Here is a 72,089-nt window from a genome sequence, read left to right on the forward strand (position 1 = left end):
AGGGATTGTTGCTTGGTATGTGACTCCACCCTTTGTCCAATTAGTTTTTGTTTTAGTGGTTTATACTTTGAATAAATAGCTACTCTTGGTGCTGTTGTAGATGTGCTTGCATGTTCAATTCTTAGTGTTCTAAGTAGTTTGAATGCTTGCTATGGCCTCTATGTATCCCTATGAGTAGTTGCTATCAATTTTGTGAAGTTTTGTTGAGAAAATTTTGTGAACTAAAAATTCAGATTTTTGTTCATAGGAAAAATTGTACGCGAACATGAATATCTTCAGGAAATTTGGCTCTAAGGAGAACTCCAAAGGTGTTATTGGGGAGTCTTTTGACAGTGATCTCCACCCTCGGAGGTTGGCGGAGGTACGGCCGTGCGAATGGCCGCACACCCCGTTCCTGCAAGAGGCTGGAATTCATGAGGAGTTCATGCAATTTATTGCCAACGCTGGCCTCACCGACTTCATTGCAGATGAGTGTGACCAGCACCAAATCCTCACAAATAACTTTGTTCAAAGTTTTACTTTCCTGCCTAGAAATAATCCTCCTGAAGTGAGCTTTGATTTATATGCTGAAAACCATCAGATACCACTTACTGAGTTTTGTAACATATGCATGATCCCGTCTGATGGGAGCTTGGCTGAGCCTAGGCCTGCTGAGTTTGAGGCCTTCTGTCGCACTTTCACAGTGGGTTATGAGAGAAGAGTGTCAGCCATCACTGCTGGTGGCTTACATATTCCTGTTGTTCGTTATTTTGCACTCTTCATTACTAAATGCTTGCTTGTTAGGGAGAAGGTGGGTGCACTTAGTTCACCAGACCTTGCTGTTTTACGTCGTGCATTAGAGGGCAACAACACTTATAGCTTGGGAGCTATTGTGGCTCGTCGCCTCCATCTTAATAAATCTCAGGGTAAAAAACATGGTGGGATTTTTGCTACTCGTTTGGCGGCTCACTTCAAGGTTGAGATACGCCCTCATGATTACCCTCTGGCTAAGGTTTATCTAGACCGTGCAGCCATGGATCACCATCACTTTCTTGCACATGGTCGTCTTGATATTGCCATTCCTTATAACCTGGTCTATAGCGTTGAAACTCGTGATGTTATCCCCTTGCCTGCACCTGCTTTGTTTGATTCTGTTGCTAGGGGTCGATACCGGATTATGCCTGCAGACATCCTCGCCTACTGGAACGCTCACGCTTCTACAGAGGCTTCTTAGGGACCTCAGCAGTGGGATGAGTGGATGCCCGCTCCTCAGGATCCCTACTACCCTCCAGGCTACTGATCGACGACCAAGTTAGGCCAAAAGCCTAAGCCAGTACGTGTTTCTCACCGACATTATATTCATGTTCACATATCATTCCATTTGTCGGTGTTCACACTTTTTCATTGTATCATCCATGCTTAGATTAATTTTCTTGCTTTCTTCTTGTGTGTTTGAAAAACTTTAGAAAAACCAAAAAAATTAGTTGTAGTAATTTACTTTCTATGCATGCTTTGTAGTAGCACTAAAAAGAAATCCCAAAAAGATTTCCTTGTTCTTCTTTTGCTTGTTGGGAGCTTTCCCGTGTAAATAGTTTTTCTCGTTTTTGCTTTTTATTTGCTTGTTGAAGAAAACCAAAAACTCCAAAAAAAAAACAGTGTGTTTCTCTGAATTTCTTTTCCTTTTTATTCGAGTCTTACCGAGGAGAAGACCACGATGAAAATGTTGAGTGGCTCTCATATGAATAACTGTTGAACTAATAAAGAGCACATTTTACCTTGTCTTCTCTTGTTGAATAAAATGTTTGCAGATTCCAGCTTAGTCCACGGCACTCTTGCACTGTTACTATTTTCATATCATTCGGTCGTGCAAGTGAAAGGCAATAATGACGATATTCGATGAACTGGCCGTGGCAAAGAGAAACTGGTATGAACTCGACTTGTTCTGTCTATGTAAATATGTTTAACCTAGTATTCAGGCTTCAGACCATTATGATTAAACATGTTTGCAATGACAATTAGAGATTATAGTTTCTCATGCCATGCATAAGTAGCTAGGAGTTGATAATGATTTATCTTGGATATCAACATAGCGTTAAAATGATTATTATGTAGCATGATGATATGGTATCCTCCTCTGAATATTTGAGTGGCTTGACTTGGTACATGTTCATGCATGTAGTTGAATCAAAACCAACATAGCCTCTATAATATTTATGTTCATAGTGTTCATGTCCTACTCATGCTAGTGTCCAATGTTACTTATGCATAATGCCTGGTTATGATCGTTGTTGCTCTCTAGCTGGCCGCTTCTCAATCTTAATTGCTAGCTTTCGCCTATACTAAGTGGGAATTCTGCTTGTACATCAAAAACCTTGAACCCAAAAGTTATTCCAGATGAGTCCACCATACCTACCTATATGCGGTATTACCCTGCCGTCCTAAGTAAATTTGCATGTGCCACCTCTAAAAACTTCTGAAAATTTATCCCTTTTGTGTATCTGGATCGTTCATGGAACGACAGGAGGTGGTCGATATCTTCCGTGCTAAGCGGGTTATTCTCAGGTCGAGTGTTTATTCACTCGCCATCGCACGAGAAAATGGGCGGTAATAGGGATGCCCGGTCCCAAACTGCAAACATGAAAAAGAGTTCATCTCCGAAATAATCAAACAAAAACTCCCCATGGAGTCAAAACCTTTACTTTTATCGCTTGGGAACCGCCACTAGCGTGCTTAGTATGGAAGATGTTGATAACTGATGGTCGTGAAGTGAATAAGAAGGGTGCATGTCTCAAAATATCATTTACCTCTGTTTTAAAAACTGAGCTCTGGCACCTCTGCAAATCCCTGCTTCCCTCTGCGAAGGGACCTTCTATTTACTTTTATGTTGTGTCATCACCTTCTGAAACAAGCGCCAGAAATTGAGTAGAGCACAGTTGTCATGATTTATGCATTATGTATAGCTAATGTTGGGTGCATCATGACTGGATCTTTTCTACCATGAATTACAATGTTTAGTCGTTGCTTGAACTTTGGAGGTGCTCTGCATTTATGTTTTGCAGTCTCAGAAAGGGCTAGCGAGATACCACTATTGTCATATTATATCATGGTTGTTTTGACAACGTGTTGTTGTTTGAGATATTTTATTATTGCTCGCTAGTTGATTATGTCATTGATATGAATCATTATAATCTTTAAGAGTTATTGTCGACATGGTTAGTTATAATGCTGGCTGAAAACCTGGGTGCCGTTTAAGCTTATTTATGCAAACAATAGCAAAAGAGTTCGTAAAAGTTTTTCTTTCTCACTTTAAATTTATCAACTGAATTGCTTGAGGACAAGCAAAGGTTTAAGCTTGGGGGAGTCGATACGTCTCCAACGTATCTACTTTTTCTCACGCTTTCCTCTTGTTTTGGACTCTAATTTGCATGATTTGAATGAAACTAACCCCGGACTGACGCTGTTTTCAGCAGAACTACCATTGTGTTGTTTTTGTGCAGAAATAAAAGTTCTCGGAATGGAACGAAACTTTGCGAGGATTTTTTATATCAATAATAGGAATTTTTGGAGCCAAGACCCACCAGAGAGGGGCCCCTGGTTGGGCACAACCCACCAGGGCGCGCCCCCCTCTCCTGGCGCGCCCAGGTGGGTTGTACCCACCTGGTAGCCCCGCTGATGACCCCCATGATACTATAAAATCACATATTTCCAGAAAAAAAATGAGGGAGAAAGAATTATCGCGATCCACGAGACGGAGCCGCCGCCAAGCCCTGTTCTTCCCCGGGAGGGCAGATCTGGAGTCCGTTTGGGGCTCCGGAGAGGGGGGTCTTCGTTCTTCGTCATCACCAACCCATCTCCATCGCCAATTCCATGATGCTCCCCACTGGGAGTGAGTAATTCCTTCATAGGCTCGCTGGTCGGTGAGGAGTTGGATGAGATTCATCATGTAATCGAGTTAGTTTTGTTAGGGCTTGATCCCTAGTATCCACTATGTTCTTAGATTGATGTTGCTATGACTTTGCTATTCTTAATGCTTGTCACTTTGGGCCCGGGTGCCATGAACCAGATCTGAACCGTTTATGAATTCATCATTACATCCATGTTTTAGGTCCGATCTTGCAAGTTATAGTCACCTACTACGTGTTATGATCCGGCAACCCTGGAGTGACAACAACCGGGCCCACTCCCGGTGATGACCGTAGTTTGAGGAGTTCATGTATTCACTATGTGTTAATGCTTTGTTCCGGTTCTCTATTAAAAGGAGGCCTTAATATCCCTTAGTTTCCAATATGGACCCCGCTGCCACGGGAGGGTAGGACAAACGATGTCATGCAAGTTCTTTTAATAAAGCACGTATGACTATTTACGGAATACATGCCTACATTATATCGATGAACTGGAGCTAGTGCCGTATCGCCCTAGGTTATGACTGTCACATGATGAATATCATCCAAGAAGTCACCGATCCAATGCCTACGAATTTATCTTATATTGTTCTTGCTAAGTTACTACTGCTATCATCACTGTTACACTTGCTACAAAATTACTGCTATCACTGTTACTGTTACCGTTGCTGCTGTCACTATTATCAAAACTATCATATTACTGTGCTACTGATCACTTTGCTACAGATAATTAATCTCCAGGTGTGGTTGAATTGACAACTCAGCTGCTAATACCTTCAAATATTCTTTGGCTCCCCTTGTGTCGAATCTATAAATTTGGGTTGAATACTCTACCCTCGAAAACTATTGCGATCCCCTATACTTGTGGGTTATCACCGATCCCCATGTATGCCCACGCGCAGAGCCTTGCGCGCAGGGGCAGCGCCCAGCACCGCGAGGGCCAGGGCCGCGGGGGAGGACAAGCGATGGCTACGCGGCCACCCGGCTCATGGACCAATGCCGAAGGCATGGCGCGCAAGTTTGTGGTGTGGACGGCAATGCCGCCGCGCACATGGGTCCAACTCCCGCGGTTCTTTGCAGAGGAGATACCACCGAGGGGGCCCGCCGAGCTATGGCTGCAGCACGCCGGGTGCTGCAGCCAAGCTACTAAAGCGGAGGTCGAGGTTGTCCCCACAGGCGACGTCTTCATGACCCGTGGATGGGGCGAGGTCGCCCGCGCCTTCTTCTCGGAGGGGGCTCTCGCCATCCACTTTGAGTACGACGGAGCTTCAACGCTCTTCTTCAAGGTCTTCAACGAGGATGGTCGGCGCGTGGAGTGCTGCACCGGAAGAGGCCATCCATGCGGCGCGGCCACGACGTTAAACTTGCCCTTGGCCTTGCCAGCAGCTCCTCCGGCAGCAGCAGTGATTCTCCAGGATCCAGCGGTTCTCCGGAGTCCAGTGATGACGACAGCTACGAGCTGCCAAGCTCTCGCCGCGCCCAGAGCGCGGCAGCGGCGTTGACTCGGCGCCATCGGTGACGTCTCTAAAGCTAGGGTTCTTCATGGTCCCTTCTTTTGGTTTCCCTGTGCAAAATCATGACAAGCCCCGTGGGGGTATGTAAGAAACTGTAATGCTTTTGCCTTAATGTTATTGTTCCTGGTTCGGTGTTGTGATTGTGTATCCCGCCTCGGCATGGTGCCCCCTTTCGTCCTCACGGTAGCTTAGTACGCTGACAGGACCCAGTCCCCAGACAGGCTTCAGCCGTCGCTGGTATGCAAGGTCGTGATGTCGTGGTCAAGGCCAGGAGGTGAGCGGCCCGAGGTCCGATAAGAGCCCCTGAGGTGCGATGCTCAGGGGGTCCCCTTTAGCGCGCAAGCGGCTTCCTGAAGGCCGAAAGGGAAACGTCCTTGCCCGAGCGAGATCGCGAGAGCCAAAGAATATTGAATCGTGAGGTTTGCGCCAACGTGTATGGGGTGACTATCTCGGCAAACCCGTGGTGGTTCCTTGTTGCGAGGACGATTGTTGCGCGATGCCTAACTGCATCCTGGTGGTGGTGCTCGGCAGGGCTCACGCCGATCCCCTTTCCTCCACTCATCTAAATGCTCTGCGTCCTCAGGTCCCGGCCCTCGAGCGAGGCTCGGCCTCCGCTGGTATGCCAGCTCGCGATGCCGTGGTCAAGGCTAGGGGGTGAGGGCTCGAGAGCCAGTAGGAGCCCCTGAGGCGTGATGCTCAGGGACCCCCTTTAACGTGCAAGCGAATTGCATGGAAAAGGAGTGGCTGGCGGGGCCACCCGTAGTCCCGACTCTAGAGGTCCCTGCGAGTTAGTCGGGGAAAGAGAACATAACACATAACTGCGCTTGCTGTCCTGCCGTTGATCTTTCCGCAAGCAGATGAAGGCACTGAGGACCTGGTGAGGTGATGTGCGCGGGGCAGGCCGCGAGCCAGAGCTCGATCTCTCAGATTTATCAGCACTGCAGGGACGGACCCCAGCACAGGCGTCGTGCCAGCATGTGTAGCCCCCGTTGCGGGATGAGCAAGAGGCGGGTTAGCAACGCGCGGAGGCCGCGAAGGGCGGTTCCACGGATAACGAGACAACATAGTAAAGCCAATAATCATGATAACAGAGGCAAGCATACTGGTCCGGAGTACATAACATAAAATGGTGCGGTCGCGGGACTAGCCCTGACGGCTTGAGGACGATGCGGCCCGAGGGGCGCCCTCAATTGAACAAACCAAAAAGTGTCACCTGGCACCGTTGCTGAAGAAGTGTTGGAGTAGCTGAAGACGCGTGCTGCAAAGGTCGCTCCTCATGAGTCATCCAGGTCCTGAGCCTCGTGAGGCTCCGGAGGCTCGAGAGGCTCACGAGGGTCCAACGCCTCCTCCGATAGGATCGCCTAGTGTCTGGCATCATGAGCCTTCGGGACGCCCTACATGTAGCGCTGATGCGTGGCAGCCCTGTTCAGCAGGCCGAAAGGCATGCGAACGTAGCTGTGAGGGGCCCTCGCACCGGTCAACGTGGGACGGCCAGAAGAGCTCCTGAGATGCGGCCCTGTTGAGCCCTGGGATGTTGATGCAGGCGCGCAGCTCGGTGCCCTTGTCAGGGGCGGGAGTTGCGCTGGGTGGTGCGGGGTGACGCTCGCCTCGCATGGATCTCGCCTCTTGAAGCTCCTTGATTGCCTTGGTGATGAACTCCTGAGCACCTGGCGTCTCGCGCCCTGCGCTCTCCCCGCGGAAGCGCGCGTTGAAGCATGCCTCCACATGGTGCCCGAACGCCTCCCTCGTGACGCTGGTGTAGCGACCCGACCCAAATGGATCGAAGTCTCTGTGCTTAAGTGTCATCCCTGGATTGGTATGCTGACACACACAATACTCGAGGAATTATAACAGAGTTCAATCACACACTTTATTACATCGAGATCCTCAAAAGAGTATTTATTACATAAATATGGCTGAAGGCCAACTAAATAAAAATAACTGCGGAAGCTCCAAAGGTAAATGAGTCCATCCAACTCCACGGCAAACTGAGTGTAGAACAATAACCTATCGCACCTTAATCCTTGTCCGAAAAGTCTTCAACATGAGACGTTGCAGCTGTGTAGCTCAGCACATGGAATATGCTGGCAATTTCACACCATAGAAATAATAACAAAAAAAAACTATCTCTGTATGCAAATTTAGCTGGTGGAGGCTGTAAGTTTAATTTTTTGCATAAAGCAAATTTTATCCTACAACAAAGGAATGCATTTAATTTACTACTAAATTAAAATGCCATTATCGAGAAGGTTCCTCCAACTCAATCCCAAAATTCCCAAGTTATCAGTAACCCAATGATTTCATTAAAAAGAGTGATGAGATCAAACAATAATTCACTTCTAGATACTCAAATTTGTCCATAAGCGGGGATACGACTAATCATGATTAGTTTGTACACTCTGCAGAGGTTTGCGCACTTTTCCCCACAAGACTCGACCACCTCCATGATCGGAAGATCGAGACATGGCCTTTCTGAAGTATTTCCTCTAAACCCTGGGTAGATCGGTACACCTACTTTCCCCTACATCAGCTAGTCTACCACGGAAAGAGGTCACACAACTTACTCAACTATGCCAGAGCCCATAATGGCTTGTGGCTGCACACGGAAGTTTCTAGGCATGAAATACCATATGATCCCTTTGAGCCTGGGTGGCGGACCTAGGGTAATTACACGCGTACTCCGGGATCCCCTTGGGCAAGCACTGGTTTCTCCAGGTGCCCCAAACAATCCACCCAGATGTGTATTGAAGTTGCCACCTTATGTTGTCCCAAAATTATTATCTCTCGCAATTTGCATGGATCACACATACCAATCCCCGTCTACGAGCATGGCTAAGCAATATATGATATAACGAATATTCCCGTGGTGATCAAAGGTCATAGGTTCCTACCACATGAACTACAAAGCATAACCACATGTTCCCAATCCTACTCATGCAATCTTTGAGGGTGAAACTAATGCATAGTAAAAACTGGGTATTGAAAACTATGATCAAAGGGTGAACTTGCCTTGCTGACGTTTGTTGAACTCTAAAGATTCGTAGTAGCAAGCTTCACACTCATGATGATCTAGCGTAAGCAAGCAATAATATACACAAGCATACAAGCAAAGATCCAAAAAGAAAACAAATAAAAGACTTCGGAAAACTTCAAAAACAACCAAATAAAGTTTCTGTATAGAACGCAATTTTTACAGCAACAAAAATATTTTTTTGTTTTGGCAAAAAGTACATGTCACAAGCTTCGATTTGCAAAAAGAATCACCCAAAACGGAGTTACGAAACTCAAGTTATGGCCTAACGATATTTGAATTCAGATCTGTTTGAATTCGAAATTTAAAACTTTCAAAAATATTTTTCATTTGGTTCTCTGGATAGAGGATATTTTTATGAAACCGTAGGAAAAAGAATCAACTAAATCGGATATATAAATTAAAAGATATACTAGAAAGAAGAATTGGTATAGAATCTGAATTTGGAATAATTTCCAAAAAAACAGATTTCGGCCAGAGACAATTGGCGCTCTCTGGTTGGCTGTAGGTTGTTCGCTATGAGGCTTAACTGGCGGTCGTCCATTATTTAACACATACCTATTCACATAAAAAGAAACGAAAAGGGAAAACGTTCGTTGCTTACACGTACGTACAGAGAAGAACAAGGTGTTGAGGCGGCTCTGGTCCGGTGGGGCGGCGGCTCCGGCGATCGTCAGCGACGGCGGAGGTGTCGGGGAGATGCGGCGGGGTGTGGCTCGTCCGGTGGTGTAGTCAGAGGTAGTCGATGACGACGAACGGCGTCAGAACGAAGTGGTGAAACTCGGTGCTCCGGCGGAGACAACGAGGTTGGTACAGCTTCTGTAGATGGAGAGGGATCACAAGACCTTGTCAAAACGGTTGTAGGGATCGAGGGAAGTCTACATACAAAAGGAGAAGGCTCGGGATGGCTCACCGGCGTCGAAATCCGGCGATGAACTGCAGCTTCTGGGCCGAGATTGGAACGACGAGTGCTCGAGATTGGGGTGGTTTTTGTTGGGGAACGTAGTATTTCAAAAAAAATCCTACGATCACGCAAGATCTATCTAGGAGAAGCATAGCAATGAGCGGGGAGAGTGTGTCCACATACCCTCATAGACCGAAAGCGGAAGCGTTTAGTAACGCGGTTGATGTAGTCGAACATCTTCGCGATCCAACCGATCAAGTACCGAACGCACGACACCTTTGCGATCTGCACACGTACAGGTCGGTGACGTCCCTCAAACTCTTGATCCAGCTGAGGCCAAGGGAGAGTTTTGTCAGCACGACGGCATGGTGACGATGATGATGAAGTTACCGACGCAGGGCTTCGCCTAAGCACTACGACGATATGACCGAGGTGTGTTTCTGTGGAGGGGGGCACCTCACACGGCTAAGAGAAACTTTGGTGTGCCTTAGGGGTGCCCCCTCCCATGTATATAAAGGGGGGAGGAAGGAGGAGGCCAGCCAGGGGAGGAGGCGCACCATGGGCGCGCGCCACACCTTGGCCTGCCTCCTCTCTTCCACCAATAGGCCCATGAGGCCCAATAACCCCCCGGTACTCCGGAAAATACCCGATACACCTCGGAACTATTCCGGTGTCCGAATATAACCTTCCAATATATCAATCTTCATGTCTCGACCATTTTGAGACTCCTCTTCATGTCCGTGATCTCATCCGGACTCCTAACTACCTTCGATACATCAAAACACATAAACTCATAATACAGATCGTCATCGAACGTTAAGCGTGCGGACCCTACGGGTTCGAGAACTATGTAGACATGACCGAGACTCATCTCCGGTCAATAACCAATAGCGGAACCTGGATGCTCATATTGGCTCTCACATATTCTACGAAGATCTTTATCGGTCAAACCGCATAACAATATACATTGTTCCTTTTGTCATCGGTATGTTACTTGCCCGAGATTCGATCGTCGGTATCATCATACCTAGTTCAATCTCGTTACCGGCAAGTCTCTTTACTCGTTCCGTAATGCATCATCCCGCAACTAACTCATTAGTCACATTGCTTGCAAGGCTTATAGTGATGAGCATTACCGAGAGGGCCCAGAGATACCTCTCCGACAATCAGAGTGACAAATCCTAATCTCGATCTATGCCAACTCAACAAACACCATCAGAGACACCTTTAGAGCATCTTTATAATCACCCAATTACGTTGTGATGTTTGATAGCACACTAAGTGTTCCTCTGGTATTCGGGAGTTGCATAATCTCATAGTCATAGGAACATGTATAAGTCATGAAGAAAGCAATAGCAATAAACTAAACTATCATAGTGCTAAGCTAACGGATGGGTCTTGTCCATCACATCATTCTCTAATGATGTGATCCCGTTCATCAAATGACAACACATGTCTATGGCTAGGAAACTTAACCATCTTTGATTAACGAGCTAGTCTAGTAGAGGCATACTAGGGACAATCTATTGATCTCTAGCCGAGGCCCAACACGAGTCTACAAGAAGAAGGTTGCATAGTAGACATCAAGCTCTTTTCTGGCGCCGTTGCTGGGGAGGTGAGTGCTTGAAGGTATATCTTTAGATCTTTCAATCGAATCCTTTAGTTTCTTGTTTTATCACTAGTTTATTCTATAAAATAGAATAACAAAAAATGGAATTAAGGTTGCCTCATATGCTTCATCTTTTTAATGTCTTTTGTGAAAATGATGGAAAGGAAAATTGTGCTCAAGTGTTAGAAGAAGAAGTCTATAAAATGTTTGGTACTAAATTTTTGAATGATGAGCATGATTGTAATGTTGTTAGTATGAATTCTTTGAATATCCATTATGCTAACGATATGCAAAGCCATAAGCTTGGGGATACTATGTTTGATGAAGATGATATTTTTTGTCCCCCAAGTTTTGATGAGCATATTTATTATGATGATAGCATGCCTCCTATTTATGATGAGTATGTTGATGAAAGTGGGTTTGGAAGAGTGTCAACTCTAGGTAATGATCCCACTATTTTGGAGGGTGTTGAATCTTTTCATAATATTGATAAAGGTGGATTTCGAGGGGTCATGACTTTATTTAGTGATGAATACACTATTTCGGAAGAGGTTCCAATTGATTATGAGAAAGGCTGTATTGATCTCTAGCCTGGTACCCAAAGTTTCATGTAATTGATTCCAAAACTTCGAGGTAAATTGTGTTCCTCTATCTGATACGATGGTCCTCGGAACTCCATGCAGACATACGATTCTGGTCATGTATATCTTGGCCAACTTAGCGCTCGTATATGTGGTTTTCATGGGGATGAAGTGAGATACTTTGGTCAAGCGATCAACCACTACCCAAATAGAATCATAGTCTGATCGGGTCCTGGGTAATCCTGTAATGAAGTCCATGCCAAGCTTGTCCCACTTCCAATCTGGTATCAGCAAAGGCTGAAGTAGTCCTGCTGGTTTCTGGTGCTCTGCTTTAACCCTCTGACATACGTCGCATACTGCGACATACTCGGCAATATCCTTCTTCATACATGTCCACCAAAAGCTTTCCTTCAAGTCCGAATACATCTTGGTGTTGCCTGGGTGTATCAAGTAAGGCAAATCATGAGCCTCCTGAAGAATCAACTTCCCGATCTCTCGGTCATTTGGCACGTAAATACGCTGCTCAAACCATAAGGTTCCGTGTTCATCCTCACAAAATCCTTCTGCCTTTCCTTGGTTCATCCTTCCCTTTATCTCCGCAATACCTTTGTCTAACTTCTGGGCTTCTCGGATCTTTCCCAACAAAGTAGATTGAATTTCCATTGTGGCAACAAAATCTCATGGTAATATCTCCAATCAGAGATCTCTGAGATCATCAATTAACTCCTGAGGTAATCCTCCTGCTGTGAGGGTATTAACATAGCTCTTGCAGCTCAACGCATCCGCCACAACATTGGCCTTTCCTGGGTGATAATGCAATCTCATGTCATAATCCTTTATGAGCCCCAACCATCTCCTCTGCCTGAGATTCAACTCCTTCTACGTGAAGATGTATTTCAACTTGTGATCCGTGTAAACATCACACCTATTTCCGAGAAGAAAATGTTTCCAAGTCTTAAGTGCGTGCACTACGGCTGCTAACTCCAAATCATGTGTCAGATTTCGGGTTCCGGCAAAACCCTCGAGGTTCGAACACTGGGGTGCGCACAAAGATCTTTCCCCCCTCTAGCTCGCTCGCATCAAGATCTCATGGCCTAGCTCGACGGACCCAAAGAACAAAGGGACACAAGGTTTATACTGGTTTGGGCCACCGTTGTGGTGTAATACCCTACTCCAATGTGGTGTGGTGGATTGCCCCTTGGGTCGAGGATGAACAGTACAAGGGAAGAACAGCCTCCTGAGGAGAGGTGTTCATGTGCTCGGTGAGCTTGTGTGGTGGTGGTGAACCGAATCCTCTCTCCTACGATGGTGGCTAGTCCTATTTATAGAGGCCCTGGTCCTCTTCCCAAATATTGAGCGGGAAGGGATGCCACAACGGCCAGTTTGAAGGGGGACATCTAGTACAAGCTATCCTGACTAAAGATGGTCTTCGCCTGCCAAAGGCTCTGGTGGTGACGCCGTCTTGGGCTCCACGGCGACCTCCGTCTTGCTGTCCTTCTGGTCTTGGTCTCGTTGCACCGATATGGAAACCTTTGCCTGATGCCTCGGGACTCCTCGCCTGCACTTGCCCCTTTAGCACCAAAGAGGAAACGAGGAAACCGTGCGTGCTGGCGCCCGCCTGGCCTTGGTCGTCATGGCTTGCGTCACGGGAACCTCGCGAGGTTCCCCCCGACTTGATCTCTCTGCCCCTCGCGAGCCAGCCTGGTGAGGCTGCCCCCGAGGAGGTCTTGCGTCATCCCCCTCGCGAGGCTTGGCCCCTCGCAATGGTCTTGGGTGTTTGCTGGTGAAGATGGGCCGTACGGGCCCGCTGGTGGGGCCACGCCGATCCCAGAACGCCGACAGTAGCCCCCGGGCCCGAGGCGCGCTTGGACTTGGCTTCGAGGCGCAGCCAAAGGGCAAGTGCGGAGCGTCACGGGCCCCAACAGCCTGCGGCCTTGGTCGACGCGTGGCGATTGATTGGATGTGGGCGTCTCCGCTTCCCCACGCTACCTCGGCAACCGTCCGACTTGCAAGTCCCTGCTGCATGCAAGGAAAAACCATCATTACCTGTGATTGTGGGGATCGCCGGTTGGCCTTCTCCTGCTATAAATGAGGAGGGGGCGGAGCCCCGTCGCCCATCTCTTCCCGTTATGCTCGCTTCCTCTCCCTTGTTCCGTTGCCAGTAGTAACATCCATGGCGCCTGCGAAGAGGTTCTTGGCCACGGAGAAGGGGAAGGCTCGCCAAGAGGGGCCTGGTTCTCCGTCACCCAAGCGTGGGCGCGACCGTCCCCGCAAGCACACCGCGACCCCTGCCGTGGCCCCCCGCGGCCGCGGCTGCGCCCCTTCGCGTGGTAGGAGTCGCCCAAGTCATGGCAGCCCCGTTGATGAAGGGAGGCGCGCCATGGTCGCACGGCCTCCCCGGCCGTGCTTCCACTCGGCGGAGGTGCTGCCAGAGTTTGTCGTGTGGTCGGAGAACCCGGTCAGCGCCTGGCTTCAGCTTCCGTGCTTCTTCGTCGACGAGCTGCCGACCACAGGTCCAGGCGGGCTCTGGCTACAGGCGGACGACTGCAACAACAAAGCTTCCTGGGTCACGGTTGAGGTCTCCGTCGCGGGCAACGCAGCCCTGGCCTGCGGCTGGCAGACGTTTGCCCGCGCGCGCGGCCTTGGCAGGCGGTGCACCCTTCACTTCAAGTATGACGGCAACGCGACCCTCTACGTGAGGGTGTTCGGAGAAGATGGTCGGTGCGTCGGGTGCTGCCCCGAGGACAACGACGGCGACGAGGTTCTCGGCCTTGGCGACAGTCGAGACGAGGGCGAGGATGGCCTTGCCCTCGGCATTGGCCGCTGCTCGTCCAGCTACGGCGGTTCTTCCTCCAGCGACAGCTCCAGCGGCGGCGGCTATGACCAGCCACCACGCCGTCGCGCCCGCTTCGAAGGTAGCAGCGGGTCATCTCGTCGCCATGCTCCAGTGAAGCGCGAGGAGGGGTCTCGCTGAGCTCAGGAGAGCGCCATGGGCCCATCCTCGCGAACTGCCGCGGAAGCATGTGCCACTTTTGTTTCATTTTTTTTCTTCCCCCTGCATTAAGAGAGAGACAAGTATGGGGCCCCGCTGGGGCGTGTGACAACTATGATTTCCCAGTGGTTATGCTATGTTTATCTTTCCTACGTTATGTTGCAGCATCAACGTTTTATGTAGGTGCGTAGGAATAACTTAGCTCGACGCGCTCGAAGTGGTAGTTTCCGCTTCGCGAAGCGCGTACTTCTCAGTATGTGGCGAGGCCTCCTTGGCTTAGGAAGCGTCTAGGAACTTCAAAAATCCGTTAGGAAACTCTTGTTCTCCTGAGCCTCGGTTGTAGGCACGGCCGGCCATGACCCAGCGCTTCGTATCGCGGTACCCGAGGGGCACGAATTGAGAGAGGTGCGCCATCTTGCGAGCTCGAACGAGGGTGCCTCGTGAAAAACAGGAAAAACTCACGAGGGCCCCTGTCCAGCCCCCTCGCGAGGCATGCGAGGGAGAACGGGTAAAAACGAGGAACGGAGGGCAGAAGAAAGGGGGCATAAAGGCAGGGGAATCAAACCAGTGAGGAACACCAGAAAGCAAATTCTCATTAAAGAGGGGCAAGCCAACTGCGGAAAGCAAATGAAAAGCCGCGTCCGACACCTAGTCTATTCTTCTTGTCTTCTCACCAGCGCGGAGCTAAGTGCTGCCACTAAGACGTGGGAGGGAGCCCCCGAGGCCCGAGGGCGGCACTCCTGAGACTCCGGGGCGTGTACAGCCCCACTCATTATTATGTGAGCGTGTCACGAGCGGAGACCTTCACAGGCACTGGGCCTTTCTTCATGGATAGAACTTCCGGAGGTGCTGAATGTTCCAGGCGTTCTGGATGGGGATCCTGTCTTGCGTCTCCAGGCACGCGGCGCCAGGCCTGGAGACGTGGGCGACCCGAAACAGGCCCTCCCACATGGGTGAGAGCTTGTGCAGCCCTTCCCTGGAGAGCACCCGCCTCAGGACGAGATCGCCCACCTCGAGCGTCCTGGAGCGGATGCTGCGGCAGTGGTACCGCCGCAGTGCCTGCTGGTACCTCGCAGCTCAGAGCAAGGCTTCACGGCGGCGTTCCTCCCCCAGCACGAGGTCCATCCCCCGCATGGCGTGCTGCTGTGTTTCGTCAAACGCCAGGACCCGCGCGGAGCGATGCCTGACCTCGTGTGGGAGAACCGCTTCTGCTCCGTAGACGAGGGAGAACGGAGTCTCGCCTGTTGGCTTGGTGGCGGTGGTGCGGATGGACCACAGCACGGACTGGAGCTCGTCATGCCAGCCCCTGCCGCAGGCCTCGAGCTTCTTCTTGAAGGTCCTGGTCTTGAGGCCCCTCAGGACATCCGCGTTGGCGCGTTCGGCCTGGCCGTTGCTCCTGGGGTGTGCCATGGAGGCGTAGCAGATCTGCATTCCAAGGTTAGCACAATATGTTTTGAAGAGATTGCTAGTGAACTGCGAGCCGTTGTCAGTGATGATGCGGTTAGGGACCCCAAATCGGCCTACGAGGCCCTTGATGAACTTGACTGCCGACCCGGCTGGGATGGTGCGGACGGCTTCCACTTCCGCCCACTTGGTGAATTTGTCGATGGCGACGTAGAGGTAGCGGTAACCTCCAGGCGCTCGAGGGAATGGGCCCAAGATATCCAGCCCCCAGACCGCGAACGGCCATGAGAGCGGGATGGTCTGGAGACCCTGAGCTGGCTGGTGGATCTGCTTGGCGTGGAATTGGCATGCCTCGCATGATTTCACCAGCTCGGCCGCGTCGTTGAGTGCCGTGGGCCAGTAGAACCCGCTGCGGAAGGCCTTGCCGACTAGGGTGCGCGATGATGAGTGGTGCCCGCAGTCTCCGCCATGTATGTCAGCTAGCAGCTCATTCCCCCGTTCCCTGGAGATGCATCGTAGAGAAACGTCATTTGGTCGCTTCTTGTATAGCTCACCGTCCTGAATGCAGTACGCCGTAGCCTGCCGGGCCACATGCTCCGCGTCTTCTTCCTTCTCCGGCAACGTGCCTTGCGTCAGGTATGCCTTGAACTCCTCGATCCAGCACCCCTCCTGAGGCTCGAGCGCCAGGAGCAGGCGTGCTCCCGAGGTCGGGCCGCAGGCGGGGGCTCCCGAGGCTGGTGGCTGGGGGAGTTCCTCCTGAGGTGGCGCTGGTCCCGCAGATGGGGGTGCTGCCGAAGGCTTGAAGATCCGTTCCTCGAAGACGCCAGGCTCTTGGGGTAGCCGCTTGGATGCTCTCCTGGCGATGTCGTCGGCCTCCTTGTTGGTGCCGCGAGGCACATGCTGTAGCTCCAGGCCCAGGAACTGCTTCTCCATTTTGCGTACCTCCGCGAGGTATGCCTCCATGTGCTCATCCCTTGGTTCGTACACCTTGTTGGAGAAGTTGACGAGGAGCTGTGAGTCTCCTTTGATGGTGTGACGCCTGGATAATTAAGCTACAGTAACCCTCTGCTAATGATGCCACGTCACCTCGATTACTGTTGTTAATATCGCGTTAGTTCAAAACCGATTCGAATTCAAATTACAACAAAAACCAAGCAAACAATAAAAGTTTTCAAATATTAAAACTAAAATGTTCGGAGTGAGTCAAATAATGCATAAGTAGTAATGGTGGAGAAACCACATTGTTATAAAAGGTTTAAATGCACTTAGGTAATTAAAAAAGTAGTTAAAACAATTAAATAAATACATGTTGGATTTTATTAAATATTAAACTATTTTGTTTTGGGTTAATAATTACTATGGCAGTAGTATAATTATAAATGCAAGTTTAGGTACTAGTGATAATTTTTATAAAACAGAAACTAAGAGGAAACTAAAAATAAATGGAAAGGAATAATAACTAAAAAGAAAAGAACAAATCAGAAAACAGAAATAAAAGAGGAGGACCCCCCCACTAGGCCTCGGCCCAGCTGGCCATCGGGCCAACTAGGCTGGCCCATCCTAGGGCCTACCTAACCCCCCACTACCCCGAAACCCTAACTCCTAGCGCACCACTCCCCCCCCCCGCACGATCCCCACCCCACTCTCTCGTCTCTCTCCCCCATCCCCGATCCAGATCGGGATCGGGGGGAAGGAACCCCACGTCGCCCCGACCCCTCGACGAACCCTGCCGGCCGCCGCCACGGCCACCTTGTCGCCGTCACCCCGCGGCGCCGCTCGGACCCGCCCTCGCTGGACCGCCTCCCCGCGGGACCGATTCGTCCCCGTCCTCACCTCCTCCCGACTGGCGCCCAGCGCTCGGCGCCCCCACCCCGTCGCCGCTCGACGCCGCCGCCATCGGATCGCCCGCTACCTTGCCGGCGTCGCCTCCCCACCGGTCTGCCTCCATGCCGCCCACGTCGTCCCCGGCTCCTCCCCAAACCCGCTGCCGTTCCCCTACACCATGAGCGCCTCCCCTTCTCCCCCTCTCTATTGCACGCCGCATGTCCCGCGCCCGAGCTCGCACTCCGCCACGGCCTCTGCCTCTGACCGTTGCCGCCTGCGTACGCTCCCCTGCCAGCGTCCACGCCTCCGGCCCATGCTCACCCCGCCCCTGCGTCTCGCTCACCGCGACCTCCCCCCGTGCGCCCTGTCTCCGCTCGCCGCACACAGGGCATGCCCTGGCTGCGCCCGCGGCTGCCCGTGGCCGTGCTCCTGCCGCCTCCACCTCTTGCTCCCCTGTGTGCTCGCCGACGCTCCTCCGTGAGCGACCGTGCGCGCAAGCCCCGCCGTGGCCTGCCGGGCGGGCTGGTGCCCGACGCCCAGCATCACCCGCTGCCCGAGAACCGCGCCCGACCCGCTAAGGCCCCTGGGGCCTATGACACGGGGGCCCCACCCCAGAACGAAAAAGAAAAATAAATAAATAATAAAAATAAATTTAATTAATTAACTAAATTAATTAAGTTAATTAATCCTGTTTAAATTAATATAATTAATTAGTTAATTTAATTAAACAGTAATTAATTAGCTAAAACCTAATTAAACTAAGCAGTGTATGACATGCGGGACCCACACGTAGTTGACCCAGTCAAATGCACAGTTGACTGCTGACGTCAGCATGATGTCATGCTGATGTCATCTTTTACTATTCTGGATAATGTTGATTTAAAATGATTAAATAAATCCTAAAATGTTTAAATCTTTAGAAAATCATATAAAATAATCCGTATCTCGGATGAAAATACTTTCTACATGAAAGTTGCTCAGAACGACGAGACGAATCCGGATTCGCAGCCCGTTCGTCTGCCACACATCCCTAACATATCGAACTCGCAACTTTCCCCCTCCGTTTCATCTGTCCAAAAATGCGAAACATCGGGAATACTTTCCCGGTTGTTCCCCCCTTTGCCGGTACCACCTACTGCCGCGTTAGGGCACACCTAGTACCGCTCATTATCATGTCACGCATCGTCATGCTTATGCTTGCATTGTATTTACTGTTTCTTCCCCCTCTTCTCTCCGGTAGACTACGAGACCGGCTCTGCTGCTGCCCAGTTTGACTACGGACTTGACGACCCCTCCTACTTGCTAGAGCAACCAGGCAAGCCCCCCCCTTGATCACCAGATATCGCCTATTCCTTCTCTATACTGCTTGCATTAGAGTAGTGTAGCATGTTACTGCTTTCGGTTAATCCTATGCTGATGCATAGCCTGTCATTGTTGCTACAGTTGTTACCCTTACCTGCTATCCTACTGCTTAGTATAGGATGCTAGTGTTTCATCAGTGGCCCTACACTCTTGTCCGTCTGCCATGCTATACTACTTGGCCGTGATCACTTCGGGAGGTGATCACGGGTATATACTATATACTTTATATACATGACACATGTGGTGACTAAAGTCGGGTCAGCTCGTTGAGTACCCGCAAGTGATTCTGGTGAGGGGGCTGAAAGGACAGGTGGCTCCATCCCGGTAGAGGTGGGCCTGGGTTCCTGACGGCCCCCGACTGTTACTTTATGGCGGAGCAACAGGGCAGGTTGAGACCACCTAGGAGAGAGGTGGGCCTGGCCCTGGTCGGCGTTCGCGGATACTTAACACGCGGTCTTGGTATTTGGTCTGAGTCTGGCCATTTGGTCTATACGCACTAACCAACTACGTGGGAACAGTTATGGGCACTCGACGTCGTGGTACCAGCCGAAGCTCTTCTTGACATCAGCGACGGAGCGGCGCGCGCCGGATTGGACTGGAACGCCTGCTAGGCTAGGTCTGCTTCCGGCCGCGTACGCAACGTGCAGGTGTGCAATGGGCGATGGGCCCAGACCCCTGCGCGCATAGGATTTAGACCGGCGTGTTGACCTCTCTGTTGAGCCTAGGTGGGGCTGCGACGTGTTGATCTTCCGCGGCCGGGCATGACCCAGAAAAGTGTGTCCGGCCAAATGGGACCGAGCGTGTTGGGTTATGTGGTGCACCCCTGTAGGGAAGTTTATCTATTCGAATAGCCGTGTCCCTCGGTAAAAGGACGACCCGGAGTTGTACCTTGACCTTATGACAACTAGAACTGGATACTTAATAAAACACACCCTTCCAAGTGCCAGATACAACCCGGTGATCGCTCTCTAACAGGCGACGAGGAGGGGATCGCCGGGTAGGATTATGCTATGCGATGCTACTTGGTGAACTTACCATCTACTCTCTTCTACATGCTGCAAGATGGAGGTGGCAAGAAGCATAGTCTTCGACAGGATTAGCTATCCCCCTCTTAGTCTGGCATTCTGCAGTTCAGTCCACCGATATGGCCTTTTACACATATACCCATGCATATGTAGTGTAGATCCTTGCTTGCGAGTACTTTGGATGAGTACTCACGGTTGCTTTTCTCCCTATTTTCCCTCTCTATACCTGGTTGTCACAACCAGATGCTGGAGTCCAGGAGCTAGAGATCCCGAGGATGATTCTACATGGAGTTCGGCTTCGAGGAGTAGTTAGGAGGTCCCATGCAGGAGGCCTTGCCTTTTCGATCGTTGCTACTTTTGTGCTAGCCTTCTTAAGGCAAACTTGTTTAACTTATGTCTGTACTCAGATATTGTTGCTTCCGGTGACTCGTCTATGATCGAGCATTTGTATTCGAGCCCTCGAGGCCCCTGGCTTGTATTATGATGCTTGTACGACTTATTTATGTTTTAGAGTTGTGTTGTGATATCTTCCCGTGAGCCCCTGATCTTGATCGTACACATTTGCGTGCATGATTAGTGTACGGTCAAATCGGGGGCGTCACAAGTTGGTATCAGAGCCAACTGCCTGTAGGAATCCCCCTTTCCAACTCCTGGGCCGAAGTCGAGTCTAGTCATTGAAAAACTTTTACTAACATGGGTGTGTGGCTTACGGGCCCACGTCGCCATTGGGTGGTATTAGGATCTTTTACTCCTCGATCCTTACTCTGGGACTCTGATCTCTCTTCTATTCAGGTTAAATGATTATACTAAATCTGACTCTAGGTTCTCGTAACTACGTCCCCCGGAGAGCCCCTTATCACTGATGATCGCCTACTGCACCAGAAGATTTCGAAGTTACTCCCCGATACTCTTTCGAGACTTTGTGCTCGTTGCTTTTGCAATTCCCTACCACTGATCTATCCCTATGGATAAATACTTACAACCGTCGTTCTTAATTCTATTCCAAGTTGATCTTGTTAAGACAAGATGCCCCGAACCGCTCTCCGTTGTTCCAAGAATCCTTTGAGCTTACTGCTATACAGTTTTTCCCACCTGAATACCCCTAAGAATAATTTCTCGCACTTCCGAGTATCCGCTCATCCCCAGTTGATTCAAGTATTTCACAAAAGTGTTCAAAATATCATTCGATCTTCCGAAAATCTTCAGGAGCCTTTTCGCTCTTGAAATTCTTGCTTACTTGCATTTTGATTAATCTGAAGTCTCGTAATCTTATTGGCATCTCTTGTCATTATCATTTTGAGTCCGTTGATTCAATTTGTTGCGAATGCTCGCAATCCTCAATCAGATCCTAGAATTCATCCTTCCGGCTCAGACGTCATTTGAAACGTGAGTTGGTTCTCCCCCAATCAAATTGTCGTCAATTGTGCCCCTATGTCTATTGAACTTATCCACCCTTGATCAGAGCGTCTGTTTCTGATCCTTCGCTTTGTAAATCATAAATCCTTTGCAATTGGACTCTAAGTTACTTAGTTGTTTCTATAATCCAAGGTCTTTGCATTGATTCTTCCACTGGTTGTGTGCCGATACGCACATCAGATCCTTTATGGACCATCATAGCCTTGTTGGATTTTATCCGACGACGTCCTTCATATTCAATAACTTTGTGAGTCTTTTCTCGGATACATAATGCCTTTGGTAAATTGTATCCTATGCTTTGTCAACAATACTCTCCTTTCGAGCTTGTGTTATTTACTCCTGAAGTTTGCGGTATATGTTCCCAAGATGCCCCTATGGGTTGAAGCCTTCTCTAATCCGTGTGAACCCGAAAGTTTTCACGAGTCATACTCTTCTGGTGCTTCGCCAGATAAAATTTTAGCACTACAACTTCTTCGTAAACGAGAAGTGAATGAAAGGTTATGCATTGCAGAAGTGGGAGTCGACCTTGAAGTTTGCGTTCATGCCCATGGACACGATGTAGATCTTATCATTAAAGCTTTTCTTAAATTAATTATTCCCTTGGTATAAGTTCATCTTATATCTGGGATCTGGCATTTTGCAATCGTGGTTCCAACCATGTTCTCTTTTAAATACCATTTCTCGTGCAAGTTTAAGCCCTTGTCTTCTGCAGAGCAATACCCCAGTCCAACCTCTACTTTGGTTTGTCGTCGAGTATTACCCCCCTGGTATCTCGAGATTATCACAGAACTGCATAACTTATTATGAGTTCTCCATCAAGTGCTACATTCTCATTGATTCCAATTTTTCATGGGCTTCGAGTTTTTTTTAAACACTCAAAACCATCGATAACTGAATCGAGTCCGCACTGCGATTAAACAACTCTTAGTAATCTTCTTTACTTATGAGTTTGTACCCGATCACGTCATTCCTAGCCTGATTGGCCACATCATTATCGTGCTGAATTTTAACTGTGCTACCTGGACCTTCCCAGCGCACAAATTTCGACAGTGAGCTAATCTTGCGTCAATCTTCTTCGTCATATCACTTCTCCTTGAACAGCAAACTTGATTTCGAGTTTGTGTCCTAACCGTGGTTCCAATAACCTTTCGCTTTCATCATTCCTTTGACTTGATGTCGTCGCTGATTGATTACATCTTCATGAAATCTCTCGACAAATGTGTCGTGATCATCATCAACCTTATGCGCTCTTCCAGGATATTGATTGAGTTCATGATTAGAAATACCATCCTTGCCCTCGATGATCTGTGTTATCAGCGACAACATTCTTGCCTCCCCCCAACACAAGCTTGTTCATATTTTGTGTTGTATCTTGATTTCCCTACTATCCAACCTATGTTATGTTCTACCGTGGAGTATTACCATCTTTGATGTCAAGAATGTCGTGAGCATTACTCCACCTCTTAAGAATTCTTGGTACAGTGATACTTCTCACCATCACCATTCTTTCTTGGTCCCCGTGTTGTTTCTAAATGAAATACCGACAAATGGTCTGTGATGTGTAAATTCTAAACTTCTAGCAACCCTATTGCTTTGAAGTTATTGGTCTATAGTTTCATTCTACGTCTATGGCTTAATGAATCATCATTCGAACATTGATCGTGCTACCTAGCCCATATTTCGGGTGCACATTTCAACCAATGTTTAACTATGTATGTTTTCCTCGAGCATATATCATTAAGTCATTCGATCTAGCTAATGTTATCTCCTTGGTCACATAGTTGTGGAAATCCATCTTTTGGAAATCTCAATGGATTGTCGCTGAGTCAATCAGCCACCTCCTCATCCTCTCGTTGGTATACTGATGGACTCTTGTTTCGGAACTCGCTTCCATAGTTCATTTCCCGAGAATCTTACAATGTCATCTCGTCAAATTGTGCCGCACCTTTTCTTCTCAGGCATCCTAAGTCTGAGGTATCGTGACACCAATCAGATCTGAATCTCGGTCAGATGTGATGGTTGGAACATATTTCCAAGAGTTATAATGTTGGTCTTTATATGACCCGGTAAGGTTATGTCATGCCTAGCACACCTGGCCGGAGGACCTATTATTATAGTTTCCTCTTTAGCAAGGTTAACCATTCTTCCATGAGGAAATTGTAAGACTTATTCTATAAGTTGTTCCTAATAAGTCCTTTGTGTATCTAGAGTCTGTCCTTTGCCTGAAGATCATGTCAATGCTATCTCGAAGCATGTCTATGGTACTCCGATTTTCAACAGGAACATTTGAAGCCCAAAGCTAATTGTTTCCTGCTCAATTATCCAAACACCGTTGTATGGGTAATGTCATGAAATTTCTCTCCCCTTACCTAAAGGGTTTTCTACATTATATCCTGTCATGGATATCATGCTCTGCTTGTCCTTGGGAAGGATATACCCTTGAAATATGTGTTTAAACACATTTTCCTTTCCATTGTTCTGTTTACTCTGATAATCATATTTTCCTTTCCATTGTTTTGTTTAACCTTTCTTGTAATCTGACTTAGCCGAGCAGAGATAATTCCCTGCTTTGTTGAGCACCTCGTTGTACCACTCTCTCAGTAGACCATGTTACTTTTGTTGATGACATTTCGGTAGCCACCGATGGATGAGAACTTTGCCTATTGGTCCGCCTCGTTTCAACGAGCAGGAAAATGGTTCTCTTCGTCCCTCGCCCTTGGTACCAACGTGTTGCCGACATAACTGACAGGGTACTCTCTGACATGCCTTGCTATCATGACCGTGCAAGATGTCACTGCTCCTATAAAAAAACCCACATGGTGGGCCCATAACTCACAGTTCCACAGGATCGAAACCTGACTCTCTTGTACACCCCTGTTCCCAAGGTTATTCCTCACGCTTGGCTTCATATGTAATTCACGTGCCACCTTTCGTGAGATCATCAATTTTGGTATCAGACACAATACTTATTCCCGTTGCTCTGAACCCTTCAAGCATCGAACGATTGCCTGCCCGCTCGAAACTTCCCCACGATACCTCCTTACTTTTCTCTCGATATTGTCTTAAATTTCCATTCGAGAGTTACTTTCCGCCACCTTCCCCGATGTTATCAACCAGATAGTCAACCGTTCAGAGGTCTGTTATTCCGAAGTTACCCCTTGTCCTTTGTAAGTACGATGGAGTTCCCGAAGAAAGGATGCCAGCTTCATCATGATGACCTTGAGCAGGAAAAATGAAGACATCAACGTAACGGATCAACTTCTTCGAGAAGAGCAACCAGGACCGAGAAGATTCGTTAGAATTCCGTAACCAGAACTTTCCCCCGTACTCCCCTCATAAATCTCGGGACGAGATTTCTTGTAGTGGAGGAGAATTGTGACGCCCGGATAATTAAGCTACAGTAACCCTCTGCTAATGATGCCACGTCACCTCGATTACTGTTGTTAATATCGCGTTAGTTCAAAACCGATTCGAATTCAAATTACAAAAAAACCAAGCAAACAATAAAAGTTTTCAAATATTAAAACTAAAATGTTCGGAGTGAGTCAAATAATGCATAAGTAGTAATGGTGGAGAAACCACATTGTTATAAAAGGTTTAAATGCACTTAGGTAATTAAAACAGTAGTTAAAACAATTAAATAAATACATGTTGGATTTTATTAAATATTAAACTATTTTGTTTTGGGTTAATAATTACTATGGCAGTAGTATAATTATAAATGCAAGTTTAGGTACTAGTGATAATTTTTATAAAACAGAAACTAAGAGGAAACTAAAAATAAATGGAAAGGAATAATAACTAAAAAGAAAAGAACAAATCAGAAAACAGAAATAAAAGAGGAGGACCCCCCCACTAGGCCTCGGCCCAGCTGGCCATCGGGCCAACCAGGCTGGCCCATCCTAGGGCCTACCTAACCCCCCCACTACCCCGAAACCCTAACTCCTAGCGCACCACTCCCCCCCCGCACGATCCCCACCCCCACTCTCTCGTCTCTCTCCCCCATCCCCGATCCAGATCGGGATCGGGGGGAAGGAACCCCACGTCGCCCCGACCCCTCGACGAACCCTGCCGGCCGCCGCCACGGCCACCTTGTCGCCGTCACCCCGCGGCGCCGCTCGGACCCGCCCTCGCTGGACCGCCTCCCCGCGGGACCAATTCGTCCGCGTCCTCACCTCCTCCCGACTGGCGCCCAACGCTCGGCGCCCCCACCCCGTCGCCGCTCGACGCCGCCGCCATCGGATCGCCCGCTACCTCGCCGGCGTCGCCTCCCCACCGGTCTGCCTCCATGCCGCCCACGTCATCCTCGTCTCCTCCCCAAACCCGCTGCCGTTCCCCTACACCGTCCGTGAGCGCCTCCCCTTCTCCCCCTCTCTATTGCACGCCGCCTGTCCCGCGCCCGAGCTCGCACTCCGCCACGGCCTCTGCCTCTGACCATCACCGCCTGCGTACGCACCGCTGCCAGCGTCCGCGCCTCCGGCCCGTGCTCACCCCGCCCCTGCGTCTCGCTCGCCGTGACCTCCCCCCGTGCGCCCTGTCTCCGCTCAGCGCACCCAGGGCATGCCCTGGCTGCGCCCGCGGCTGCCCGTGGCCGTGCTCCTGCCGCCTCCACCTCTTGCTCCCCTGCGTGCTCGCCGACGCTCCTCCGTGAGCGACCGCGCGCGCAAGCCCCGCCGTGGCCTGCCGGGCGGGCTGGTGCCCGACGCCTAGCATCACCCGCTGCCCGAGAACCGCGCCCGACCCGCTAAGGCCCCTGGGGCCTATGACACGGGGGCCCCACCCCCAGAACGAAAAAAAAGAAAAATAAATAAATAATAAAAATAAATTTAATTAATTAATTAATTAACTAAATTAATTAAGTTAATTAATCCTATTTAAATTAATATAATTAATTATTTAATTTAATTAAATAGTAATTAATTAGCTAAAACCTAATTAAACTAAGCAGTGTATGACATGCGGGACCCACACGTAGTTGACCCAGTCAAATGCACAGTTGACTGCTGACGTCAGCATGATGTCATGCTGATGTCATCTTTTACTATTCTGGATAATGTTGATTTAAAATGAATAAATAAATCCTAAAATGTTTAAATCTTTAGAAAATCATATAAAATAATCTGTATCTCGGATGAAAATACTTTCTACATGAAAGTTGCTCATAACGACGAGACGAATCCGGAGACGCAGCCCGTTCGTCATGCTTATGCTTGCATTGTATTTACTGTTTCTTCCCCCTCTTCTCTCCGGTAGACTACGAGACCGACGCTGCTGCTGCCCAGTTCGACTACGGACTTGACGACCCCTCCTACTTGCTAGAGCAACCAGGCAAGCCAACCCCCTTGATCACCAGATATCGCCTATTCCTTCTCTATACTGCTTGCATTAGAGTAGTGTAGCATGTTACTGCTTTCGGTTAATCCTATGCTGATGCATAGCCTGTGATTGTTGCTACAGTTGTTACCCTTACCTGCTATCCTACTGCTTAGTATAGGATGCTAGTGTTTCATCAGTGGCCCTACACTCTTGTCCGTCTGCCATGCTATACTACTTGGCCGTGATCACTTCGGGAGGTGATCACGGGTATATACTATATACTTTATATACATGACACATGTGGTGACTAAAGTCGAGTCGGCTCGTTGAGTACCCGCAAGTGATTCTGGTGAGGGGGTTGAAAGGACAGGTGGCTCCATCCCGGTAGAGGTGGGCCTGGGTTCCTAACGGCCCCCGACTGTTACTTTATGGCGGAGCGACAGGGCAGGTTGAGACCACCTAGGAGAGAGGTGGGCCTGGCCCTGGTCGGCGTTCGCGGATACTTAACACGCGATCTTGGTATTTGATCTGAGTCTGGCCATTTGGTCTATACGCACTAACCAACTACGTGGGAACAGTTATGGGCACTCGACGTCGTGGTATCAGCCGAAGCTCTTCTTGACGTCAGCGACGGAGTGGCGCGCGCCGGATTGGACTGGAACGCCGGCTAGGCTAGGTCTGCTTCCGGCCGCGTACGCAACGTGCAGGTGTGCAATGGGCGATGGGCCCAGACCCCTGCGCGCATAGGATTTAGACCGGCGTGTTGACCTCTCTGTTGAGCCTAGGTGGGGCTGCGACGTGTTGATCTTCCGCGGCCGGGCATGACCCATAAAAGTGTGTCCGGCCAAATGGGATCGAGCGTGTTGGGTTATGTGGTGCACCCCTGCAGGGAAGTTCATCTATTCGAATAGCCGTGTCCCTCGGTAAAAGGACAACGCGGAGTTGTACCTTGACCTTATGACAACTAGAACTGGATACTTAATAAAACACACCCTTCCAAGTGCCAGATACAACCCGGTGATCGCTCTCTAACACGGCGACGAGGAGGGGATCGCCGGGTAGGATTATGCTATGCGATGCTACTTGGTGAACTTACCATCTACTCTCTTCTACATGCTGCAAGATGGAGGTGGCAAGAAGCGTAGTCTTCGACATGATTAGCTATCCCCCTCTTAGTCTGGCATTCTGCAGTTCAGTCCACCGATATGGCCTTTTACACATATACCCATGCATATGTAGTGTAGATCCTTGCTTGCGAGTACTTTGGATGAGTACTCACGGTTGCTTTTCTCCCTCTTTTTCCCTCTCTATACCTGGTTGTCGCAACCAGATGCTGGAGTCCAGGAGCTAGAGATCCCGAGGATGATTCTACATGGAGTTCGGCTTCGAGGAGTAGTTAGGAGGTCCCAGGAAGGAGGCCTTGCCTTTTCGATCGTTGCTACTTTTGTGCTAGCCTTCTTAAGGCAAACTTGTTTAACTTATGTCTATACTCAGATATTGTTGCTTCCGGTGACTCGCCTATGATCGAGCATTTGTATTCGAGCCCTCGAGGCCCCTGGCTTGTATTATGATGCTTGTATGACTTATTTATGTTTTAGAGTTGTGTTGTGATATCTTCCCGTGAGTCCCTGATCTTGATCGTACACATTTGCGTGCATGATTAGTGTATGGTCAAATCGGGGGCGTCACAGATGGTGAGGCGTTTCACCCCCAGGGCCACCGCAGCCCTGAGGCCGGCGAAGAGGCGTTCATACTCTGCAATGTTGTTGGAGACCTTCAGAGCTGCACGGCGTAGTAAAGCTTGTCCTGAGTGGGCAAGATGAGCACGTCGCCAGCCCCCGCGCCCTGGCGTGCGAACGCGCCGTCGAAGTACATAACCCAGCCATCCGGCGCTTCACTCCCTGGCAAGAGGGATCGGTCCTCGCCAGCTTCGAGTTCCGGGGTGTCGGTCCATTGGTACCTCTTGAGCATGTGTTGGTTTTCCCTTGAAGAGGAAAGGGTGATGCAGCAAAGTAGCGTAAGTATTTCCCTCAGTTTTTGAGAACCAAGGTATCAATCCAGTAGGAGGCCACACGCAAGTCCCTCTTACCTACACAAACAAATAAGAACCTTGCAACCAACGCGATAAAGGGGTTTTCAATCCCTTCACGGCCACTTGCAAAAGTGAGATCTGATAGAGATGATAAGATAATATTTTTGGTATTTTTATGATAAAGATTAAAAGTAAAGATTGCAAAATAAACGGCGGTAAAAATAGCTAGTTGACGGGAGATTAATATGATGGAAAATAGACCCGGGGGCCATAGGTTTCACTAGTGGCTTCTCTCAAGATAGCATAAGTAATACGGTGGGTGAACAAATTACTGTCGAGCAATTGATAGAAAAGTGCATAATTGTGAGAATATCTAGGCATGATCATGTATATAGCATCACATCCGCGACAAGTAGACCGACTCCTGCCTGCATCTACTACTATTACTCCACACATCGACCGCTATCCACCATGCATCTAGAGTATTAAGTTCATAAGAACAGAGTAACGCATTAGGCAAGATGACATGATGTAGATGGATAAACTCAAGCAATATGATATAAACCCCATCTTTTTATCCTCGATGGCAACCATACAATATGTGCCTTGTTGCCCCTGCTGTCACTGGGAAAGGACACCGCAAGATTGAACCCAAAGCTAAGAACTTCTCCCATTGCAAGAAAGATCAATCTAGTAGGCCAAACCAAACTGATAATTCGAAGAGACTTGCAAAGATATCAAATCATGCATATAAGAATTCAGAGAAGAATCAAATATTGTTCATAGATAATCTTGATCATAAACCCACAATTCATCGGATCTTGACAAACACACCACAAAAAGAATTACATCGAATAGATCTCCAAGAAGATCAAGGAGAACTTTGTATTGAGATCCAAAGAGAGAGAACAAGCCATCTAGCTAATAACTATGGACCCGAAGGTCTGTGGTAAACTACTCACACATCATCGGAGAGGCTATGGTGTTGATGTAGAAGCCCTCTGTCATCGATTCCCCCTCCGGCGGAGCGCCGAAAAAGGCCCCAAGATGGGATCTCACGGGTACAGAAGGTTGCGGCGGTGGAAATAGGGTTTCGTGGTGCTCCTGGTTGGTTTCGGGGTACGTAGGTATATATAGGAGGAAGAAGTAGGTCGGTGGAGCTACGAGGGGCCGACGAGGGTGGGGGCACGCCCAGGGGGGCAAGCGCGCCTCCCTGCCTCGTGGCTTCCTCGTTCATTTCTTGACGTCCACTCCAAGTCCTCTGGATCACGTTTGTTCCAAAAATCACGCTCCCGAAGGTTTCATTCCGTTTGTATTCCGTTTGATATTCCTTTTATGCGAAACACTAAAATAGGCAAAAAAACAGCAATTTGCAATGGGCCTTGGGTTAATAAGTTAGTCCCAAAAATAATATAAAAGAGCATATTAAAGCTCATTAAACATCCAAAACAGATAATATAATAGCATGGAACAATCAAAAATTATAGATACGTTGGAAACATATCAAGCATCCCCAAGCTTAATTCCTGCTCGTCCTCGAGTAGGTAAATGATAAAAACATAATTTTTGATGTGGAATGCTACCTAACATAATTTTCAATATAATTTTCTTTATTGTGGCATGAATGTTTAGATCCGAAAGATTCAAGACAAAACTTTAATATTGACATAAAAATAATAATACTTCAAGCATACTAACTAAGCAATCATGTCTTATCAAAACAACATAGCCAAAGAAAGCTCATCCCTACAAAATCATATAGTTTGGTCATGCTTCATTTTCGTCACACAAAATGCTCTCATCATGCACAACCCCGATGACAAGCCAAGCAATTGTTTCATACTTTAGTATTTCTCAAAAAAATTCAATTTTCACGCAATACATGAGCGCGAGCCATGGACACAACACTATGGGTGGAATAGAATATGATGATGGAGGTTGTGTGGAGAAGATAAAAAAGGAGGAAGTCTCACATCGACGCGGCTAATCAACGTGCTATGGAGATGCCCATCAATTGATGTCAATGTGAGGAGTAGGGATTGCCATGCAACGGATGCACTAGAGCTATAAATGTATGAAAGCTCAACAAAAGAAACTAAGTGGGTGTGCATCCAACTTGCTTGCTCACGAAGACCTAGGGCATTTGAGGAAGCCCATTGTTGGAATATACAAGCCAAGTTCTATAATGAAAAATCCCCACTAGTATATGAAAGTGACAAAATAAGAGACTCTCTATCATGAAGATCATGGTGCTACTTTGAAGCACAAGTGTGGAAAAAAAGGATAGTAGCATTGTCCTTTCTCTCTTTTTCTCTCATTTTATTATTATTTTTATTATTTTGTTTTTTGGGCCTTTTTTTATTTGGCCTTTCTCTTTTTTTATTTGGCCTTTCCTTTTTTTATTTGGCCTTTCTCTTTTTTTATTTGGCCTTTCTTTTTTATTTCCTCACACGGGACAATGCTCTAATAATGATGATCATCACACTTCTATTTATTTACAACTCAAGGATTACAACTCGATACTAGAACAAAATATGACTCTATATGAGTGCCTCCGGCGGTGTACCGGGATAGGCAATGAATCAAGAGTGACATGTATGAAAAATTATGCATGGTGGCCTTGCCACAAATACGATGTCAACTACATGATCATGCAAGGCAATATGACAATGATGAAGCGTCTCATAATAAACGGAACGGTGGAAAGTTGCATGGCAATATATCTTGGAATGGCTATGCAAATGCCATAATAGGTAGGTATGGTGGCTGTTTTGAGGAAGATATAAGGAGGTTTATGTGTGATAGAGCATATCATATCACGGGGTTTGGATGCACCGGCGAAGTTTGCACCAACTCTCAAGGTGAGAAAGGGCAATGCACGGTACCGAAGAGGCTAGCAATGATGGAAGGGTGAGAGTGCGTATAATCCATGGACTTAACATTAGTCATAAAGAACTCACATACTTATTGCAAAAATCTACAAGTCATCAAAACCAAGCACTACGCGCATGCTCCTAGGGGATAGGTTGGTAGGAAAAGACCATCGCTCGTCCCCGACCGCCACTCATAAGGAGGACAATCAAAGAAACACCTCATGCTTCAAATTTGTCACACAACGTTTACCATACATGCATGCTACGGGACTTGCAAACTTCAACACAAGTATTTCTCAAATTCACAATTACTCAACTAGAACGACTCTAATATTACCATCTTCATATCTCAAAACAATCATCAAGTATCAAACTTCTCATAGTATTCAATGCACTCTATATGGAAGTTTTATTATACCCATCTTGGATGCCCATCATATTAGGACTAATTTTATAGCCAAAGCAAATTACCATGCTGTTGTAAAGGACTCTCAAAATAATATAAGTGAAGCATGAGAGATCAATAATTCCTATAAAATAAAACCACCACCGTGCTCTAAAAGATATAAGTGAAGCACTAGAGCAAAAAATTTCTAGCTCAAAAGATATAAGTGAAGCACATAGAGTATTCTAATAAATTCTGATTCATGTGAGTCTCTCCAAAAGGTGTGTACAGCAAGGATTATTGTGGTAAACAAAAAAAGCAAAGAATCAAATCATACAAGACGCTCCAAGCAAAACTCATATCATGTGGTGAATAAAAATATAGCCTGAAGTAAAGTTACCGATGGACGAAGACGAAAGAGGGGATGCCTTCTGGGGCATCCCCAAGCTTAGGCTTTTGGTTGTCCTTTAATTTTACCTTGGGGTGCCTTGGGCATCCCAGGCTCTTGCCACTCCTTATTCCGAAATCCATCAAATCTTTACCCAAAAACTTGAAAACTTCACAACACAAAACTTAAACAGAAAATCTCATGAGCTCCGTTAGTGTAAGAAAACAAACCACCACCTTAAGGTACTGTAATGAACTCATTATTTATTTATATTGGTGTTAAACCTACTGTATTCCAACTTCTGTATGGTTCATACCCCCCGATACTAGCCATAGATTCATCAAAATAAGCAAACAACACACGAAAAACAGAATCTATCAAAAACAGAACAGTCTGTAGTAATCCGTATCAAACGTATACTTATGGAACTCCAAAGATTCTGAAATAAGTTGTTGGACGTGAGGAATTTATCTATTAATCATCTGCAAAAAGAATCAACCTAAAAGAACTCTCCAGTAAAAAATGGCAGCTAATCTCGTGAGCGCTAAAGTTTCTGTTTTTTACAGCAAGATCACAAAGACTTCACCCAAGTCTTCCCAAAGGTTCTACTTGGCACAAACACTGATTAAAACATAAAACCACATCTAAACAGAGGCTAAATGAATTATTTATTACTAAACAGGAACAAAAAGCAAGGAACAAAAATAAAATTGGGTTGCCTCCCAACAAGCGCTATCGTTTAACGCCCATAGCTAGACATAAAAACAAGAATAGATCTAGGTATTGTCATCTTTGGTATGCAATCCATAAGTGGCTCTCATAATAGATTCATAAGGTAGTTTAATTTTCTTCCTAGGGAAGTGTTCCATGCCTTTCCTTAATGGAAATTGGAATCTAATATTTCCTTCTTTCATATCAATAATTGTACCAATCGTTCTAAGGAAAGGTCTACCAAGAATAATAGGACATGTAGGATTGCAATCTATATCAAGAACAATGAAATCTACGGGCACATAATTCCTATTTTAAACAATAAGAACATCATTAATCCTTCCCATAGGTTTCTTAATGGTGGAATCCGCAAGATGCAAATTTAAAGAACAATCATCAAATTCACGGAGACCTAACACATCACACAAAGTTTTTGGAATTGTGGAAACACTAGCACCCAAATCACATAAAGCATAGTATTCATGATCTTTAATCTTAATTTTAATAGTAGGTTCCCACTCATCATAGAGTCTTCTAGGGATATAAACTTCTAATTCAAGTTTTTCTTCATAATATTGCATTAAAACATCAACGATATGTTTAGTAAAAGCTTTATTTTGATCATAAGCATGAAGAGAATTTAGCATGGATTGCAACAAGGAAATACAATCTATCAAAGAAAAATTATCATAATTAAATTCCTTGAAATCCAAAATAGTGGGTTCATTGCTATGTAAAGTTTTGACCTCTTCAATCCCACTTTTACCAATTTTTGCATCAAGATCTAAAAACTCCGAATCATTGGGACGCCTTTTAACTAAAGTTGACTCATATCCAGTCCCATATTTATCAAGATTCATATTGGAAAACAAATATTTAATAGGAGACACATCAATAACTTTTAGATCTTCATCATTATTATCATGAAAACTAGAAGAACATGCTTTCACAAAGCAATCTTTTTTAGCACGCATCCTAGCGGTTCTTTCTTTGCACTCATCAATGGAAGTTCTCATGGCTTTGAGGGACTCATTGATATCATGCTTAGGAGGAATAGATCTAAGTTTCAAAGAATCAACATCAAGAGAAATTCTATCCACGTTCCTAGCCAACTCATCAATCTTAAGCAATTTTTCTTCAATCAAAGCATTGAAATTCTTTTGCGAATTCATAAATTCCTTAACACTAGTCTCAAAATCAGAGGGCATCTTATTAAAATTTCCATAAGATTTGCTGTAGGAATTTCCATAATTATTAGAGGATTACTAGGGAACGACCTAGAATTGAAGTTTCCTCTATACACGTTGTTACCAAAATTGTTCCTACCAACAAAATTCACATCCATAATTTCATTATTATTCTCAATCAAAGTGGACAAAGGCATATCATTAGGATCAGAAGAAACACTCTTATTAGCAAACAATTTCATAAGTTCATCCATCTTTCCACTCAAAACATTAATCTCTTCTATCGCATGAACCCTTTTACTAGTGGATCTTTCGGTGTGCCATTGAGAATAATTAACCATAATATTATCTAGGAGTTCGGTAGCTTCTCCTAAAGTGATTTCCATGAAAGTGCCTCCCGCGGCCGAATCTAAAAGATTTCTAGAAGCAAAATTCAATCCGGCATATTTTTTTTGTATAATCATCCATAAATTCAAACCATGTGTAGGGCAATTACGTATCATTAATTTCATCCTCTCCCAAGCTTGTGCAACATGCTCATGCTCAAGTTGCTTAAAATTCATAATATCATTTCTAAGAGAGATGATCTTAGCGGGAGGAAAATACTTAGAGATAAAAGCATCTTTGCACTTATTCCATGAATCAATACTATTTTTAGGCAAAGAAGAGAACCAAGTTTTAGCACGATCTCTAAGCAAAAACGAAAATAGCTTCAATTTAACAATATCATTATCCACATCTTTCTTCTTTTGCATATCACACAAATCAACAAAGTTGTTTAGATGGGTAGCGGCATCTTCACTAGGAAGGCCAGAAAATTGATCTTTCATGACAAGATTCAACAAAGTAGCATTAATTTCACAAGATTCAGCATGAGTAATAGGAGCAATCGGAGTGCTAATAAAATCATTGTTGTTGTTATTGGAAAAGTCACATAATTTAGTATTGTCTTGAGCCATCGTGACAAACAATCAATCCAACACACAAGCACAGAAGAAGCAAGCGAAAAGAGACGAACAGAAAAAGGGCGAATAAAACGGCAAGGGTGAAGTGGGGGAGAGGAAAACGAGAGGGAAATGGCAAATAATGTAATGCGAGGGATAAGAGTTTGTGATGGGTACTTGGTATGTCTTGACTTGTACATAGATCTCCCCGGCAACGGCGCCAGAAATCCTTCTTGCTACCTCTTGAGCATGCGTTGGTTTTCCCTTGAAGAGGAAAGGGTGATACAGCAAAGTAGCGTAAGTATTTCCCTCAGTTTTGAGAACCAAGGTATCAATCCAGTAGGAGACTACACGCAAATTGCCTAGTACCTGCACAAACAATCAAGAACCTTGCAACGAACGCGATAAAGGGGCTATCAATCCCTTCACGGCCACTAGCAAAAGTGAGATCTGATAAAGATAATAAGATAAATATTTTTTTTATTTTTGTTGTATAGATTGAAAAGTAAAGATTGGAAAATAAACGGCGACAGAAATACTAGTTGATGGGAAACTAATATGATGAAAAATAGACCCGGGGGCCATAGGTTTCACTAGTGGCTTCTCTCAAGATAGCATATATTATGGTGGGTGAACAAATTAGTGCCGAGCAATTGATAGAAAAGCGCATAGTTATGAGAATATCTAGGCATGATCATGAACATAGGCATCACGTCCGTGTCAAGTAGACCGAAACGATTCTGCATCTACTACTATTACTCCACACATAGACCGCTATCCACATTCATCTAGAGTATTAAGTTCATAAGAACAGAGTAACGCATTAGGCAAGATGACATGATGTAGAGGGATAAACTCAAGCAATATGATATAAACCCCATCTTTTTATCCTCGATGGCAACAATACAATACGTGTCGTTTCCCTTTCTGTCACTGGGATCGAGCACCGCAAGATTGAACCCAAAGCTAAGCACTTCTCCCATTGCAAGAAATATCAATCTAGTAGGCCAAACCAAACTGATAATTCAAAGAGACTTGCAAAGATATCAAATCATGCATATAAGAATTCAGAGAAGAATAATATATATTGTTCATAGATAATCTTGATCATAAACCCACAATTCATCGGATCTCGACAAACACACCGCAAAAAGTATTACATCGAATAGATCTCCAAGAACATCGAGGAGAACTTTGTATTGAGAACCAAACAGAGAGAAGAAGCCATCTAGCTAATAACTATGGACCCGAAGGTCTGTGGTAAACTACTCACACATCATCGGAGAGGCTATGGTGTTTATGTAGAAGCCCTCTGTGATCGAATCCCCCTCCGGCAGAGTGCTGGAAAAGGCCCCAAGATGGGATCTCATGGGTACAGAAGGTTGCGGCAGTGGAAAAGTGGTTTCGTTGCTCCCCTGGATGTTTTCAGGGTATAAGAGTATATATAGGCGAAAGAAGTAGGTCGGTGGAGCTACGAGGGGCCCACGAGAGTGGGGGGCGCGCCCTCCTGCCTCGTGGCCGCCTCGTTACATCTCTGACTTCCACTCCAAGTCTCCTGGGTTGCGTTTGTTCCAAGAAAGATCCTCGCGAAGGTTTCGTTCCGTTTGGATTCCGTTTGAAATTCCTTTTATGCGAAACACTGAAATAGGCAAAAAACTGCAATTTGCACTGGGCCTTCGGTTAATAGGTTAGTCCCAAAAATAATATAAAAGAGCATATTAAAGCCCATTAAACATCCAAAACAGATAATATAATATCATGGAACAATAAAAAATTTATAGATATGTTGGAGACGTATCACCCCTCACGTTTGCGCGAGAACGGAGGGCACCGTAGGACAGCACCATAAACAAAATATATAATTATACCAACCAAGATCATGATTAACCCACAGGACAAAATAGATCTACTCAAACATCATAGGATAACCATGGATCATTGGGAAATAATATATGGAGTTGAGCACCATGTTTAAGTAGAGATTACTGCGGGGAGAAGAGGTGTTACACCGCTGCATAGAGGGGGAGAAAGTTGGTGTTGACGGTAGCAAGATTGTTGATGTAGATCACCGTCCCGATCCTAGCCCCGGTGGCACTCCGGCGCCACCGAAAGCGAGGGGGAGAGAGAGCCCCCTCCTCCTTCTTCTTCCTTGGCCTCCCCCTAGATGGGAGGAGAGTTCCCCCTCTGGTCCATGGTCTCCATGGCGGCGGAGGGGCGGTGAAAGATCGTGGATGTCGCCTAGAGGGGGGGGGGTGAATAGGCGCTTTTAAAATGATTACGGTTTAGGCTTGAACAAATGCGGAATAAACCTAGCGGTTAATTTGTCAAGCACAAAACCTACAACAACTAGGCTCACTGTGACGCCCGGATAATCATGCTACAGTAATCCTACGCTAATCGTGCCATGTCACTTCGATTACTGTTGCTAATCTCGCGTTAGTTCGAAACCGATTCTAATTCAAATCCAAAATCAAGATAACAATAAAAGTTTTCAAATATTAAAATTAAAATGTTCAGAGTGAACCAAATATTGCATAGATAATTACAGTGGAGAAACCACACCTTTATAAAATGTTTAAATAATATGAGATGAATAAAACAGCAGCAAAAACAATTATTTAAATACCTTTTGTAATTAATAAAATGTCAAACTAATTTATTGAGGACTGGACTTGTTGAGTATGGACTAAGTTGAAGTGCTAATTTATATACAAAGTATATATTTTACTAAAACTAAAATAAAAGGATACAAAACTATAAGAGAAAAAAGTAAAATAAATAAAAGTAAAAAAAAAAGAGGAAGAGAAAAGCCCCTCCCCTCCCCTGGGCCACTTGGCCCAGTTGGCCTGCTGGCCCAGCAGCCCACCTCCATCCCTCCTGCTACCTCGCTACAGTGAGGGCAGGGGCGTGGAGGCCATCCGTCGGCCGACCGACGCCGTGGAGGCCATCTGCCGGCTCCCCCTCACCTAGAAGACCACGACGCCCCTCCCCCTCGAACCCTAGGACGCCCCTGCCTCTTCCCCCTTCCTCCTCGCGCCACGCCTCGCTCTCCCTCGACGCGCCCGCTCGCCCGAAACCTCCGACGCCATGGCCGACCCCGTCCATGCGACCACCGTCGTCCCCCCGTGCTTGGAGCTTGACCAGGAGCTCCGTTCGCCTCCGCTGCATCGTCCACGAGCACCGTCCTGAGTTAGGACGCCTCCAAGCCTCGCCATCGTCTTCTTCTTCCCGTCTGCACCGCCACGGTCCTCGCCTCGATTCGTCGCCTCCCGAGCTCCCTCGGCCTCCCCGACCATGTCCCCGGCTCCATGGTGAGCTCCTCCCCTGTATCCCCCTTATCCCCCCTCGATTTAGTCGCCGTATGCCACTGTCACTGCCGCGCCCTAATTTGCTGTGCGTGTGCGCTCGTCGTGCTCCGCCGTCGTCGCCCCCAACCGCCCCGCCTCCATCACCGAGCCACCGCGGCCGCCTCTGCTTCGCCTCCGCCGCTCCGCGACCGGCTCCCCCGGGGCTCGGCCTCTGCCCCGCGGTGCCGCGCCCCGCACCTGGCCGTGCCCGCAGCCGCCTGGATCGCCGCCGTCCCGCGCCCCGCCGGGGACCGCCCTCGCCCCGCGGCCATCCCCTGTGCCCGGGCGGGCCTCGCCCCGTCACCGCCCGCATGCGCCACCGCGGTGCCTCCCGCCTTCGGCCGCCGCAGGCCCCGCCCCGCCGCACCTTGCTCGCCGGCGGCGCGCCTTGGCCGCAGCCATGCCTCGGGCGTGTGCTCGCGAGCCCTAGAGGGTTCGTCCCGCCCCGCCACCCGTTACGCCCGCTCCGCCGGGCCCCTGTACCACTGACCAGTGGGTCCTCCCCCTGTGTCAATGACAGATGGGGCCCACGCCCCAGAACGAATAAAAAAAGATTTAAAAATAATAATAATAATAATAAATAATAAAATTAATTAATTAAGATAATTAATTAACTTATTTAATCATGTTAATATTAATTAATTAAAGTTAATTAATCCTAATGAATTAATCTAATTAACCTGTTAGTTTAATTAAACGGAATTAGTTTAATTAAACCCTAATTAACCTAACAGAGTATGACACGTGGGTCCCACTGGACCCACGCGGCAGTTTGACCCAGTCAACCCCTGTTGACTGCTGACGTCAGCATGACATCATGCTGATGTCATAAATCCATTTTTGAATTAATTTCAATAATTATTTAAATTCCAGAAATTAATAAAATCTTTAGAAAATCATATCTTTTAATCCGTAACTCGGATTAAAATATTTTCAACATGAGAGTTGCTCAGAACGACGAGACGAATCCGGATACGCAGTCCGTTCGTCCACCACACCTCCCTAACCTATCGAACTCGCAACTTTCCCCCTCCGGTCCATCTGTCCGAAAACGCAAAACATCGGGAATACTTTCCCGGATGTTCCCCCCCTTCGCCGGTACCACCTACTGTCGCGTTAGGACACACCTAGCACCGCTCATTGTCATGTCACGCATCATCATGTTTATGTTTGCATTGTATTTACTGTTTCTTCCCCCCTCTTCTCTCCGGTAGACTACGAGACCGACACTGCTGCTGCCCAGTTCGACTACGGAGTTGACGACCCCTCCTACTTGCCAGAGCAACCAGGCAAGCCCCCCCTTTGATCACCAGATATCGCTTATTCTTCTCTATACTGCTTGCATTAGAGTAGTGTAGCATGTTACTGCTTTCGGTTAATCCTATACTGATGCATAGCCTGTCATTATTGCTATAGTTGTTACCCTTACGTGCTATCCTACTGCTTAGTATAGGATGCTAGTGACCCATCAGTGGCCCTACACTCTTGTCCGTCTGCCATGCTATACTACTGGGCCGTGATCACTTCGGGAGGTGATCACGGGTATATCCTATATACATTATATACATGACACATGTGGTGACTAAAGTCGGGTCGGCTCGAGGAGTACCCGCAAGTGATTCTGATGAGGGGGCTGAAAGGACAGGTGGCTCCACCCCGGTAGAGGTGGGCCTGGGTTCCTGACGGCCCCCGACTGTTACTTTATGGCGGAGCAAGGGCAGGTTGAGACAACCTAGGAGAGAGGTGGGCCTGGCCCTGGTCGGCGTTCGCGGTTACTTAACACGCTTAACGAGATCTTGGTATTTGATCTGAGTCTGGCCATTTGGTCTATACGCACTAACCATCTACGCGGGAGTAGTTATGGGTATCCCGGCGTCGTGGTATCAGCCGAAGTCCTTCTTGACGTCAGCGACGGAGCGGCGCGCGCCGGATTGGACTGGAACGCCTGCTAGGCTAGGTCTGCTTCCGGCCGCCCTCGCAACATGCAGGTGTGCAATGGGCGATGGGCCCAGACCCCTGCGCGCATAGGATTTAGACCGGCGTGTTGACCTCTCTGTTGAGCCTAGGTGGGGCTGCGACGTGTTGATCTTCCGCGGCCGGGCATGACCCAGGAAAGTGTGTCCGGCCAAATGGGATCGAGCGTGTTGGGTTATGTGGTGCACCCCTGCAGGGAAGTTTATCTATTCGAATAGCCGTGTCCCTCGGTAAAAGGACGACCCGGAGTTGTACCTTGACCTTATGACAACTAGAACTGGATACTTAATAAAACACACCCTTCCAAGTGCCAGATACAACCCGGTGATCGCTCTCTAACAGGGCGACGAGGAGGGGATCGCCGGGTAGGATTATGCTATGCGATGCTACTTGGAGGACTTACAATCTACTCTCTTCTACATGCTGCAAGATGGAGGTGGCCAGAAGCGTAGTCTTCGACAGGATTAGCTATCCCCCTCTTATTCTGGCATTCTGCAGTTCAGTCCACTGATATGGCCCTTTACACATATACCCATGCATATGTAGTGTAGCTCCTTGCTTGCGAGTACTTTGGATGAGTACTCACGGTTGCTTTTCTCCCTCTTTTCCCCTTTCTATACCTGGTTGTCGCAACCAGATGCTGGAGTCCAGGAGCTAGAGATCCCGAGGATGATTCTACATGGAGTTCGGCTTCGAGGAGTAGTTAGGAGGTCCCAGGCAGGAGGCCTTGCCTTTTCGATCGTTGCTACTTTTGTGCTAGCCTTCTTAAGGCAAACTTGTTTAACTTATGTCTGTACTCAGATATTGTTGCTTCCGGTGACTCGTCTATGATCGAGCACTTGTATTCGAGCCCTCGAGGCCCCTGGCTTGTATTATGATGCTTGTATGACTTATTTATGTTTTAGAGTTGTGTTGTGATATCTTCCCGTGAGTCCCTGATCTTGATCGTACACATTTGCGTGCATGATTAGTGTACGGTCAAATCGGGGGCATCACAAGTTGGTATCAGAGCCGACTGCCTGTAGGAATCCCCTTTCCAACTCCTTTGCCGAAGTCGAGTCTAGACATTACAAAAACTTTTACTAACATGGCTGTGTGTCTTACGGGCCCACGTCGCCATTGGGTGGTATTAGGATCTTTTACTCCTTGTCTATACTCTGGGACTCTGATCTCTCTTCTATTCGGGTTAAGTGAATTTTACTAAATCTAACATTAGGATCTCGTTATCACTTTCACCCGGAGAGCCCCTTATTACTGATGATAGTCTGCTGCACGTGAAGACCCTGAAGATACTCTCCGCTGATAACCCGAGAACTTGTGTTCATCGCTTTTGCAATTCCGTTTCATCGATAAACTCCTATGAATAACCACGTATACTCGCCATTCTTACAATGTTTCCCAGATGATCTTGTTATTACAAGATACCTCGAAATTCTTTTTGTTGTTTCGAGAATCCTTTGAGCTTACTACCTTGCTGTTCATTGACACCTGAATACCCCTACGGATAATCCTCGCACTTACCGAGTATCCGTTCATCCTCAGTTGATCCAAGTATTTCACAAAAGTGTTCAAAATATCATTCGATCTTCCGAAAATCTTCAGGAGCCTTTTTGCTCTTGAAATTCTTGCTTACTTGCATTATGATTAATCTTAAGTCTCGTAATCTTATTGGCATCTCTTGTCATTATCTTTTTGAGTCCATTGATTCAATATGTTGCGAATGCTCGCAATCCTCAATCAGATCCTAGAATTCATCCTTCCGGCTCAGGCATCTTTAACATGAACTGGATCTCGACCTATCAAATTGCCATCGATTGTACCCCTAAGGCTATTCAACTTATCCATCCCTAATCAGAGCATTGCTTCTGATCCCTTGACTTGGAATTCATAATTCCTTTGCAATTGAGCTTGTGAGTTAGTCAGTTGTTTCTATAGTCTGATCTCCTTGCATTCTTTCTTCCTCTGGTTGAGTACTGATGCTCACATCAGATCCCTTGTGGACCACCAGACCCTTTTGTCGGATTTTATCCGACAATGTCCTCCATATTAAATAAGCTGGTGAGCTTTTCCTCGGATACATAATGCCTTTGGTAAATTGTATCCTCTGCTTTGTCAACGATGCTCTACTTCTGAGCTTGTGTTATTTACTCCTGAAGTTTGTAGTATATCTTTCTACGATGCCCCGATGGGTTGAACCTATGCCTCCCTTAATCTGTGTGAACCCGAAAGATTTCGCGGGACATACTTATCTGGTATTGCACCAGGTAAAACTTTCGACAATTAATGTCATTATCAAAATACGAGAGGCGAATGGAAGGTTATGCATTGAAGAAGTGGGAGTCGACCTTGCACCTTTGTGTTCATGCCCATGGGCACGATGTAGATCCTATCATGGAAGCTTCTGTTATAATAATTACCCCCTTGTAATAAGTTCATCTGGTATCCGTGGACGTGGTTCCGACCATGTTTCTCCTTGATTCCGTTTCTCGTGCAAGTTTGAGCACTTGTCTTCTGCAGGGCAATACCCTAGTCCAACCTTTACCTTGATCTGTCGTCGAGTATTACCCCCTGGTATCTTGAGATTATCATGGAGCTGCATAACTTCTTATGAGTTCTTCATCAAGTGCTACATTCTCACTAATCCCAATTTTCCATGGGCTCTGAGTTATTAGTCACTCGGGAACACCGATAAGCGAATCGATTCCGCACTCCGATTCAATAACTCTAAGTAATTCTTGTTGCTTACGAGTGTAATAATCCTTCAAGTCATTCCTAGCCTTATCGGCTATATCATTATCGTGCAACTTTTAACTGTGCTACCCGGTCCTTCCCGGAACACAACTTTCGGTGATGAGCTAAGCTTACGTCGATCTTCCTCGTCATATTAGTTCGCCTTGAACAACAGGCTTGATTTCAAGTTTGTGCCTTCCCCTTGGTTCCATTAACCTATCGCTTCATCATTCCTTTGACTTGATGTCATCGCTGATCGATTACATCTTCGTGGAGCCTCTTGACAAAATTTGCCGTGAACATCATCAACATTTTGACTCCTTCCAGGATATCAATGGAATTCTTGATGATAAGTGCCATCCTCGTTCCTTGGTAATTTGAGTTACCATCGACAACAACCTTTCATTCCTTTCATCACAAACTTGATCAAGTTATGGAGCTCCTTGCTAACCAGCCTATGTTATGTTCTACCTTGGAGTATTACCATCTTTTATGTCAAGGATATTGCGAGAATTTCTCCACCTCTTGAGAATTCTTGATATAGTAATACTTCTCGCCATCTCCATTTGTTTTTTGATCCCCGTGTTGTTTCTAAACGAAATATCGACAAATGGTCTGTGATGTGTAAATTCTAAACTTCTAGCAACCCTAATGCTTTGAAGTTATTGGCCTATAGTTTCATTCTACATCTATGGCTTAATGAATCATCATTCAAACATTGATCGTGCTACCTAGCCCATATTTCGGGTGCACCTTTCAACCAATGTTTAACTGTGTATGTTTTCCTCGAGCATACGTCATTAAGACATTCGATCTAGCTATGTTATCTCCTTGTTGACATAGTTGGGGAAATCCATCTTTTGGAGATCCCAACGGATTGTCGCTGAGTCAATCAGTCACCTCCTCACCTCCCCTTGATTTAATGATGGACCCTTGTTCAGAACTCGCTTCCATAGTTCATTTCCCGAGGATCTTACAATGTCGTCTCGTCAATTTGTTTTGCACCTTTTCTTCTCAGGCATCCTGAGTCTGAATTATCCAAACACCGTTCATATCTGAATCTCGGTCATATATGATGGTTGGAACATTTTTCCAAGAGTTATAACACTGGTCTACTATGACCCAATAAGGTGATGATACCCAGCACACCTGGCGGGAGGACCTATTGTTATAAGTTTTTCTTTTTAGCAAGGTTAGCTATTCTTCCATGAGGAAATTGTAAGACTTACTCTATAAGTTGTTCCAGATGGATCCTTTTTGTTTCCAAAGTCTGATCTTCACCTGTTGATCATGTCAATGCTATCTCGAAGCATGTCTATGGTACTCCGATTTTCAACAGGAACATTTGAAGCCCAATGCTAAATGTTTCCTGCTCAATTATCCAAACACCGTTGTATGGGTAACGTCATGAAATTTCTCTCCCCTACCTAAAGAGTTTTCTACATTATATCCTGTCATGAATATCATGCTCAGCTTGTCCCTGAGAAGGATATACCCTTGAAATATGTGTTTAAACACATTTTCCTTTCCATTCTTCTGTTTAATCTGATAATCATATTTTCCTTTCCATTGGTTGGTTTAACGTTTCTGGTGATCATTATGATCTAAGCAGTATTAATTCCTTGCTGCTACAAACACCTCGGTGTACAACTTTGTCAGTAAGACCCTGTTACTATTGTTGGTGACATTTCGGTAACCATCGATGGACGAGAACTTTGCCTAATGGTCCGCCTCGTTTCAGTGAGCAGGAAAATGGTTCTCTACGTCCCTCGCCCTTAGTACCAACCTGTTGCCGACATGACTGACAGGGTATTCTCTAACATGCCTTGCTATCATGACCGTGCTAGATGTCACTGCTCCTAAAAAAAACCACATGGTGGGCCTATAACCCACAGTTCCACAGGATCGAAACCTGACTCTTCTATACAACCCTGTTTCTAATGGTTATTCCTCACACTTGGCTCCGTATTTAATTCGCGGGCCACCTTCCTAGTGATCTATTTTGGTATCAGACACAATACTTATTCCCGTTCCTCAGAACCCTTCAGGCATCGAACGATTGCTTGCCCGCTCGAAACTCCCCCATGATACCTCCTTACTTTGCTCTCGATATTGTCTTAAATTTCCATTCGAGAGTTACTTTCCGCCACCTTCCCCGATGTTATCAACCAGATAGTCAACCGTTCAGAGGTTTGTTATTCCGAAGTTACCCCTTGTCCTTCGTAAGTACGATGGAGTACCGAAGAAAGGATGCCAGCTTCATCATGATGACCTGAAGCAAGGAAATAAAGACATCAACGTAATGGATCAACCGCTTCGAGAAGAGCAACCAAGATCGAGAATGCTTGTTAGAATTTCGTGACCAAATCCCTTTCCTGTCACTTCCCCTCTTAAATCTCGGGACGAGATTTCTTGTAGTAGAGGAGAATTGTGATGCCCGGATAATCATGCTACAGTAATCCTATGCTAATCGTGCCATGTCACTTCGATTACTGTTGCTAATCTCGCGTTAGTTTGAAACCGATTCTAATTCAAATCCAAAATCAAGATAACTATAAAAGTTTTCAAATATTAAAATTAAAATGTTCAGAGTGAACCAAATATTGCATAGATAATTACAGTGGAGAAACCACACCTTTATAAAATGTTTAAATAATATGAGATGAATAAAACAGCAGCAAAAACAATTATTTAAATACCTTTTGTAATTAATAAAATGTCAAACTAATTTATTGAGGACTGGACTTGTTGAGTATGGACTAAGTTGAAGTGCTAATTTATATACAAAGTATATATTTTACTAAAACTAAAATAAAAGGATACAAAACTATAACAGAAAAAAGTAAAATAAAAAAAGTAAAAAAAAAGTGGAAGAGAAAAGCCCCTCCCCTCCCCTGGGCCACTTGGCCCAGTTGGCCTGCTGGCCCAGCAGCCCACCTCCATCCCTCCTGCTACCTCGCTACAGTGAGGGCAGGGGGCGTGGAGGCCATCCGTCGGCCGACCGACGCCGTGGAGGCCATCTGCCGGCTCCCCCTCACCTAGAAGACCACGGCGCCCCTCCCCCTCGAACCCTAGGACGCCCCTGCCTCTTCCCCCTTCCTCCTCGCGCCGCGCCTCGCTCTCCCTCGACGCGCCCGCTCGCCCGAAACCTCCGACGCCATGGCCGACCCCGTCCACGCGACCACCATCGTCCCCGCGTGCTTGGAGCTTGACCAGGAGCTCCGTTCGCCTCCGCTGCATCGTCCACGAGCACCGTCACGAGTTAGGACGCCTCCAAGCCTCGCCATCGTCTTCTTCTTCCCGTCTGCACCGCCACGGTCCTCGCCTCGATTCGTCGCCTCCCGAGATCCCTCGGCCTCCCCGACCATGTCCTCGGCTCCATGGTGAGCTCCTCCCCTGTATCCCCCTTATCCCCCCTCGATTTAGTTGCCGTATGCCACTGTCACTGCCGCGCCCTAAGTTTGCTGTGTGTGTGCGCTCGTCGTGCTCCGCCGTCGTCGCCCCCAACCGCCCCGCCTCCATCACCGAGCCGCCGCGGCCGCCTCTGCTTCGCCTCCGCCGCTCCGCGACCAGCTCCCCCGGGGCTCGGCCTCTGCCTCGCGGTGCCGCGCCCCGCACCTGGCCGTGCCTGCAGCCGCCTGGATCGCCGCCGTCCTGCGCCCCGCCGGGGACCGCCCTCGCCCCGCGGCCATCCCCTGTGCCCGGGCGGGCCTCGCCCCGTCACCGCCCGCATGCGCCACCGCGGCGCCTCCCGCCTTCGGCCGCCGCAGGCCCCGCCCCGCCGCACCTTGCTCGCCGGCGGCGCGCCTTGGCCGCGGCCACGCCTCGGGCGTGTGCTCGCGAGCCCTAGCGGGTTCGTCCCGCCCCGCCACCCGTTACGCCCGCTCCGCCGGGCCCCTGTACCACTGACCAGTGGGTCCTCCCCCTGTGTCAATGACAGATGGGGCCCACGCCCCAGAACGAATAAAAAAAGATTTTTCAAAAATAAAAATAATAATAAAAATAATAAAATTAATTAATTAATTAATTAAGATAATTAATTAACTTATTTAATCATGTTAATATTAATTAATTAAAGTTAATTAATCCTAATGAATTAATCTAATTAACCTGTTAGTTTAATTAAACAGAATTAGTTTAATTAAACCCTAATTAACCTAACAGAGTATGACACGTGGGTCCCACTGGACCCACGCGGCAGTTTGACCCAGTCAACCCCTGTTGACTGCTGACGTCAGCATGACATCATGCTGATGTCATAAATCCATTTTTGAATTAATTTAAATAATTAGTTAAATTCCAGAAATTAATAAAATCTTTAGAAAATCATATCTTTTAATCCGTAACTCGGATTAAAATATTTTCAACATGAGAGTTGCTCAGAACGACGAGATGAATCCGGATACGCAGTTCGTTCGTCCACCACACCTCCCTAACCTATCGAACTCGCAACTTTCCCCCTCCGGTCCATCTGTCCGAAAACGCAAAACATCGGGAATACTTTCCCGGATGTTCCCCCCCCCTTCGCCGGTACCACCTACTGTCGCGTTAGGACAGACCTAGCACGGCTCATTGTCATGTCACGCATCGTCATGTTTATGTTTGCATTGTATTTATTGTTTCTTCCCCCCTCTTCTCTCCGGTAGACTACGAGACCGACACTGCTGCTGCCCAGTTCGACTACGGAGTTGACGACCCCTCCTACTTGCCAGAGCAACCAGGCAAGCCCCCCCTTGATCACCAGCTATCGCCTATTCTTCTCTATACTGCTTGCATTAGAGTAGTGTAGCATGTTACCGCTTTCGGTTAATCCTATACTGATGCATAGCCTGTCATTGTTGCTACAGTTGTTACCCTTACCTGCTATCCTACTGCTTAGTATAGGATGCTAGTGACCCATCAGTGGCCCTACACTCTTGTCCGTCTGCCATGCTATACTACTGGGCCGTGATCACTTCGGGAGGTGATCACGGGTATATCCTATATACATTATATACATGACACATGTGGTGACTAAAGTCGGGTCGGCTCGAGGAGAACCCGCAAGTGATTCTGATGAGGGGGCTGAAAGGACAGGTGGCTCCACCCCGGTAGAGGTGGGCCTGGGTTCCTGACGGCCCCCGACTGTTACTTTATGGCGGAGCGACAGGGCAGGTTGAGACCACCTAGGAGAGAGGTGGGCCTGGCCCTGGTCGGTGTTCGCGGTTACTTAACACGCTTAACGAGATCTTGGTATTTGATCTGAGTCTGGCCATTTGGTCTATACGCACTAACCATCTACGCGGGAGTAGTTATGGGTATCCCGGCGTCGTGGTATCAGCCGAAGTTCTTCTTGACGTCAGCGACGGAGCGGCGCGCGCCGGATTGGACTGGAACGCCTGCTAGGCTAGGTCTGCTTCCGGCCGCCCTCGCAACGTGCAGGTGTGCAATGGGCGATGGGCCCAGACCCCTGCGCGCATAGGATTTAGACCGGCGTGTTGACCTCTCTGTTGAGCCTAGGTGGGGCTGCGACGTGTTGATCTTCCGCGGCCGGGCATGACCCAGGAAAGTGTGTCCGGCCAAATGGGATCGAGCGTGTTGGGTTATGTGGTGCACCCCTGCAGGGAAGTTTATCTATTCGAATAGCCGTGTCCCTCGGTAAAAGGATGACCCGGAGTTGTACCTTGACCTTATGACAACTAGAACCGGATACTGAATAAAATACACCCTTCCAAGTGCCAGATACAACCCGGTGATCGCTCTCTAACAGGGCGACGAGGAGGGGATCGCCGGGTAGGATTATGCTATGCGATGCTACTTGGAGGACTACAATCTACTCTCTTCTACATGCTGCAAGATGGAGGCTGCCGGAAGCGTAGTCTTCGACAGGATTAGCTATCCCCCTCTTATTCTGGCATTCTGCAGTTCAGTCCACCGATATGACCCTTTACACATATACCCATGCATATGTAGTGTAGCTCCTTGCTTGCGAGTACTTTGGATGAGTACTCACGGTTGCTTTTCTCCCTCTTTTCCCCTTTCTATACCGGATTGTCGCAACCAGATGCTGGAGTCCAGGAGCTAGAGATCCCGAGGATGATTCTACATGGAGTTCGGCTTCGAGGAGTAGTTAGGAGGTCCTAGGCAGGAGGCCTTGCCTTTTCGATCGTTGCTACTTTTGTGCTAGCCTTCTTAAGGCAAACTTGTCTAACTTATGTCTGTATTCAGATATTGTTGCTTCCGCTGACTCGTCTGTGATCGAGCACTTGTATCCGAGCCCTCGAGGCCCATGGCTTGTATTATGATGCTTGTATGACTTATTTATGTTTTAGAGTTGTGTTGTGATATCTTCCCGTGAGTCCCTGATCTTGATCGTACACATTTGCGTGCATGATTAGTGTACGGTCAAATCGGGGGCGTCACACTCACCTATGTGCACCAACAACTTATGCTAAGCAAGATAAACAACTAGGTGATAGTAAGATATATGACAATAAACAATATGGCTATCACAAAGTAAAGTGCATAAGTAAAGGGCTTGGGTAAGAGATAACCGAGGCACGCGGAGACGATGATGTATCCCGAAGTTCACACCCTTGAGGATGCTAATCTCCGTTTGGAGCGGGGTGGAGGCACAATGCTCCCCAAGAAGCCACTAGGGCCACCGTAATCTCCTCACGCCGACGCACAATGCAAGATGCCGTGATTCCACTAAGGGACCCTTGAGGGCGGTCACCGAACCCATACAAATGGCAACCCTTGGGGGCGGTCACCGAACCCATACAAATTGCTCGGGGCAATCTCCACAACCTAATTGGAGACCCCAATGCTTGCCCGGAGCTTTACACCACAATGATTGTGCTCCGAACACCACCAAGGTTGGGGCTACCTCCACAACTTAATTGGAGGCTCCCAACAACACCACAAAGCTTCACCACAATGGAGTATGGCTCCACGGTGACCTCAACCGTCTAGGGCGCCCAAGCACCCAAGAGGAACAAGCTCAAGGGTACCAAGCACCCAAGAGTAATAAGCTTCTCAACTTGTAACTTCCACGTATCACCGTGGAGAACTCAAACCGATGCACCAAATGCAATGGCAAGGGCACACGGAGTGCCCAAGTCCTTCTCTCTCAAATCCCACCAAAGCAACTAATGCTAGGGAGGGAAAAGAGAGGAAGAACAAGAAGGAGAACACCAAGAACTCCAAGATCTAGATCCAAGGGGTTCCCCTCACCTAGAGGAGAAAGTGATTGGTGGAAATGTGGATCTAGATCTCCTCTCTCTTTTCCCCCCAAAACTAGCATGAATCCATGGAGGGATTGAGAGATAGCAAGCTCGAAGAAGGTCAACAATGGGGGAAGAACACGAGCTAGAAAGATTGGGTCCATTGGTGAAGAAGAACCCCTTTTATAGGGCCTCCCGAATCCAACCGTTATGTGCTCAGCCCGCACACGAGCGGTACTATCGCTCCACGAGCGGTACTGCCGCTTAGCACGGTCAAAACAGCCCAACGAGAGAGAAAAACACGAGCTGAAAAACTGCCAGAGAGGTAGTACCGCTCTGGGGAGAGGTAGTACCGCTTATAAGAGGTACTACCGCTCGAGGGGAGAGGTAGTACCACTTATAAGAAGTACTACCGCTCGAGGGGAGAGGTAGTACCGCTTATAAGAGGTACTACCGCTCGAGGGGAGAGGTAGTACTGCTTATAAGAGGTACTACCGTTCAAGGGGAGAGGTAGTAGTGCTTACCGCGAAACCCGACATGAAAAACGCATTCCTAAAAGCAGCAGTACTACGCGCAGCACAGGGCCGTGGTACTGCCGCTTACAAGCGGTACTACCGCTCGAGAGAGCAGTACTACCGCTTGAGGCTTTCAAGAACACAATAGAGAAAACAGAGGATGCAAGAAAACCAGAAATGCCATAACTTCTTCATGTGAGCTCCGAATTGAGCAAACTCAAGCTTGTTGGATAGAGGAAGACGAGTAGCATCAAAATAATGACTAGTTATAGTAAGAAGAGGCAGGGAGGTATGCCTAGGATATAGAGGAGTGAACCCTCCATGAGAGAAGAACCATCATAACCTCCAACATCGAAAACATCATAGAATATGCATGAGTGAACTCCGTTTTCGATGAACTCGAGCTTGTCATCAAGATGACCATAAGCTCCAAATCTAACAAGGAGAAGAACCAAGCAAGAACCAATAAATAAGATGCAAGGATGCAATGGTTTGAGCTCTCTACGAATGATACGATCAAGCTACTCATCGAGATCCCCCCTTGATAGTACGGCAATCGATCCTATAACCCGGTCTCCCACAACTACCACGAGACCGGTAAAATAGAAAACCTATCAAGGGCAAACCTTTGCCTTGCACATAGTCCACTTGAGCTGGATCATGACGATCTTGACTCCCTCAAGCTGGACCACCTTTCTTGATTGTGTTGGCTCGGTGAAGACTAGTAGATTGCTCCCCCATACTCCACTATGGGTGAGCCACTCTTTGGCACATCTTCACAAGTCCATTGCCACCACAATGGACGGCAAGCTTCAAGCATATGATCTCTTTGTGATGATCCTACTTGAACTTGCACACCACAACCTAACCCCACAAAGAACTCTCACAAAGACCATGGGTTAGTACACAAAGCGTAATTGACAATGCTTACCATACCATGGGATCGCTTGATCCCTCTCGGTACATCTTCTATGCTTTGTGTGTTGATCAACTTGATTCACTCTTTGACTTAGTCTTGATCAACCTTGAATCTTTCCAACTATCTTCATTTGGATGATGTCTTGAAGGTAAACATGAATGATCACACACTCTTCTTCCTCAAGACATGCTTGCAATAAGATCTACCCTCACAAGACCAAACTTTGGATAATTCCTTAATAGCACCTTGTTCACCACGAACTCTCCTTGAAACCAACAAATGGACTCCAAGAAAAGCCTATGGACAAACCCTTCAAATATAACTCAAGGCAACCATTAGTCCATAGAGATTGTCATTAATTACCAAAACCAAACATGGGGGCACCGCATGTTCTTTCAATCTCCCCCATTTTGGTAATTGATGAAAATCACTTTCAAGAGAGTTTATATAAGGAATTATACATCACCATACTGTCGGATCACGGGTTCCGGCAAAACCCTTAAGGTTCGAACTCTGGGGTGCACGCGAAGTTCTTTCCTCCCTACCGATCCACGCCCTAGCTCGCTAAGATCTCGCGGACGAACTCGAAACACAAAAGACACAAGATTTATACTGGTTTGGGCCACCGTTGTGGTGTAATACCCTACTCTAGTGTGGTGGTGGATTGCCTCTTGGGCTGATGATGAATAGTACAAAGGGAAGAACAACCTCCTGAGGTTGAGGTGTTCTTGTGCTCGGTGTGTGGCTAAGGACTGGCTAAGGATCCCATCCCCCTACTTTGGTGGCTAGTTCTACTTATATAGGCCCTGGTCCTCTTCCCAAATATTGAGCAGGAAGGGAGCCAACAACGGCCAATTTGAAAGGGGACAACTAGTACAGCTTATCCCGACAAAAGTAGTCTTCGCCTGCAAAAGGCTCTGGTGGTGACGCCGTCTTGGGATCCATGGTGACCTCCGTCTTGCCGTCCTGCTGGTCTTGGTCTCGTTGCACTGATATGGAAACCTTTGTTTGACGCCTCGGTACTCTGCGCCTGCGCTTGCCCCCTTAGCACCAAAGAGGAAACAAGGACGCTGCGCGCGCTGGCGCCCGCCTGGTCTCGATCGTCATGGCTCACGTCACGAGAACCTCGCGAGGTTTCCCCTGCCTTGATCTCTCCGCTCCTTGCAAGCCAACCTGGTGAGGTTGCTCCTGAGGAGGTCTTGTGTCGCCCGCCTCGCGAGGCTTGGCCCCTCACAAGGGTCTTGGATGCCTTGTTGATGAAGATGGGTCGTACATGCCTGCTAGCACAGCCACGCCGTGGGCCGCAGGCAGGCTAGTCTGGGGACCCCCATTCCGAGAACGCCGACAGTAGCGCTCGGGCCCAAGGCGCACTCGGGCTTGGCTTCGAGGCAAAGCCAAAGGTCAAGTACGGAGCACCGCGGGCCCAAAAGCCTGCGGCCTTGGTCGACGCATGGCAGTTGATTGGACGTGGGCGTCTCCGCTTCCCCACGCTGGCTCGGCAACTTCCTGACTTGACAAGTCCCTGCGACATGCAAGGAAAACCATCATTACCTGTGATCGTGGGAGGCGCCGGTTGGCCTTCTCCTGCTATAAATGAGGAGGGGGGAGCAGAGTCCCCGTCGCCATTTCTCTCCGTCCTGTTTGCTTCTTCCTCCTTGCCCTTCTGCTAGCAGCAACTCCGATGGCGCCGATCCGAAGGTTCTCCACTGAAGAGAAGGGGAAGGCTCCCCATGATGATCCAGGGCCGCTCCCGCCGAAGAAGAGGCCGGTCCACCGCCGCGACGTTGTCGTGAGGGCGGAGGTGACGAGGCCCTGGTGTGAACAGCCGCCTCCAGGGTATCCGCTGCCCTTGTACGCCCAAGCCGAGGGCTCAGGAGGAAGGAGCGCCAAGCGGCGCTGCCCGCGCCGCGTCCGCGGTCGCCGCACGATGGCGACACACGCCGTCGCCCCTGGAATCCACGCTGCGGACTCCTCTCGCGAGCTCGTGCTATGGGCGCCGATGCCTCCACGCTCATGGATACGCTTGCCGCGGTTCTTCTCTGACGTGATTCTGCCGAGGGGACTGAGGGAGTCCTGGACTAAGGGGTCCTCGGGCGTCCGGCCTGTTATCCATGGGCCGGACTGGTGGGCTGTGAAGACATGAAGGCCGAAGACTGTACCCGTGTCCGGATTGGACTCTCCTTGGCGTGGAAGGCAAGCTTGGCGACCAACTATGAAGATTCCTTCTTATGTAACCGACTCTATGTAACCCTAGATCCCCCGGTGTCTATATAAACCGGAGGGTGTAGTCCGGAAAGGATAGACTCATTGCCATAGTCATACCGGCTAGGCCTCTAGGGTTTAGCCATTACGATCTCGTGGTAGATCAACTCTTGTAATACTCATATTCATCAAGATCAATCAAGCAGGAAGTAGGGTATTACCTCCATAGAGGGGGCCCGGACCTGGGTAAACATCGTGCCCCCCATCTCCTGTAACCATCGACCTTAGACGCACAGTTCGGGACCCCCTACCCGAGATCCGCCGGTTTTGACACCGACATTGGTGCTTTCATTGAGAGTTCCACTGTGCCGTCGACGAAAGGTTCGATGGCCCCTTCGATCGTCTATAGTGACGCTGTCCAAGGAGAAACCTTCCTCCCCGGACAGATTTTCGTATTCGGCGGCTTCGTACTGCGGGCCAACTCGCTTGGCCATCTGGAGCAGATCGATAGCTACGCCCCTGGCCACCAGGTCAGATTTGGAAGCTTGAACTACGTCGCGGATATCCGTGGAGACCTGATCTTCAACGGATTTGAGACCACGGCGATCGCTCCCCCTCGCTCCGATGAACATGACTTAAATCTGTCATCGGACCATATTCAGGAGATGGTTCCTGTAACTGCTACGGCCTTAGATCCGGAGCAGATTGCGCCATCCGAAACCGCAGAATCCGCGGCGTTGGAGCCGCACACGGACTCAGCACCTTGCAATGTCTGCGTCAACGGAATTCCGGACTCGTCTCCGGCTATAAGTTCCGAACCACGCACGCCTGCGGGCGCAGAGCTGGATCGGTTATCGATCTTCGAGTTCAGCGCCGCAGATATCTTCCAACACTCGCCCTTGGGCGACGTTCTAAATTCATTAAAAAGCCTGTCCTTGGCGGGGGACTCACAGCCGAACTATGTCCGGTTCGAGCTAGAGGCTGATAATGGAGAATTTCGCTTCCCACCCGCCACCCACTTCATAGCCACTGTCGAGGACTTAACCGACATGCTTGATTATGGCTCCGAAGACATCGACGGTATAGACGACGATGCCGACAAGGAGCAAGGCCAAGACCCGCCATTCACGGGACGTGGGACGGCCACCTCTTCGTACGACGTGTACATGGTTGATACACCTAAAAAAGCTAGCGATGATGACAAAGAAGATCCAGTTGAGAATAAACCTCCTGAGACACAGTCTAAGTACCGGCGCCCTAAACGCCGCTCTAAGTCACATCGCAGCAACGCTGGCACCGGAGAAAATAGTACTCCGGACGACGCCGAAAACAATGAAGACCCTGTTGGAGCAAGATCCGAACAGGAGGAACAAGAAAACGGGCAAGCCAGCCCCGATGAACAGGCCCTGCCCAGCGACAATTCGGAGGACGACAACTACCTTCCGCTCTCCGAAGATGAGGTAAGCCTCGGCGACGAAGACTTCATCGTACCCGAAGAACCCCTCGAGCAGGAGCGCTTCAAGCGCAGGCTAATAGCTACTGCAAGGAGCCTGAAAAAGAAGCAGCAGCAGCTTCAAGCTGACCAAGACCTACTCAACGATAGATGGACCGAAGTCCTGGCCGCCGAAGAATACGGCCTTAGTGGCCCAGCCAAAAGCTACCCGAAGCATAGATTGCTACCTCAGTTCGATGACGAGGCGTTGGAGCCCGTACCATCATCACACAATGCGGCAGGTCGTCGACAACTCTGTCCGGATAAAGAGGCAACTCAAGCCGAACACCAGACCGCCCCACCTCGCCGTAAAGGCAAGAATAACACAGCTCATGGTTGTACAGACGACCTTCGACGGGACTTGGACAGTAGAGCAGGACACGCAAGATCGATCTACGGATCGCGAGGGCATGCCTCGACACGCGACGATGGCTACCTATTCGGACGTGACAAACCTAGCCACGCCCGAGCCGAAAACCGCAAATGGACTCCTTCGGAGTTACGTCGCAGTGTGGCCCTACATAGAGGCGCCGCACACCCTCTTTGCTTCACTGATGAAGTAATGGATCATGAATTCCCCGAAGGATTCAAACCCGTCAATATTGAATCATACGACGGAACAACCGATCCCGCGGTATGGATAGAGGATTTTATCCTCCACATCCATATGGCCCGTGGAGACGACCTCCACGCCATTAAATACCTCCCACTAAAGCTAAAAGGGCCAGCTCGGCACTGGTTAAACAGCCTGCCTGAAAATTCCATAGGCAGCTGGGAAGACTTGGAAGAAGCCTTCCTTGACAACTTCCAAGGAACATATGTCTGGCCACCGGATGCCGATGACCTAAGTCACATTGTCCAGCAGCCCGGAGAGTCAGCCAGGAAGCTCTGGACTCGGTTCTTAGTCAAAAAGAACCAAATCGTCGACTGTCCGGACGCGGAAGCCCTCGCAGCCTTCAGGCACAGCGTCCGGGACGAATGGCTTGCACGCCACCTCGGTCAAGAAGGACCTAAATCCATGACAGCCCTTACTGCTCTAATGACCCGCTTTTGTGCGGGAGAAGACAGCTGGCTCGCTCGTAGAAGCAACAACGCCAGCGACCCGAGCACTTCCGAAATCCGAGACGGCAACAGCAAGCCACGACGAAGCAACCACAACAGTCGCAATGATAGTGAAAGATCACGCGACACAGCGGTCAACGCCGGATTCAGCAATCCCAAGCCGGTCAACGGAAGAAGCCATTCAAGGTGAACCGAGATGAACCATCCAACTTAGACAGGGTATTGGACCGACCCTGCCAGATTCACGGACACCCTGATAAACCAGCTAATCATACCAACAAAAACTGTTGGGTCTTTAAGCAGGCCGGCAAGATCAACGCCGAACACAAGGGGAGGAGGTCGGCAGGCGACAGGGACGACGGAGAAGTTCACCAACGAAATACCGGGGGTCAGAAGCAATTTCCACCCGAGGATCGACTACTCCCGGAGCGGAAATAGCAGTCCGGCTTCCGCCGCCCACCCCGTACACCCGCAAAGTGTGTACCGCACATACATCACTACGCACTCAAGATACCATGGGCCTTGGCGGAAGCATACTACGGACAAGCCTACAAGCATTCTTGTAATACTTTTTATCTATTTTCTTTTCATTTATTCCTTCCCTATCTCTTAAAAACAGGTGACGAACAGGGCAAACATCTAAAACTGACTCTATCGGAGTTCAGACCCGTACACTCACCTAGGGGGCTACTTCCATCAAGGATTCCCCTCGCCGAGGACAGGAGGCGCAGATGTGCGACGGGAGGTCCAAAATAACTTTTTGTAGACCACACTCTTTATTTCGAGTCTGTACTATGCCTCTTCCTCCGCCTCAGACCGCGAGCATGTCAAATAGCCGGGGTTGTGGTCTTTATATATATAAAGTAATCATTGGCATATCGCTCAGATCCCAGTAAACAAATATCCGAATTAATCATCCGTGTTGTTTCGCCGATGAATATGGATCCTATGGTTATTTCACAGATATACCTTGGCATAACCTGCCAGGGGCTCGGTATGGGAACAAATGAGTTGCCAGCAAAAGTCCGAACAGCTCTATAGCGTACTTCGGCGTCGCAAGTTTGGCCTTATATGCATCAGCTCCGAATCATTGTCTTGGGTCAATAGTTGGGTTGCCCGGCTCCTGTGCTTGCTACCCTACGTTCCGCTCCATCGGCTAGGGTAGTAAAGGGAGAACTACTGCGATTGTGCTTCCGGTTCATCTGGTCAAGTACCTCAGTAGAGAAAGCCGAAAACTGACTGTCATGATGCGGCGAGAGCTGGTCAACCACTTGACGACTTATTGGAATCTTTAGCGATTCTCCGTGTCACACGAGGGATCTTTTTCAGATCAAATATGTAAGGCACCATATTATAATACGCCGCATACATACCAGGGGCTATGTCGTAGCCCCACCATAAAACTCCTATGGCTAAGTGAAAGTGTTAACGCCCTATAGTCCGATTGCCTGGTTCGCCGCATTATCACCTCCTTCATGGACCAAGACGTTGGATAAAGAGTGATTAAATGCTTTTCCGAACACCCCCGTACTTCCTACGAGGGGGCTGAAGCCGACGACTGGAAAACTTTCAGATTATATTAAAACGGCCGCACAGGAGGAATACAAGCTTTCGAGCAAAACATAAAAATAGATTAACTATAAAATTGTCTTTTACAATTCTCATACACCTCACTCGAACATTATGTCTTTCGAGCACTGACCCTCTATCAAGCGGGCGGCCTCTAGGACGTCTTCAAAATAATGCTCCGGTTCAGGACGGTCCTTGCCCTTGGGTGGACTCTTCGCCGCAACATCGATGGCCTTCATCTTCCCCCAGAATGTCTTGACTCGGGCAAAAGCCATCCGTGCACCCTCAATGCACGTCGACCGCTTCACAGCGTCGATACGCGGCACCGCGTCAACAAGCCTTTGCACCAAACCGAAGTAGCTATTCGGAACAGGCTCGGTTGGCCACAACCGGATTATGACGTTCTTCATGGCAGCGCCGGATATCCTATGAAGCTCGGCCCATTGGGACATCTGTTCATTCAGCAACAGAGGGCGCTTTGATGCGCCAAACTGTGACCAGAAAAGCTTCTCCGTTGCGTACCCCTCTCGCGCTTGATAATACTGCGCCGCATCGGAAGAACTCTTCGGCAAGTCTAAAAACTCGTCCGGAGAACTCCACACTCGGTCAAGCTGAGCATAGTTCGGATCGTCGAACTTAGTCTGTAGCAGAAAGGGTCTACCATCCGCAATCTCCCCAGCTTGCCGGATCTCCTCACGGGCTGCTCTGGATTCCGACCGCGCTTCTCTCGCCTCTTGTAAGGCCTTGTCCAGTTCAGCCGTTTTGGCTTCATTCTCCTTCTCCAGAAATTCACAGCAGCCAGTAGCATTTTTCAGTTCGAGCGCCATCGTGGATATCTTCTCCTCGTCTTGGCGCCGTGCAGCTTGTTCGGCTTTTAACTCAGCCGATGCCTTTTCGGCAGCCGCATTTCTACACCGGGCCTGCTCCTTGGCCCGGGCCAGCTCTGCTCGAAGAACTTCAATGGCGGCAGCACCATCTGTAGCCATGCATATTCCAGCATATAAATCTTAGCATCATGCTTATACCATATAAATGTATGGGGATTGCCCCGAATACATACCTTGCGACTCGTCAAGACGCATATTGATTAACGCAAGGTCATCCCCTGCTACATCAAGCTTCCGCTGCAGCTCGGCAATATCCATAGTCTGGGAAGTAGCCAAGGGGGAAGCAGCCTGTGTTCAAGTTCATCAGATTAGTCCTTGAGTAATTCTTTTTGATCCTCCGTTCGCTTCCCAGTGGAAGTCGACCCGAGTCTCAGGGGCTACTACCTATACACAGGTGCGTCTTTGCAAATAAAACATAGCGGAAAACATTATATCACAAACCTCGAAGCCTTTTAGCAGGCTCATGAATGCTTCATTCAAACCGCTCTTCGCGGACAAAATCTTCTCAACCACTGTACCCATTAAGGTACGCTGTTCCCCCGAGACAGATGCTTTTCGCAACATGTCTCGCAATATATCCGGAGCCTCCGGGTCTCCGGAAGCCGCTCTAGGAGCACAACCATCCTTTGAAGGAATCCGTTCACCCGTCTCCAGAATCACCGTCGGCTGCGAGCCAGACAGTCCGGGGCCTTTATTATCAGCATCCCGGACGGGCGGAGATCCACCTTCGGGTACTGCCTCTTTTATCCCCAGCGTGGCTTGTTGATCAAGAAAAACCCTCCGCGATGACACTTCAGAGTCATCCGCCTTATTGGGCGAGGAGGTTGGGGGAGGCGTCTCGCTCTCCATCATCTCTGGGAGGAGACCTCCCGAAGAAGAGGATTGCCCAGAAAAACTCTGTGCCGACTTGTAAAAATGCACGGACACGTTACGTATATCTTCGGTAAACGGTGAAGGAGCGGAACACTATTAAAGTGCCCCGGATTCACTTACGGTTTGGTTGAAGGCTTGTCCTCATGTTGGAGCTGTTCAACGGCGTCACTTTCCAAACCCAAGCCGCTCAACAGTGGCATCTTGCCACTCTTGGGAGACCGCCCCTCCCCACCTCCGGAGGCGGCCCTTTTCCTCCTGCTTGGAGAAGGGATACTGGGTCCTCTTTCGCCTCTGTCTTCAGGCGAGGAAAGGTCGATTTCTCCGGACTCAGTATCCGACTTAGCTCCGGGACAAAGGTCCTCTCGGGTCTTCTCGCTCTCCTCTTTACCCTCCCTTGCCGGCGCCTGGTATGGTGCCGAGGCCAGCATCCTTGTTAACATAGGGTTCGCTGAGTCTTCGGGAAGGGGAGCCGGACACCTAATTCGTTCCACTTTCTTTATCTAGCCCTAAAAAAGGATGATTCGGTCAGTGTCTTACCACTGGGTGTTTAACTATGAGGTGTTCGGCGAACGGGAACTTACCGGGGTGTCCGGATGGTTACAGTCTAGGCCGATATCTTCGGTGGTGTCCGGCCATTGCTTTCGTTTCCAAAAAATAATCTCCACATTCCTTCGTGCGTAGTGCCGAAGAAGTGCTGAAGAGTCCGCGGCCCTTCTGGATTGAACTCCCACATGCGGAGAGGCCGTCGCTGGCACGGCAGGGTCCGGCGGACTAGCATTACTTGAACAACGTTGACGATATTGATGTTCCTCTCAATGAGGCTTCGGATGCGACTTTGCAAAGCTCGCACCTCGTCCGTTGATCCCCAGTCCAACCCCTTATTAATCCACGATGCAAGCTGAATTGGGGGGCTGGATCGAAATACGGGCGCAACTGCCCACTTGGAACCACGGGGCTCGGTGATGTAGAACCACCCCTGCTGCCATAAATCGGAAGATTTGGCAAAGGATCCTTCAGCCAAACAGCGCTAGCAAGCTTGCTCACTATGGCACCACCACACTCTGCCTGCTCCCCCTCTATCACTTGCGGCTTCACATCGAAGGTCTTGAGCCACAAGCCGAAGTGCGGAGGAGTTCGGAGGAAGGCTTCGCACGTGACGATAAACGCCGAGATAAGAAGAATAGAGTCCGGGGCCAGATCGTGAAAATCTAGCCCATAATAGAACATGAGCCCTCGGACGAAGGGATTAAGTGCAAACCCTAACCCGCGGAGGAAGTGGGACACGAACACGACCCTCTCGCCGGATCTGGGGGTGGGAATAACCTGCCCCTCGGCAGGAAGCCGATGAAGGATTTCTGCGGTCAGATACCTCGCCGCCCGAAGCTTTGCAATATCTCCCTCCGTGACAGAAGAAGCCACCCACCGGCCTTGACGGTTGGATCCGGACATGATTGGAGCTTGTGGCGATGAAACCCGGGTGTTGGAACTCGAGGTAGCAAGGGTTGAGGAGAAGCAAGCGTGAAAGAAAAAGACGGGTTTGTACCCCTATATAAAGGCCGCGAATATCGAACGTCCCCTCCTGGGCCTCAAAACTTGCCTATTCCCAAGGAGTTGTACACAGGTGACGGTTGGGTTACCCACGTCCGGGTTGATAAGAATCCCTTAAAAGAGGGACACGATCTCCGCTTGGATAAGACATGCCAATAGAACCACGTCTCGAAACGTGGGACGACGGGCTAGCCAACGGTTCGAAAATAATGACTGGGCAGGCGTGGTGTCATAAAGTCGTCAGTGGATTGGACTCGTGGAATATTATATCCTCTACAGTTGTGTATACAGGTCCGGGTACTATCATTGCGTTCGAAGACTATCTTGGAGTTCGGAAAAAGGGAACCCGCCTTGAAATGCCGAAGACAATCTGTGCGCCGGACTCCTCGTCATTGAAGCCAGGTTCAGGGGCTACTGAGGGAGTCTTGAACTAAGGGGTCCTCGGGCGTCCGGCCTGTTATCCATGGGCCGGACTGGTGGGCTATGAAGACATGAAGACCGAAGGCTATACCCGTGTCCGGATAGGACTCTCCTTGGCGTGGAAGGCAAGCTAGTCGACCAACTATGAAGATTCCTTCTTAGTAACCGACTCTATGTAAACCTAGATCCCTCCGGTGTCTATATAAACCGGGGGGCTTAGTCCGGAAAGGATAGACTCATTGCCATAGTCATACCGGCTAGGCCTCTAGGGTTTAGCCATTACGATCTGGTGGTAGATCAACTCTTGTAATACTCATATTCATCAAGATCAATCAAGCAGGAAGTAGGGTATTACCTCCATAGAGAGGGCCCGAACCTGGGTAAACATCGTGTCCCCCGTCTCCTGTTACCATCGACTTTAGGCGCACAGTTCGGGACCCCCTACCCGAGATCCGCCGGTTTTGACACCGACAGGGACCCCTCGAGCTCTGGTTGCAGCATGCTGACTGCGATGCCCCGGTGACCAGGGCAGAGGTGAGGCGGTCTCCTCCGGCAAGATCTTCATGACCCGCGGCTGGGGTGAGGTTGCACGAGTTTGCCATGCTGAGGGCGACCTCGCGATCCACTTCGAGTATGACGGCGCCTCCATGCTGTTCTTCAAGGTCTTCGATGCGGAGGGCCGCCGCCTGGAGTGCTGCCCTGGAGGGGTGCGCCAGGACGGTGCACGTCTAGCCTGCGTCACCTCCAGCAGCAGCGACTCTTGGGAGTCCAGCGGTTCTCCTGAGCTCTACGAGACTCCGGAGACGAGCGACGATAGCTACGTGCCCCCGAGCTCTCGCCGAGCCCGGAGCAAGGCTGCAGCGTCCAGCCGCCACCGTAGCTGATCTGGATGGGGTCGGCGCCGGCCTCCCACGGCCCATTGTTGATAATGGCATCGGCCACGGGAGGGTGTAGATAGGATTCTCCTAGGTTCTCGTCTGTTGTTCCCTGCGAGGAATCAAGAAGCACCCCGTTGGGGTGTGTAAAGGACCTGTAATGTCTTTTGTGCATATTTTCCTTATTATGAAAATTTGCGAACGCATGTCCTATTCAGGCTCGGTCTCCCCTTTCCAACCTTGCGACGGCTTGTTGCTCTATGCCGGCAGGTCCCGGTCCCCAAGCAGGCTACAGCCGTCGCTGGTATGCCAGGTCGCGTGCCGTGGTCAAGGCCAGGAGGTGAGCGGCCTGAGGTCCAGTAAGAGCCCCTGAGGCGTGATGCTCAGGAGGTCCCCTTTAGCGCTCAAGCAGCCATGGTAAGGCAAGAAAGGGAGGCGATGTGGCCGCAACAGGGCTGCGGCGAGCGTGACCCTTAGGCTCCAACGATTAGCCAATCTGAGTGCGAGACTTATCTTGGCGGTTTGGGGTCGATTCCTTGCGATGCGCCGCGGTAATGCGTAGCTAGGCCAGGCCCATACGAGCCTCCCCCTCTTCTCCACGCTCTCCTTTGTGCTCTACGTCCTCAGGTCCCGGCCCTCGAGCAAGCTCAGCCGCCGCTGGTATGCCAGGTCGCATGCCATGGTCAAGGCCAGGGGGTGAGGGCTGGAGAGCCAGTAAGAGCTCCTGAGTCGCGATGCTCAGGAGCCCCCCTTTTAACGCGCAAGCGGGTCGCATGGGAGAAAAGGGAGCTCGCGGTGCCGCCTGCTGTCACCTTCATGAGATTCCTGTAATCCAGCACAAGGAGAAACGTAGCCCGCCGTCGCCGGTCTGCTACCGGTTGCTTCGTGAGGAAACAAAGACACTGAGGGCCTGGTGAGGTCACGTGCGCGGGGCGTGCCGCGAGCCAGAGCTCTACCGCTCAGGTTTGTCGACGTTGCAGGGACGGACCCATGCACAAGCGCCGTGCCATTGTGAGTAGCCCCCGTGGGAGGCAAGAGTCGAGAAGGTGATAGTCATAGGTAGGTTAGGCATGGGAAGCATACTGGCTAGGTAAATGCAGGGAAGATACATGCCACTGGGTCAGGCCCAAGCGGCTCGGGGATGATGCAGCCCGAGGGGCGCCCCCAGCAAGGTAAGCTAAAGACATAAAAGGGATACATGCCACAGGGACGGACCCACGCGGCCTGGGAATGATGCAGCCCGAGGGGTGCTCCCAGCTAAATAAACTTGGAAAATGTCACCTGGTTCTATTGATGAAGGGATGTCGGAGCAGCTGAAGGTACGCGGCGAAGGAGTTGCTCCTCATGAGCCACTGGACCCCTGAGCCTCAGGAGGCTCTGGGGGCCCAGGCGGTTCCTTGAGGACCGTATCTATCTCCGCCAGAACGACGTGGTGCCTGGCCTCCTGAGCCGCCAGGATGCTCCGCAGGTTGCGCTAATACGCGGACGGCATGCTCGGCAGGCCAAACGGCATGCAAACGTAGCTGTGCGGTGGACCCTCGCAGCGGCCCACGCGCGAAGGCCAGAAGGGTTCCTCAGATGCGGCTTTGTTGAGCCCTGGGACGTCGATGCAGACGCACAACCCAGCATCCTCTCCTGGATGGGGAGCTGCGCTTCACGAGCGGCGGTCGTCGCGCATGGCCCTCGCGTCTTGTAGTTCCTGAGTAGTCTTGGTGATGGACTCCTGAGCGGTGGGCGCTCCTCGCCCTGTGTTCTCCTGAGGGAGACGTGCCGCAAAGCACGCCTCCAAGTGGTGCCCGAGCGCCTCCCTCGTGATGTTGGCAAGGTCTGAGGCCCTCCAGAAGAGAGCCCCCGAGCCCTGCCCGAGAAGGGCGTCGGGCACGCCTTCCTATGCGACGGAGGGAGGCGCCCCTGGAGCGGGCGCTGATCCTGACAAGGCTCCAGCCGCGACGCCACCCTCCTGAGGTCCTATACGGCGCAGCTTCTTCTTCTTCTTGGGGGTGGCCTCAGGAGGGCACTCGCTCTTGCTGTCAGGGTCGTCGATTGCTGCAGCTTGAAAGGTGCTCTCAAGGGAGCACACCGCATCTCTTTCTTCACATGGGACCATGACGATTCCGCCGCTTCCCGGCATCTTGAGGACATTGTAGCCATGATGGGTCACTGTCATAAACTTGGCCAGGGCTGGATATCCGAGGATGGCGTTGTACGGCAGGCGGATGTGCGCGACATCAAAGTCGATGAGCTCGGTGCGGTAGTTCTTGCGTTCTCCAAAGGTGACGGGAAGGCGGACCTGCCCTATCGGTGTGGTGGAGCCGTCGGTCACTCCTGAGAAAGGCTTGGTGGGCTGAAGCTGATCATACGACACTTGGAGGTTGTCGAACGTGTCGACAGACAGGACGTTGAGCCTTGCGCCGCCGTCGATGAGGGTCTTGGTGACTTGCACGTTGCTGATGACTGGGGAGCAGAGCATCGGGAGGGCGCCTGCGGTGGCCTCGCCCTTGAGCTGATCCGCCGAACTGAAGGTGATGGCGCACTGGGACCACCTGAGCAGGCGTGTGGCCTCAAGCTTGGGGAGGACTGCATTCACTTCACGAGCAAACTATTTGAAGATACGCTGCGAGGCTGGGGCCTGAGCTCCGCCCAAGATGCAGGCGATAGCACGCGGCTCCTGGAAGCCCCCAGCCCCCTCGTCCTGATGATGGTCGTCATTCCTTCTTGGTGGTGGCGGCAGCGGAGGAAGGCCAGCGTTGCCTCGAGGACGGTCCTCACGAGGTTGATCCCTCCAGGCGCCCTCGCGAGGCTGATCCTGCTAGTGGTCCTCACGAGGCCGGTCGCGCCACTCCTGGTGCGGGCCACGGTCGTCCCAACGCCCGCCACCACGCCCTCCTCCTCGGCCGTAGCCCCGGTTACTGCGCTCGGGGCGTCGACCGAAGCGTCCTCCCCGAATGGCTCTGAGCTCTTGACAGTCGCTGGTGTTGTGGGTATGCAGGTTGTGGAAGGCACAGAACGGTCGGCTGCTCTTGGATGACTCGGGCTGATCTCTGCCTCACTTGGTGTCCGGCTCCGCCGTGAGCATGGCTGCTCCCTTGCGCTTCACGTCCTTGGCCTTGGCTTTCTTCTCCTCCGGGTCCGCAGCCGGCAGCTCGATGAGGGAGAGGCGCCCTTCCTCAGCTCTTGCGCACTAGGTCGCCAGGTTGAATAACTCCTGAGAGGTGCACAACTCCTCGTGGATAGCGAGCTCCTCCTTCGTCTTGACGTCGCGGACGCCATCAGAGAACGCATAGATGGTGGCCTTGTCCGTCACCTTGGGGATCTTGAGACGAACGTTGTTGAAGCGCTGGATGTACTTCTGGAGGGTCTCTCCTGGTTGTTGCTTGACGCGGCGCAGGTCACCCGCGGCCGGCGGGCGGTCGCGAGTGCCCTGGAAGTTGGCGACAAAGCGATCGCGCATCTCGTCCCAGGAGGAGATCGAGCCTGGAGGCATGTTCAGGAGCCACGAACGGGCGCCGTCTTTGAGCACCATAGGGAACCAGTTCGCCATGACTTTCTCGACGCCGTTGGCCGCCTCGATGCTCAGCTCGTAGAGCTGCAGGAACTCCGCGGGGTCGGGGGTGCCGTCGTAATGAGGAGGCAGATCTGGCTTGAACTTGCCTGGCCAGGCGACGCTACGCTGCTCAGGAGTGAAGGTGCGGCAGCCGGCCTGGTCGCCGGGGCCCGTCTTGGAGGCGGAGCTTGGTCTTGAGGCCCACGCGCCGCTTCGGCAAGCTGCGCGGGGCCCGGCCGCGGCAGACGATCCTGGCGCGGCGGTGCGAGGAGTGGCAGAGCGTTCCCTTGCGGTCGAGGGACTTCTTGACAGCTTCTTTCTTCACGCGCGGGCTCCAGACGCGGTGGGTCGCGTCATGGAGGCACGCGCCTTGGCGCCAGGGCACCGTCTTGGGGCAGAGGTGGCGGAGGTGCTCCGTGAGCTACGTCGCCTGTAGCTGGCGGAGGGCGAGGCGGAGAGAGGGACGGCGCAGGGGAGCCCCCTGCGGCGCGGACAAGCTCGGCGATGCGGTCGAGCCAGTCCTCGTAGAGGTCGTCGACCGGGCGGTAGTGCAGGAGCTCATGCGCCATGAGGAGCGCGGCCCGTTCGTCCACGGGAGCGCGACGAGCGTGGGACGACGAACCAGCGGGATTCGGTGATGGGGTGGCGGTGCAGCCGTCCCGCCGCACTGAGGGTTGCAGCGAGGATGCTTGCTGCTCGTTCCCCACCGGGCCGGTAGCGGCGTTGGCGACAGGCGACGGGGAACGACGAGGCGGCCCGCCGACGGGAGCCGTCTGAGCGACGCAGGTGGCGAGGGCAGCCCGGCGCTCAGCACGAGCATGGCGAGCGTCCGCCATGGAGACGACGGAGCAACTGGATGCGGAGCCACGGAAAGGAAGCTTCGGCGCACCCCTACTTGGCGCGCCAAATGTCGGATCACGGGTTCCGGCAAAACCCTTAAGGTTCGAACTCTGGGGTGCACGCGAAGTTCTTTCCTCCCTACCGATCCACGCCCTAGCTCGCTAAGATCTCGCGGACGAACTCGACGAACTCGCAACACCAAAGACACAAGATTTATACTGGTTTGGGCCACCGTTGTGGTGTAATACCCTACTCCAGTGTGGTGGTGGTGGATTGCCTCTTGGGCTGATGATGAATAGTACAAAGGGAAGAGCAACCTCCTGAGGTTGAGGTGTTCTTGTGCTCGGTGTGTGGCTAAGGACTGGCTAAGGATCCCATCCCCCTACTGTGGTGGCTAGTTCTACTTATATAGGCCCTGGTCCTCTTCCCAAATATTGAGCGGGAAGGGAGCCAACAACGGCCAATTTGAAAGGGGACAGCTAGTACAGCTTATCCCGACAAAAGTAGTCTTCGCCTGCAAAAGGATCTGGTGGTGACGCCGTCTTGGGCTCCATGGTGACCTCCGTCTTGCCGTCCTGCTGGTCTTGGTCTCGTTGCACTAATATGGAAACCTTTGCTTGATGCCTCGGTACTCTGCGTCTGCGCTTGCCCCCTTAGCACCGAAGAGGAAACAAGGACGCTGCGCGCGCTGGCGCCTGCCTGGTCTCGACCGTCATGGCTCACGTCACGAGAACCTCGTGAGGTTTGCCCTGCCTTGATCTCTTCGCCCCTCGCGAGCCAACCTGGTGAGGTTGCTCCTGAGGAGGTCTTGTGTCGTCCGCCTCGCGAGGCTTGGCCCCTCACGAGGGTCTTGGATGCCTTGTTGATGAAGATGGGCCGTACAGGCCTGCTAGCACAGCCACGCCGTGGGCCGCAGGCAGGCAAGTCTGGGGACCCCCGTTCCTAGAACGCCGACACATACCATGCAACAATAATGTATGCGCATGAGATGCACAAGCTTAGGAACAAAACCAAAGCAATAAGAGAGGAAACAACTCTCTAAACTTCCTCACAAAACTCTCTGAAACTTCTCCCCCATTAGCATCGATTGCCAAAATGGGCGAGAAGCTTAGAAGGCCAATATAAATTGTGTTCCTCCATAAATTGTGCATTTCTCAACAAGAGAGTGGAATGCAATACACATATCCAACAGTAAATACTTGGAGGAAGACAAACTATATTGAGGCTCAAAGATTGCAAAAGAATGATATGTCACAAAGACATAACATAGAGAGAACGAGCAATCAAGCAATCAAAGGATACCAATGGAAGCAAACTATCAAAAGATACCAATTGAACCAACTATACCAATGATCCTACATGCCACATGAATAAAATATATTATGATATGAGCAAAGGAGTGTTCTAGAGAAACTAGAGAAGCTCCCCATGATTTGTGCACAATTTAGTTTTGTAATTGGATACAACGAGCACAAAATAGGATCGTCACTCCTCCAAGATCAATAGAACCTCAAGACAAGTGCAAGAGAGCAACAGAGTGTTCTAAAGACACTAGTGAAGCTTCCCATGATTTGTGCACTCCTTAGAATATTTGCATTAGGATACCAAGTGCACCAAATAGGATCATCACACCCCCCAAATCAATAGAAGCTCACAACAAGCACAAGCGGGCAAGTAGGAAACAAAGCCTAGCACATGCAACAAACGAATGGTTGAGCAACATATAAAAGAGACAACTTAAGAGAAGGCTCGACCAAAATAATGTGTGTGAGTCATGGCAAAGTACGTGAGAAGACTAATGTAAGGGTGACATTAAGCATCAACATAGTCTTGAATAGTGGAGACACAAGGTGCATGACATGTCCTTCCCACACACACCAAGCAAATGGGTTCACAAGCACACTCAATATGCAAAAAGAATAACCGCCGCTTGTGACAACCCGTGGTGAAGAAGATAATGAAAGCTTCATTAAGAGGAGGGATACCAATGAAATGGCAAAGCCTCATCAAGACCAGCTTGAGAAAAACAATCTTCACCACAAAATGAGTGCATAAAGATGCAACAAGATAAGACCCGCGCTCAAGGCAAAAGCTTTCACGTAGCCACCAAAGAAAATAAAAGAAAGACAAGGTGGACGTGAAAGAAAAGGATATCTTCTAGATATGTAATTTCTCTCAAGTGTATAAGATTCTAGGTAGATGAAAATCATGATGCATGATATCAATCCACAAAGAAGGAGGTACACACGAAATAGTTACAAAAGGAAAGAATAAGATATCCACAAGGAACTCATAAATATACCAATAAGATATTTGCTTGAAAGCATAGCACATGGCTAGATATGGTCTTATTGTATACAAATGAATTCCTACCACACGAACATCAAAGACATCACAACTAGCAACAAGAGATCATTGTTGGGATGCTTTGAGAAAGGAAACAAGTAACACAAGAAAGAATGACTAACATGCCATGATACAACCTACACAAGGTTGATGCAAGAAATGTGTACATGAAGTAGATGATGATACTTGTTACCGAGATAGCATTGGAATGATGTAGAAGATACCAATTGAAGGTAGAAAGTAGTTCATTGATCATCCAAGCTTGACTCGAATAAGCACATGGTGACAACACCTTCCTTGTGAGTGAGCCGAGCATCCAATGCATCTCCAGTTGTTCCTAGAACAACAACACAAACAAAAGGTACCCAAACTCGTTGGGACCAAAGAGTTAGAAACACCAATACATAGGACAAACTCCACAAAAATATGCGCATTTATGTATGAAAATGAATTTCATGCACATCTCATCCATGTCAGGACCCCGATTCTAAGTCACACCGATCTAGCCTGTAACACCCCATATCACATTGCGGCCTCACGCACGGTACTCCCACGGGTGTCGCCTTACCATGGCCCGGGACCGTTTGCGCCTTTTGGCTCACGTATATGACAATGTCGCTAGCATCCATATGACAGAGAACCCGGGCCGACATGGCTAGTCGTGAACCCAAAGCGGCACTAACGTATGGCGACAGGCATACATGAATCAACATCGAACGTGTCGGTCAGCAGTGTGTGAATCCGGGCTGTAGCACTAGGCTAACAGGACTCCGGGAACCCTGCACACATTGTTTGGGGCCGTATGTGGAAACCTCGGCCGGACTCCCTGCGGATGGAACCTGAATAGGCGATAAACCTGGACTAGAGACTTGAGTGTTTGGGTAGGCTGTGGCCGACACCCACGTTGGGCTTCCGCTTGAAGGTTGCCGAGTACACGTCGTGTAGCGACGGTAAGTGGTGAGAGCGTGTGTGACGAAGTACACCCCTGCAGGGTATAAAACTATTCGAATAGCCGCGTCCGCGGTAAAGGACTACTTGGTTGCTTATGCAGTTCATAGACAAGTAAATGGATACTATTAAAAGCCTCAAGATAAGTGTGAGTACCGCGGATGGCCCTCTCGTGGGATGACGAGGGAGGATCCACGGTGGAGTATTGAAATGGTGATTAGTGGACTCGTGTACGAAAACTATTTCACAAGTGGTGTCTCGTAAGATAGCTTAGCCAAGAGTCAAAGCTGGCTTGCTGCAATAACTCCACTACCTTCTTGAGAATGAACATGTATAGTAGGATCTGTTGTAAGACTTGCTGAGTACCTTTGTACTCATGTTGCTTCAATTACTGTTTTCAGACGACAACACCGCCCCTTCCGATGGGTTCTATGTAGAACTCGACGACGACGAGTGACTTGCCACCCAGGTGTTGATCTAGGCTTGTGAAGGGCCTACGTAGATAGACAGGCTTCGACAAGCCTTCTTTCTTTCTAGTGTCTGTACCCAGACAAGTTGCTTCCGCATGTGCTTGTATGATTGTATGACTTGAGTGTCGGGTCTTGTGACCCCTATCTGTATGAACAAGTTATGTAAGGCTCTCCGGAGCCCTTTAAATAAAGTACTTTGAGATGTAGAGTTTTGTTGTGATGCCATGTTGTATTTGCACATATCGAGCATATTGAGTGTATGATTGAAATGCTTGGTATGTGTGGGATCCGACAAACTAGTTGTTTATCCTTGGCAGCCTCTCTTATGGGGAAATGTAGTCTAGTGCCTCCTTGAGCCATAGTAGTCCGCTACAGCCCGGTTCACCGGAGTCCTGCTAGCCCAGCACTACTGCTCTGGACACTGACTGGCCGGCATGTGATTCATATCGTTCCTGTGTCTGTCCCTTCGGGGAAATGTCACGCGGTGACATCCGGAGTCCTGCCTAGCCTGCTACAGCCCGGGTTCCCGGAGTCCTGTTAGCCCAGTGCTACAGCCCGGATTCACACGCTGCTGACCGACACATTCGATGTTGATTCATGTATGCCTGTCCCCATACGTTAGTGCCGCTTTGGGTTCACGACTAGCCATGTCGGCCCGGGTTCTCTGTCATATGGATGCTAGCGACATTGTCATATACGTGAGCCAAAAGGCGCAAACGGTCCCGGGCCATGGTAAGGCGACACCCGTGGGAGTACCGTGCGTGAGGCCGCAATGTGATATGAGGTGTTACAGGCTAGATCGGTGTGATTTAGAATCGGGGGCCTGACAGCGTTGGCATCAGAGCCGGATTGCCTGTAGGTGCGTTAAGCCAAACTGGTCGATGTCGAGTCTAGAAATGCTTTAGTTATATGTAGGGGAATTGATTGTGGGAGGGAACGTAAGG

The sequence above is a fragment of the Triticum aestivum genome, chromosome 3D (genome assembly GCF_018294505.1).
Source record: "Triticum aestivum cultivar Chinese Spring chromosome 3D, IWGSC CS RefSeq v2.1, whole genome shotgun sequence".
Lineage (NCBI taxonomy): Eukaryota > Viridiplantae > Streptophyta > Magnoliopsida > Poales > Poaceae > Triticum > Triticum aestivum.